General features: G+C 36.8%; 4 protein-coding genes across 5 annotated transcripts; 2 read left to right on the plus strand and 2 right to left on the minus strand.

The window, feature by feature from the left end:
• The first annotated feature begins 7,401 nt into the window (after positions 1–7,401).
• Positions 7,402–8,040, plus strand: LOC149018236 (uncharacterized). Its single transcript, XM_089153864.1, has one exon. The coding sequence runs from the start codon at positions 7,402–7,404 to the stop codon at positions 8,038–8,040; it is 639 nt and encodes a 212-aa protein (XP_089009990.1).
• Positions 8,041–9,490: 1,450 nt separating this feature from the next.
• Positions 9,491–13,557, plus strand: LOC149018237 (uncharacterized). 2 transcript variants are annotated; one of them, XM_089154314.1, is made up of 6 exons: positions 9,491–9,836; positions 10,328–11,244; positions 11,470–11,997; positions 12,092–12,202; positions 12,343–12,761; positions 12,874–13,557. In XM_089154314.1, exons 1-6 carry the CDS (start codon positions 9,748–9,750, stop codon positions 13,084–13,086), a joined length of 2,277 nt encoding a protein of 758 aa, XP_089010440.1. In that variant the 5' UTR covers positions 9,491–9,747; the 3' UTR covers positions 13,087–13,557. The 2 variants fall into 2 exon arrangements, with proteins under 2 accessions (XP_089010440.1, XP_089010439.1); XM_089154313.1 differs by having other exon boundaries at positions 9,750–9,836; positions 10,324–11,244.
• A 14,214-nt stretch (positions 13,558–27,771) lies between these two features.
• On the minus strand, positions 27,772–28,602 carry LOC149018238 (uncharacterized). The gene is made up of 2 exons (XM_089153865.1): positions 28,180–28,602; positions 27,772–28,064 (listed from the first exon to the last, which is right to left on the minus strand). The coding sequence occupies exons 1-2, from the start codon at positions 28,600–28,602 to the stop codon at positions 27,912–27,914; spliced, it is 576 nt and encodes a 191-aa protein (XP_089009991.1). The 3' UTR covers positions 27,772–27,911.
• A 9,857-nt stretch (positions 28,603–38,459) lies between these two features.
• On the minus strand, positions 38,460–44,048 carry LOC149018239 (uncharacterized). Its single transcript, XM_089154315.1, has 3 exons — positions 43,872–44,048; positions 39,011–39,205; positions 38,460–38,895 (listed from the first exon to the last, which is right to left on the minus strand). Exons 1-3 carry the CDS (start codon positions 43,941–43,943, stop codon positions 38,719–38,721), a joined length of 444 nt encoding a protein of 147 aa, XP_089010441.1. The 5' UTR covers positions 43,944–44,048; the 3' UTR covers positions 38,460–38,718.
• Between the last annotated feature and the right edge of the window lie 23,952 nt (positions 44,049–68,000).

The following is a 68,000-nucleotide window of genomic DNA, read 5'->3' on the forward strand; positions in this document are numbered from 1 at the left end:
CAAGAGCATTCTGAGTTGGTAAGGTCAGTAGACACCATAGATACAAATAGATAACCTTCTTTTAGTTTCCACATCCTCGGGTTGTCAAATAACCTTGATTGAAGGATAATCTGCCCTTTCTAAAAAAAAAAGAAAGAAAGAGGTGGTAGGATGGGTTACATGCATTTAGAATACTTTAAATTCTATATTCCGGTACACAAATCAACTGACTCAAAATCTCAGGCGGTTTGTGGTTGACAGTAGACTAGCTTTTACAGGTCTCCTTAAGAATCAATATATCAAGCATGTTCACATTTTTGCAAGGGGTTGTACCTTAAATTCATATTAGAATCCACACTTTTGCTCTACAGAGGAAGTTGCCCCTGAAAAGGTATGAATAAATATTGCCAAAATATTCTATTGAGAAAAAGGTTTTCATTTTAGCACTTAACTTTGTCAAAACAAACTTTTCAAATTAACACTAATTCAAATCATAAGAAAGTTTCCCAGCACATTCATGCTAGGAAGACACTTGGCACCCTCTACAATTACAGACATAAGGAAAGATACTTTGGCACATAAGGGAAATTCCAGGATCGTTAAAGTTCAAATTTGTTTGCCCTTCTCAACTTATTGCCCACTATTGTCTGGGCTTTTCCCATCCTTATTTATTCATTTATTTATTTTTAATTCTTTTGGTAGACAAGGGAAATTCCAGGATCACTAAAGTTCAAATTTGTTTGCCCTTCTCAACTTATTGCCCATAATTGTCCGGGCTTTTCCCATTCTTACTTTTTCTTTTTTTTCCTGAAGAGAAACATATTTTACCTTTTCAAACAATTCTCTTCTTTTTTATGGGGTTTGGGGTTGTGAAAATGAACAATTGTGAAGCATCTTTTCACTAAAGTGTATTTCCCAAGCCCCCAGCATCAACGACTACTAGCCCTGCGTAGTTATTGCATTTCTGCCCTTCGCTTACTTAGTCAGTGGGCAAAGATGTCTTAGATTATTAGATTCAAACTACACAGTTATAGGGTTTTCCTCTGCCAATTGCTTGGAACTGATTCCCAATCCAGAGGTAGCTATTGTTAATGGTGTGGATAGGAATCCAGATCTTCTAAATCAAACTTCTAGCTTCCACCATTATGAGGGTTCCATGACCAATTTAACCAGGGTTCTATATGATGTTGATCCACAAAAATCAGATCTTGGACTGGCATGCAAGTTGAGGCCTTCTTAAGATTTTTTAGGCTTCAAAGAATTCAGGTTTAAAATGATTTGGGATCCAGAAAGAAAACCCCCTTTAACCTCTTTCTAAAGTTAGAGAACAGGGGAAACCGTCAACTAGATATGGAACCCTCATAAAACCCAAACGCAGCATAACAGAGAACAGGGGAAACCATCAACTAGACATGGAACTCTCATAAAACCCAAAAGCAGGGGAAACCATCAACTAGACATGGAACCCTCATATAACCCAAAAGCAGAAATAGCAATCACGTAATACATAGTGGAATTCAGAGCCACATAAAAAAACAAAAACATCATAAAAGAAAGAGAAACCAGATCAATTGAAGCTGCAACAAAACTAGTAGAATTAACAAACCCCCCACCCAATAAAACCAGCATCATTAATCAAGCAATAAAAATGGGGATTCGAATTCATAAAACATAATTCAGAAAGTAACATAAAAAGAGTGTTAACCAGGCTGTTTTCGCCCAAGTAATGCCCCCAGTCTTCTTGGTTGTTGCAGCTGACCAGCGATTCGTCTCCCATCTTCCTTTTGATCTGAACCGTGAATGACCCAGGAAATTGTCTCAGTGCTTATCCGTATAGACCTTGCTTAATCGAAGTCAGATGAGCAAGAGTACGAACTAGAATACCCTTCGACATCAACGTGAGGTGCTGAGGACGGACGAGTTTCAATTCTCGCTTCGACAGTGTTAACGTTGAATTTAATTTGCGGGAGCCGCTGCCGCCAGCTGTTAAAGGTGGAATTTTTGTCACGTAATTGATTTTAGATTGAATGGTTTCAGTTTCAAAAATGATAGGTTTAGCAAATGCAGGGTTGGTTCAGTGGTAAAAATCCATACTTCTTAGTGGAGAGGTCTTGGGTTCGACCATTGCGGACGGACAATTTTTATTTTATTAAATTTATTTCTAAATTTTCAAATTTACAAATTATACCCTTCTAAGTTAGGGAACTGCGAACAAGTAATGAAGAAAGACATACAGCTTCAGTTATTTTCTTTTTTTTTTGGTAAAATAACCTTGATTCCATACGCTCCATTTGGAGTACATTGCTATGGGTTATCTGAAAAAATCAAAACGCAGCAAGGGGCAAAGCTCCATTACCTTTTGAAATTTTCTTTTTTATTTTCCAATTTTAGGAATTTTTCCTTGCAACCCTCTTCCCGGGTATGAAATATCAACGCTGCTCCTCCAATTTTTTTTGAAAATTCTCTTAAGGAGAGAGAGACATTGAGACATCAGAACGTCGCGAACGGGTAAAGGGATGAATCGGTAGAAGAAAGACATGATTTGGGCACCTGTAAATTAAATTAAACTATGAAGAAATTTCTGAAACATTAGGTGGGAAACCGAAAGGTGTTGGAGGAAAACGATTCTCCATCTGTTTATTTTATCCGTTCATTTCATCTGGAGTGAAGCTCTTTCATGGATAGCCACGGGAATGAAGAACTTATTTTGTAAATTTATAAAAAATTAAATCTTGAACGTAAAAATAAAAAGATTATTTACAAATACATCCCATACATCCCACTGCTGCAAAAAATTCTAATGAGATAGTGTGACTGTTGAAGTGGTCACGGGTCACCGTGGGGAGTGGGTGTGTGACTGTGTGGGACAGGATTGTATGTGGAAATGTGGGTGAAATTTGGAGAGTTGAGAGGAGAGGAAGGGGAGTTAGAATCAAAGAAAGAAATTTCGTTTGTTTCGTTCGGTTCGCTGCGAAATGACGAAATTTTGCCTACATTTTGCCGAACTTGGGCTTTGAGATTTCGCCCAAAAAGCTTTTTCGTTCTGAGTCTTCTGAAGTTTCAGGTTTTTGAGTTCATTTCTTTCTCATTTCTTCTTGTCGACGCCGCTGCTACTCTCATGGATGGTTCGCCGCTGCTACTCTAATGGTTAGCCACTGCTGCTATTCTGATGGTTTGCCGCTGCAAGCGAAGATCTGTCTCACTGTGTTTTTTTTTCTTTCTCTATTTTTTTCTTTCTTTTTCTTCATCTCTTTCAACGATTCAGCAAAAACAGCACCACCGGTGGTATTACTCTTCAGCAAGATTTGTCTCACTGTGATTTTCCGGCAACAATTTAAACATCTCGTTTCGCCCCCTGATTTCGTTTCGCCAGGGGCGAAACTGATATTTTGGCGAAATTTCTTTCCATGGTTAGAATTGTCTGTGATAGATTCGGCTGAGTTTGAAGTTGTTGAAGCTTGAAGGAGCGGCAAGTGAGCCGTATCCTGAAGCAGTGTGTGAAACGGTATCACGGGGTTGGAAAAACGTGTCCCGAAAGATGAAGACGGTGTGTCAGATTGAATTGATTGACATTAATGGAGAGAGTGGACTGGCGTGTTGTGACTGAGGTACATGATGTGATGTGGGGGCATTTCATAATTTTCATTTTCATGTGCTGCTGCTTCCTAGCTACTCTGATAGGGGGTAGGCGGTTGATATAGCTGCCACTCGTACTATTATGGCGTCGATCTTGTCGTTACCTGAGAAGTGAGAACTTTACTTGATACGTTGTTTCATTAGTGTAACAATTTCAAAAGGTTAATGCCCCACCAGAATAAATAAACGTACAAAGAAATGAAAGTGACCAATCAGAAATCTATCCATATAACTGAAAATTTCTCCACCACAAATCCTATGGACCTACCGATAAAAATAATAAAATTAAAAAATTTTAAAAAGAAATTCATCACCCAACTCCGAGTCTCCTGTATGTATTTATGGTGTTAAATGACGTGTAGCTGATGCGGACTCTGGAAATGTACGCTCCTCGTTAGTCCTTCCACCCAATTTCCACCCAACCTTCATAATTGACTAGAAAAACACAAAACCATCCTTCGACAATGTCCTTCCACCCAATTTCCACCCAACCTTCATAATTGACTAGAAAAAACACAAAACCATCCTTCGACAATGTATCTGTGGCCTTTGGGGGGATAGGCTTATCGCAACAAATAGTTAGTCAATTTAAAATCATTATAACATCTTGTCTGTGTACCGTGTACCGCGTGTAACGTGTAGGTGACTATAGTTACTATTACTAGTCAATTCTTTTTGTTTTCTAGTGGAAGTCTCCTGTTTTTTTTCACAGACAACACTTCTCAAAATTATAAGCATTAATCTTCATAATATATTATTATGATAGAATTAGTCCAATGATTACTATCAAGTTTTGAGCAAGATACAAAGTTTTTTGAGACACAAATTCACCTTCAAAGTGACGGTTCTTTTGAGATAAGGAGGGCGAGAGAGAGAGAGAGAGGGAGGGGGGATTTTTCAGTAAATGACGGTGGTCATCGGAAGGAGAGGGTTGGGGCAGTTTTTTGTGGTAATAGTCCGATGAGGTGTAGATAGTGTTAGGGATAATGAATGCACAACTACGAACAGAGAAGAACACAAGCAAAACACACAAGGGAAATTTAACTTGGTTCGGCAAAACTCTGCCTACGTCCACTAGAGAGAAAAAGAGTTTCAACTAGTTCTAGTAAAATCTCACACCACTCTCACACCTACAAAGTATTATCATTTGCTTCATTTATTCCACAGAGACTATTTATAGAAAAACCTAAAACTTGTAATTACAAGTTTACCCCAGTACTAGTAATTGACCCAAACTCTGTTTCAACTACAAATACAACCAAAACCATAATTACATGGACCCACATAATACAAGACACCCAAACCCAACAGATAGAAAATGGATTTTCTCTTCACCCACTTAAGGGTTGGGTATGAGAAAGTTTAAATGGGGTAAATTAGCAAATTATACCATAATGAGGATAATATAGACATTTCACCCCGTAAATTAACAAAATCTTAGATGAAAAGTGATGAGCGTGTAACTTGTAATTTTGAGAGTGTGCAATCTATAATTTAGGATACTAAAATGTGCAACTTAAAATTTTAATTTCATTAAAGCGTACAATCTGTAATTTACTCTAAATTATTTTGTCGCATGAAAGTCTTCTATTTTAATAATTATTTCCGAGAATGTCGTCTATACAATAGGTTTCGAGTAGTCATTGTAATAAAATAAATCCATTACTATCATCGACTTCTAAGCTACCATTTCATCTTTTTGGTGTTGTGCAATTTTGATGTTGGAACCTAGAGGAAAATTTTTGGCAGTCTGAGCGTAAATATGGTTCTTCTTTCTCCGCAATTCATCTTTTTGGTGTTGTGCAATTTTGATGTTGGAACCTAGAGGAAAATTTTTGGCAGTCTGAGCGTAAATATGGTTCTTCTTTCTCAGCAACAGCTATGGAGGCAAAGGCATGGCATGATGGGATCTATTTGACTAAAGTGTTATACTTGTAGAAAATAACCATTTACTTTGATTGTTTATTAGTTACAGCGTAGCTGAATGGCTTATTGACTGTGCTATCTCCTTGTTTAGCTTTTTCTTCTGTGTAGTTCCATCAAACCCATGACTGATAATTGTCTAGTCGTTTTCCTTGCTATGGGTTGTTCTTGCTGGATTTTTATTTGCGGCAGCAGCTGCTTGCTGCTCCCGATGGCCCTGATTTTGCCACGTCACCAAAATTTAATTAGATGGTTGAGGTTTAACTAATGAGGGTTATGTGTAAATACTAGTTTTTCTTTTCACACTTTAAGAGATTAAATTTTATCAATTTACAACTTTAAGTCCCTCGTTCACACGATACCCAAAACCCTCTTTCTCTCATTCAAACTTCGCACACTGTCGCTGCTATTTGGGAGCACAATTTTGAGAGAAACATCGATGACATAACTCCGGCCGTTGAAGGTCAACAGTCCTCGGCAATTCATCGTCTTCAAGAATTGTTTGATTTGGCGAGTTTCGAATCCATTGTTATTGCCTTATTGGTAGGTGTGGTGTGTTACAGTGTCTCGACGCTGCTCTAGCCAGCATCGCGTGAAAAGGCCAAACCGTTTCACTGTTGAAAGTTGAATTAATTCAATGATAAATAGAAAACCCAACTTTCTTCGCCCCAATGACGATTTCCTCCATTTATTCCGTTCCGTTCGGTTGATCACAAGTTCTTGATTGAAATTTGAAACAGTAAAATTATAATTTCTATATGCGAAGAGGACTACAGATGGAGAGTTTTGTGGAGAAAAGGAAAAGATGTCTACGACCTATGACTTCTCTACTGAGAAATATGGATCTCTACCACTCTACCAATCCTGACTCACATAGCTACGGAGGCTTTTCTTCAACCCAATTAACGTTCATAATAGGTAAAAATCATTCTAACGATGTGAGCATATGTTGCCTTTTGGGGGACTTCTTGTAATAAATGATTAATCAATCCTGATGCATTTTGGGTTAGATTTCTCAAAAGAATTTATTTTCCTCATTCTGAGTTCTTATCTACCACAGAAGGTTCCAATCCTTCATGGGCGTGGAGAAGCATCTTAGAAGGGAGGAAAATTCTTTTATCTGGTTTAGTCTGGGCTGTGGGGAATGGATCTTCCATCAAAGTTTGGGAGGATCAGTGGATTATATCAAATCCTGAGTTCAAGATTAGAAGCTGTAATAGAGATCAGAGGGGGATTATTTGGGTTTCTGATCTTATCAATGAGGATTCTAGAACCTGGAAAGAGGAGCTGATTAAAGCCACATTTGATCGTGCAGATGCAGAGGCGATTCTTAAAATTCGATTATGCCTAATTACTAGGGATGATCGCAGAATTTGGGGGCCTGCAAGAAATGGTTTGTTCTCAGTTAAATCAGCCTACCACCACCTCATTAATCTCAGGGAGAAGGAAAGACAGCTTCAACCTTCTTCCTCTACGGCTTCAAGTAGGGTGAAAGTAAATGAGATGGTATGGAAGCACATTTGGACATGCCATGCTGCACCAAAAATCAAAAATATGATGTGGAGAGCGTGCGCAAGGGCGTTACCTGCGGCTGAGGAGCTTTCCAGGAGACTTGATAATTTTGATCCCTATTGCAGTAGATGTGGTAACTTGGAGTCGATCGATCACATACTACTTGATTGTGATTTCGCCCGACGAGCTTGGTTTGCTTCTCCACTGGCTTTCTCTCCTCCCTCGAATCCGTCACTGTGTGAAGCAATTCAATGTTGGAAGCAGACTTTACCACCTGATAAACAGCGTTTCAAGGAGATCTCTTCCCTCATTGCGTATATGTGCTAGCGGATTTGGATTGCTCGGAATGATATGATCTTCAAAGGCTTGCAGTGGTCACCGGAGCAAGTTGCAGAGAAGGCTGTGAAAGACGCCGACGAGTATGCTAGGGTTTTCGTCGTTCAGGGTAGATCTGAGGAGACGACTCAAATGGGCTTCAATCCTAACTCTTCGAACTTTTGGATCTGTCCTCAGATGGGCTTCATTAAAATTAATGTGGATGTGGCCCTTAATGGTGAAGGCAGTGGTCTGGGCATCGTTTGTAGAGATTCTATGGGTAGGCCCATCAAAGGAGTTATGATCCCGGCCCAGTTTGAATCAGCTCTTGAAGGGGAAATTCTGGCGTTAAGAGAGGGCATCTTAATTGCTGTTGAGGAGGGGTTTTGCAATGTCCTGATGGAATCAGATTCGTTGGAAGCCATTAAGTTCGTGACTATGAAGGACTTGATTCCAGTGGACATCCAAAACCTAGTCTGGGATATTGTGTCTTTAGCTTCTCGACTTCAAAATGTGTCTTTTCATCATGTTAAAAGGGAGTGTAATGCAGTAGTGACTTCCTTCTCTGGTAAGGCTGTGTCCGTAGCGTGCCGGACTCTTTGGCCTATTGTTGATCCTTGGTTTCTCGATTTTTGTAATCTTGATGCCTTGCGTGGGTCACGCGTTAATATATAGACCCTTTTCTACCCAAAAAAAAAAAAAAAAAATTAACTTATATTTGTATGTGATGTTCTGAATCCAAAATCATTATGCCATTTTGTTTATATGTATGAGTATTGTTTTGTTTTTTTTTTGGGTCTATAGTAAAAGAAGTCTTATAAAGCTAAGCAACACAATTATAGCATACATGCATATTGCAGTCTGTATTTGTTAAAGTAGCTATAAAGGAAAATGTTTTTTGGATGGTTGGGGATTTTAACATGGTAATATAGGTCTTAATACAATCTTTTAAATCAATCAACAAGAGTGTATACGATTTAAAAGCCAATTAAAGTTCTTCATTCTAGGGTATAGGCTGACTAAGTTCTCCTCATTGCACCAAATTTCCTACATTGTGACTTTCTGTTGATCTGCGAACTTGAGTCCTTGTTGCATTCCATGAATTATAGCATGTGATTTTGTCCCTTTGTTGATGATACATTTATTTAGGTATTGTATTTTATCATTCCATATGACCCCAACACTCCAAGCTACTCTGGTTAACCTTGGAATGTAAACGCCTACACACAGTAACATGGGTTAGTAGATATTATTAATGTTATCACATATGCAAATAGTGATACTTTCATAAGGCATCTCCAAAGTTTGTTGAGTTTGGGTGGGCCCGGAGAGCTGTGGTGGTTTAAGTTAAAGGCCCCCACCCATCTAGAGATGGCTTGTAGTATCATTTCAAACTTTTGCACTTTATTCAAAAAAGTGACATTATTTGTTTTCTTCCAGACAAAATAGCAGATAATAATGAAAATAGACATTCTCATGAGATGTATGACTATTGTTACTGTTACTAGTCAAGTCTTCTTGTTTCCTAGCGGTAGTCTCTTAATTTAATAATTTATATTATGATATAGTTAACTGTGTCAACCCATTAATTAATATCATCAACTTTTAGATCTACAAATCTACTTCGGACTCCAAAATCTTCTAAGTGGCCGAGTGAAAATTCTAACCCATCGACTTTCATTTACCTCTTGAGCCTTATAACTGTTAGGTCCTATTTTGTGTTCAATTTTTATACAGTATGCAAGAACAATTTGAAAGCTAAGTAGGAATAGAAACAAAAGATTAGTAAATTGCATTTTCCTTCCCCGAATAACCTATAGAATTGTATCTAATTGAGCGTTAATCAAATTATTAGTAAATAAAGGAATTTGATACTATCCCTAAACATGTTAAAGAAATATACTTAACCGATCCTTTCGATACCGAGATATTTTTTGTTTAATTGGACATTCATCAAACCATTACTTAGATTTCTTGGTGGCACACCATAAATTAGCAATGAAAAAACATAAAAGTAAATATAATTTTTGAAACTTAGGAAAACATTTTCATAAATCTAACCAAAACTTAAAAGACTTCTAAACTCAGGTCTGTATATTTTGATCTTTGGTAGTTGGCACGCCTAGCTAACCCATTGATTGTCACTCAGTCCCATATATGTATCTAAGTTCTGATTTTGTCCTCCATTTTTACACAGCAAGAGTAATTGGAATGCTAAAAAGTAGAAACAGAGAAGCAGAGAAGATGCAGCAAAACCAGTGCAAAGAATGCTGAGTAAAGGCACTTCAAGAAACTTCAAGTAAAAGAACTTCAAGAAGCTAAAGAAGCTTCACGAAAAGTGATTCAAGAAGGTCGTCTGAAGAAAAAGGTGCTTCAAGATAAATGTATAACTCAACATTAGATATTGGTTTAGCTCCCTCTCTCTTGCGCGTGCGCTCTGGCTCTCGATCTTGCTATCCATTCTCTAACAGGTTAACAGACATGTAACTTGGTTCTCCATTTTATTTTCGGCAGGTTTTCTATATGAAATAGTTTTGTGTTAATGAAATCTTGTCCATCTTCTTTTGATCAATAGGGTTTCTCAACAATATGTCAGTCTTGATGAGTTCTTGGGCTAAATAATCATCTATTCTTTATGGCCAAAGTCATGTTAAGTAAAATCTTTTAGTGTTTGTAGCTTTATTTCAAGGAAAATTGCTTGGGAATTGTGTAATTAATGCACAGCAGCTGCAGCAAACAGTCAAGATCTCGACCAAGATTTCGATCTATTGAAGTGCCCTAAGATTTGCTTATTATTGTTACAGTGCTAATGAACTACCTTTGAGTCTAGTTATTTGTGTTCTGATGAAGCATAAGATGTCTTGGTGGTTGCTGGAATTTTACTTTAGTGAATATATAGCATGAGCTCTGTGATCTTGTTGTGTTGTTGTCTTGTTTGACAATTTCAATTTTTGCTAGGTAGGGTCCGTCCAAGAAAAATGAATTCTGAAGTAGCAGACACTGAAGCAACTTTAAACTCATCAGAAAATGGCTACCAGAGGTGGAAGACTGACTTGATGAATAAACCAGAGATAGAGCGCATGTTGGAGATAACACACTTTGTGATGCTCCTTCCAAAGCTGATAAAGCTAAACGTGAGCATTCTGGAAACTGACTCCATTAATCAAAACTGGCTCATGAAACAATATCTTCTTGAGCTGATCAAGTTGAATATTGAACTGGAACCATCTGTTTTCCTTCAGTTTGCACCCAATCTTGAAGCGTATTCTGAAAACCTTGATCTACTTTTGGCTACATTATGTCGTGGTGTTCACACTGATACCCCACATGGTCCACCTCATATTTTGAGCCGTACCTATGGCCTACTTGAGGAAGTTAAGGATAACGTTGAACAAGTAGAATTTGTTCCTAAGTTGATTGAGGTCCAAAGGTTCATCCAAGATCACCATGAGCAGTTCCAAGCTGAATTAGATGATGTTGGGTCTCATATGCATTCAAACAACCTAAAACAGGACCTGATCAAGCATATTGTCGATTTGGTTCAAGTCGGATTCCATCCGACTACCTCTAAATCTAATATGTACCTAGCCCAGCGGAACCTTGTGCTGCTGAACAATATCATCAGTTCAATCAATCAAGAATCTCAATTCCCAAATTCTGGGTCACCTAGATTTAAGGAACTGGTTGAATTGATCCCAGAAATTGATGTTATGTCCTTGGAGCAAGGGGATGATACTGATTGGGAGAAGATTAATTCAGACGCTGCAATGAGCATTCAAAACAGTTCTCCAGAACAAAAGCTTTATATTGACATAAAAGACTCATTCAGCAACATCTGGGATCTGGCAGGTGCCATATACAAGGAAACTCATCGTGAGGGTAAGACTAACTTGTGTTGTAATCAAATAAATTCTCAAATAATATTTGCTTGTTATCTCTATTATACATGGGGGCAACTGACTTTACAGGTTTAAAAGGTTTTTAATTCCTTTAATTCCTTATTTTCATTTATTATTTCTTATAAAGTTGGCTTTTTTATTAAAATAATAATAATAATAATAATAATAATAAAAGATAAATTCCATCTTGCATGCATGCATGCAGGGGAAAGGGTTGACAAAAAGTACACGTGGTGTGGATCCTTTTATGATGCTATTCTCAATGATGATTTGGAGAAAATTGAGAAATTCCTCAAAGATTATCCAATAGCTTTGACTGCCAAGATTACAAAGGATGGATACACAGCTCTTCATGTTGCATTAAAAGAAAGGAAGAAGAGAATTGCAATGAAGTTGTTAGCAAGACTGAGGCAAAATAACAAGGATAGGATCCTAGAAAAGCAGGACATACAGGGCAAAACGGCTTTATACATTGCTGCTTTAGGGGATTTCCAGGATATTGCTAAGAAACTGGTGGAAATGAACAATAAGACACTGCTAATAGCTTGTGAAGACGAAGCCTATCCATTTCCACTTTTTGTGGCTGTCAAGCATGGTAACAAGCAAATGTCTAAATATCTTTACGTAAAGATGAGAGAAAACATTGAGGAGGAAACAATGAAGTCTTCTTTTGAGGAAAGAAAAGGAAAGTGGGCTTCACTTCTTGGTGAATTGATTTATAATGATGATTATGGTAAGAAAGTCAAACACGATAGAAACTGAAAATGAACCTTGTTTCAAAACATTCTTCATTCAAATTTGTTATTTATCTGTATCAATTTTTGCAGATCTAGCTTCACGCATAATCCTTGATTACCCCAATTTAGCGCTCACAACAGACAAATCTGGTAAGGAGGAGACATGGACACCCCTATTTGAACTTGCTCAAAGGCCTCTAGGTATGTATCTCCATTATTAGGAAGAAAAAAATAAATGAAGTATAGCAATCTAGTTAGTGAAGAGATTCAAGGTTAACCCACAAATCATGTATTGATCTTGGATATATAGTTTATTCCATTCATATGTGTCAACATTGCAGTTATCAAAAGAAAGTTTCATCCTGATACTCCTTCAAAAGCTTCAGAGTTATTGAAAAATATCATTTCCGAAGTTAAGGATTTGGAATCACAGGAGCCCACATTGAAGGCTGCACTTTTCAAAGCCGTGGAGGTTGGAAATGTTGATTTTGTTACCAAGGTCATTGATCACCTTCCTCTAGCAGTGTCATGGCTCAATGATCAATATCGAAATATTTTTCACATTGCCATCAGCCACCGCCAAGAGAAGATTTTCAACCTCATATACAAGTTTGACCCACAAAGGAATGAGCTTTCAGGTTTATCAGATAAGTCAAATAATAACATGTTGCATTTAGTTGCAGAATTGGCTTCCCAAGATAAACGCAATAAAGTCCCTAGTGCTGCTCTTCAACTACAACGGGAGCTACAATGGTTTCAGGTTATTTTCTTTCCTTCCTTCCATTGCCCCCCTATCTCTCCATTAATTCATTATTCATTGTTAATCTTCAGCTTGCTTAATTACATTTTTCTTTTTTCTTTTTTCATTTTAGGCTGTGCAAAAAATAGTGCCAAACATTTATACGAAAAACCAAAACTTGGAAAACAAAACACCAGAGGAAATATTAGCTGATTCAAAGCATGAGGACTTAAGGCGAGAAGGGGAAATCTGGATAAAGAGTACAGCACAATCGTGTTCAGTTGTTGCAACACTTATCACTACAATTATGTTTGCAACAGCCTTCACTCTACCATTGTGGGAATGACCAAACTGGCCGCCCTCTCTTATTGCGAAGGACTCCTTTTATAATCTTCATAATACTTGATGCTGCGGCACTTTGTTTTTCGTGCACCTCAGCATTGATGTTCCTAGCCATCCTAACTTCTAGTTGTGCACAAGAAGATTTCCTCTCATCTTTGCCAAATTTGTTGATCGGTGGACTTCTCAACTTATTTTTCTCTATGGCAGGAATGATGCTTTCCTTTGGCGTTACAATTTATATCAATACCTATAACCAATATATTTGGTTGGCTATTGGAGCTATAGTTGCATGTGTGATACCAATTTTCACATTTGGTCATACAATGTTTCCCTTATTCAAGGAGTTATTAAGGACTAACTTTCTACCCCCTATTGGAAAAAGAAAAGAAAAATAAGGATCATGCATGTCTAGCATGATAGTATAATTTTGTGGAGCAATAGAAATGTATGAATTGGTGTAAATTATGGAATTTTAGCAAGGTTGGATTTTTTATTACTTCTGCTTCTAATTTATCTCCATTAAATCCAAATTAATGTTTTAATTTATATTACTTCACCTTTGTATTTGCAACCATATGTCTACATCTGCCATAAGGCCGAATTTTAAACAAAGAAGTAATATAATAATATTTTACATAAAATGCCAGGATGTGGTTACATATGAGCGCCGTTATTGGTATACATATAGTGATGCCTCCTCAAAACTACGCCGTTATAGCACCATCGTAAGTGCCCTAAAGACCCCTTCTCTTGTAGTGTAACCATCTTGACTTTTAGTTGTGTAAGAAAAGATTTGCTCTCATCTTTGCCGAATTTTTTGATCCATGGACTTCTCAACCTATTTGTCTCTATGGCGGCAATGATGATTTCCTTTGGCTTTACAAATTATAATATTGCCCAAAGTCAATAATCAATATATGTGGTTGTTTATTGCAATTATAGTTACATGTGTGATATCGATTTTCACATTTTGTTTATACAATGTCTCCCTTATATGCTTGTTAAAAAATACATTTATTTTCCAGCTTGGAAAATGAAGTAGGGAATTAGGGTCTCACATGTCTCACATAATGGTAAAAATTGTATAAAATAGAAATGTATGTAATGCTTTACATTAAAGAACCCTTGTAAGTTTGGATCTTTGATTAATTCTATTGTTGATTTGTGTCCATTAGACCCATATAAATGCTTTAACTGATATTACTTCACATTTGTATGTACCATAAAGCTGAACTTCAAATTGGTTGCAGACTAGGAGGTATTGTCAATGATCAGTTAACGTAGTTATTACAATCTAAATTTTTATGTTAATAGTGGTGTTTATACGAAAACGCCAGCATGGATGCACACATCGTTATTGGTATACATAGAGAAGCGTTTTCTCAAAACGCCGTTGTAGTACCATCATAAATGCCACTATAGTCCCCTTTTCTCGTGGCGATTTGTTTATACAATGTCTCCCTTACTTATCTACTTGTTAACAACTAAATTTCTTCTCTACCTTTGGAAAAGGAAATTGAGAACTAGGGTCATGCATGCCTTGCATAATAGATAGAAATGCATGTAATGCTTTGCATTAAAGAACTGTAGCAAGTTTGGATCTATGATTATTTCTATTGCTGATTTGTCTCCATTAAACCGATATTAATGTAAAAACAAATATGACTTCACATTTGTGTGTGTGTAACTATATGTGCCATAAGGCCATATTTCATACGGATTGTAGACTAGGAAGTAATATCAGTGATCAAGTTACATCATGATTCGTATTTTCATGTTACGTAGTTTCCATTATTTGATGGTCCGTGGACTTCTCTTTCTATTATCTCTATAGAAGCAATAATGATTTGCTTTACAACTATAATTATAGACTTGTTAAAAACTGCATTCCTAACCAACGGGGGTTGGTCCAAGTGGTAAGCAACTTGGTCCGCTTAAGCAAGGTTCCGGTATCGAAACCTTGTGGATGCAAAAAATGCCCGCTGGGAGACTCACCCACCACAGCCAGGTGTGCGACCCGGGTCGAACACCGGAATACCGGAAACCTTGTGGATGCAAAAAATGCCCGCTGGGAGACTCACCCACCACAGCCAGGTGTGCGACCCGGGTCAAACACCGGATTAGTCAGGGCAAAGCCTTGGAACCGGGGTTGGCAACCAAAAAAAAAAAAAAAAAAACTGCATTCCTTTCCATTTTTGGAAAAAGGGAAAAAGATTAGGATCACACATGTCTTGCACAATAGCAAAAGTTGTGTGAAATACCTTATGAAAATGTATATAAGGTATTCTATTAATTAATTCTATTGTTAATTTGTGTCCAATAAACCCATATAAATGTTTTAATTGATATTAATTCACAAGGTTTAAAAAATGATATTAATTGACATCTGTTTGTTTGTAGTTGTAAGTGCCAAGGTCTAAGTTCAAACTATTGCAAACTAGGAATACTAATATAAGTGATCAATTTACACTTGAAGATTCCTCTCCGCCGTCAAGTAGGCTTGCTTGATTGGAAAGACTAGCATCTTTAGTGAAGAGGTCACGGGTTTGGCTCTTGCTGATGGCATATCTAATATCCCCATCCCCTATAAATAAAAAGTGCCTTTATACCACGCCCCCCCCCCCCCCAAAAAAAAAAAAAAAAAAAAAAAAAAAAAAAGAAGAAAGATTCTTCCCCGCCAATATGACAAAAGAATGTTTTGACATGCATGTGTCTTTTGAATCAAGGTTTAAAGTATCTACACATCATTTTATCTTGACTGATACGTATCAGTATCGTTGGTGTTGTGTAGAGCATATAGCCCGAGCGGCCCCTCGGGAGAGACACATACCCCCACTCGAGTAGGTGTGTCCCCCTCCCTCAGGAGATTCAGAGAACCCCCTCGAGAGAGACACACACCCCCACTCGGGTAGGTGTGTCCCCCTCCCTCAGGAGATTTCAGAGAACCCCCTCGGGAGAGACACACACACCCACTCAGGTAGGGGTGTCCCCCTCCCTTAGGAGATTCAGAGAACCCCCTCGGGAGATACACACACCCCCACTCGAGTAAGTGCGCTCTCTTCCCTTAAGAGCCAAGCTTGAAGTAAGTTCGAGAAGACCTTCAAGACTAAGTCAAAAGAGTTAGTTACAGATAACTACTCAACATATCTGTTCCGAGAATTGGAGAGATGAATAAGCGAATAACGGCTCTATCAGGCCTGTTGATTCCTAAAATATCTCACCCACTCTTCAACTGAATATGCGAAATCCGAGGAAACGCCGCCTCCAGGTATCTTCTATATAAACCCTCCACAAGGAGCAAGGTACGAGATTCATCTTACCAGTTACTCACTACGCCTTGAGAACTCTCTCAAGGTCTTCTATTGTTGCCTAGACTAACTTGGGCGTCGGAGGCGGTTCCCCGGCCAAGACTTGGCCGGCCCGTTCTTGTTTTCTTTGTGAGTGCAGGCATCTCAACCATTCTCATTCGGCTGTAGAAGTCTTAAGGTGGTCATCCAAGTATCCGGCTCTTGAAGAAGTTCTAGACGCAACAGTTGGCATGTCATATGATACAAGCCGATACATAAATGGATTTAAATTTTTTTTAATATATTTTCCCATGTCTATCAAGTCTCAATAAAACACCAGATTTTTCATCTTCACCATCCATATCCATTGGTTTTGGTTCCAAATCCAATATTCTCTACTTGGATGACCCACAACTGTTTTCTACTAGCATTTCGGGTTCTCGGACTTCAAAAATGGGTTTTGTTTGGATTATGGGGGGATTTCACATCCTCCCTCCCTCTCTAAAAAGAAATTTTATCCTTGAAATTGAAGCATACATGGGTTTCCAAAGAGGTAAGGATATTTTGCTTTCATTTCATTATCCTTCTCCCAAGATGCTTCCTCGGGGGTGTGATTCTTCAATCAATTCTTAACCAATGATATGGTCTGATTACGCAACTGTTGATCCTTCAATCCAATATTTATGTTGGTTCTTCTTCATAGGTGAGATCCGCATCTAGACTTTTGGGTTCTTACTATAAAAGGTGTTTTATATTCTCCACACATTCCCACAACATTATATATGGAACACATCATACACACCAGCCAATGATCATGGTAAAGCTAAACAATATGCAAGTGGTCCAACCTTTTCAATAGTCTCATATGACCCACAATTCGACCGAACTAGGGGTCACGACAAAGGTATAATGATATTAGTCCTCTCATCAATCAATGCTGGAGATTAGGGACACTCTCTCACCACGACCATTGGCATGAGAACTGGTGCATGTTAGGGAAATACCAAGCCCAATGCAAAGTCATCTACTTAATCACATCGTTCTAGGTACAGATACCTCCCCTATGGCACCGACCAACTCGGTTCATTATCCTTCCCTATCTAGGGTTAAGACATCCTATGATGCTGACTAACTCGGACTACGCCTCCCTTTAACCCCATTCATCATTCACATATAATGGGGGGAAAGCTTGCATGTCCTCTCATGAGTTAGTTACCAATACTGAGCACCCATGAGCCCAACCCTATTAATGGATGAACCCCATAGTGCGGTTATGTCCCCTCATAGTTGGTTACTGGTCTGCCCAGCACCGCTACTAGAGGTCACTGGCCGTCAATACCCCGCCGATAGGATAACAAGATGATGGGGTGTTACTTAATGATGTGCAACTAGACATCCTAGACATGCACCCTAAACTACATGTCCATTCTCAGATCTGAGGGCAATGGTCAAGCCACAACCCTAGGTCAAGCATGCATCACTTTGTTAATCCAAACTCAAACCTTAGCACATCATGATTCAACAAAACATAGATAAAGCATGATCCTAGGTAATTTTAGATTCACTTAAGAATAAAAAAAAACATATAGAAATAGTATATTGCACATAATGGACATTCAAATAGTAAATCATACTTTAAACATATGCATACATAGTTGAATTCCCCAACCTGATAAGTAGAATATAATGTGTCCAAAGATTACCAAAAGATGCCCTAACACATCTCAATATACCGTAAATAATTCATGGTTTAAGTTAGAATTACATTAGAAAATCAAGCCTCAAAACCCATGTTTAAACCTAAACAACAGGGGGTGGTTGCCCTGGGAGACCCTTCCAATCGACCCTAGGGGGTCACTTGGGGAGACCCCCTCAAGTAACATGCGTCAGGTGCATGGATAGCAACTCAACGAGGTTGTTGTTGGCTTTGTTTTCTGGTATCCAACAACTTCCATATTATCCATAGGTTCTCAAAACCTTCTCCAAACATGGTTAAACACAAAGAAAAATCCTAGATCTCAAATCTAAACAAGAAATCAGTAATATCATGATCCAAGTTTTACCCAAAATATTCCCCTTAAGAAAAATGCAGCCCTTAGAGTGATTGGAGAATCACTCACATTGCTAGATCCAGTCAAGGTTTAAGTTCCCTTGATTAAATCGATCTTCCCTCATAATTTCTTCATCAATAATATCAAAGTGATCAATCAATTAGTTAGAAGAGTAACTTACCTTCAGTTTCATGGAATAAAACTCGAATCACATTTCGGATTAGTTACGCAACTTCCTTTTTCTCCGAAATGGCTTCTCTGATACATACAGGAGTTCCCTAATGGTTGGGGAATAAAATAACATGTTTTAGGGCAAAAACGACTGTAAATAGGGCTCCACAAACTCAAATTTGAAATTGCCTTTTCCACCCATGTACATGAGGGTGGTCACTCCGGGCAACCCCACCAATCGGCCCACCCCTATATTTACTCTGAGAGGCCTGGGTTTTGTCAGGTGGTTGTTCTGTGGAACTATCTCACCACTTAGCACACACTACTGGAGGGTCTTACCTGAACTTGGATACCTTCTAAACTCATCATCTATGAGCTCTTAATCCACCTTCCTAGTCTATCTATGTTTGTGTCAAATCTTCTTCCAAATATTAGTAAAACACCATATTCTTCATTTTCACCATCCATATCCATAGTTATGGTTCCAATCCAATGGCATCCACTTGGATGGTCCACAACTGTCTTATACTAGCATTCTAGGTGCTCGGACCTATAAAATGGATTTTAGGTTAGGATCCTGGGGGATTTCACAAGTAGCCTTCTCTTGAGTTGCTATTCCAGTGACTTCTCCGACATTAGTAAGTAGTAGCCTCCTCCTCCTCCTCTTCTTCTTCAATCCCACTCCCTTCTACTCTTTTTTATTTCTCCTCTTGCTACCCAAGTGCCCACTTTTTCTGCTAGGCTGGCACAACTATCTCCAACATTCAAGGACAGAAGCCCATTTCAGGGTTCTCTCCTAGAGATCTTCAAGTGAAACTTGAAATCATAGTCTCAAATTTCTTGTTCTCTAGTTTGGTGGTTTGTAGTCACAAACGTGATTAGGAATTAGAATGCAATGTCTTTCATGGTAAGGAATGCGGTTTGTCTGTAAGCATTTGTTCAACTATAATATTATTTATAGAAATCTTCTTGATCAACCCCAATCCATGCTTTTAATATTTATCTATTTTTGAGTTTTATTGTGATATTTTTTTTCCTGATTCAATCCATCAATTGGTGCAGTTAATTTGGTGGTTTTTGAAAACCAATAGCAAAGGGATATGTAATTGTAGTATATCACTAAATAAATCAACTAAGGGTTAAAACCAATCCGACCAATAGCTGATTGGTTTATATATCCATGTAGAACTGGTGGAGAATATCAAGGAGTATATTGGCATGGCACTAGTTACTGTTGTTGATTACCTGGGAGGTGTTTCCATGAATCTTCAATTTAGGCTAATAAAGACTAATGTGGTTCTAAGGCAGAACTTCAGATTGATTGCTTAAAACAAGTTTGTGTCATCTGTCTCCTAAAAAAACTATGATTTAGTCACTGCATGTTACAAAAGGGGAAAAAACCCTAAAAGATGGCTAATTACTTCAAAAGTTCCAATGCTGTTATGAATTCAAAAAACACAGTTGAAGTGTTCATTATGACCATCTTGGTTGCTTTTATCTGTCAAGCTGTCACTAAACTTGAGTGCATGTGTTTGTTTAGAATAAATCTTTCATAAGTATAATGAATAAAAATTGATCTAAAGAGGTGTCATGTCTTCTTGGTGGTTATGAATTACAAATGTTTTAGTAAATGTTAGAGTTTTTTAGTAATAATAAGTGCATGATAGGATGGTTATTTATTAGTTATATCTATTGTTTTATTTTTAAATTAAACAATTTCCTTACGTATCTTGATCATTTCCATTCCATTCCACACCCAACAATGCACATCTACAATATGATTCAAAGCAAAACATCTCTCAAATTCACCAAATCGATATATTACCAATACACAATACTTTAAACCTTGCACATAAGTACGTACAATCAAATGCTCACTTTACTTGAAATAAAAATTAAAGTTTCTTGACGATTTGATTTTGATTTCTAATTTCTTTTGCAAATTAAAATCTGAATCGAACCCTAGGCCATGCTATAGGATAGAATTATATACTCAAATAGGAATAGGACCAATTTTGTGTGACCAAAAACTTTGTATGCGTTTGGTAACGTTTTCGTTCTGAGAAACCAGTTCTTATGCAAAACCGTTTTTTAATGTTTCTGTGCTAAAAGACCGTTCTTTAGTAGAAAATGGGCGTTTGATAAATCCGTTCTGAAAATATTTTTAAAATACTAAATAGAATATATTAGTAATTTTTATTTTATTTTTTGGATTGAAAAATAAATTGGTGTTTGATAAACTTGTTCTAAGGCTTCAATTTGAACCAATTTTATCACTTCCGTTTCTGTTCTTTGGTAAAAACATCTTTTTTATGTTCTGCAAAAAGCGTTCTTTAGAACACTTTTCTGACTGGTCTGTTCTTAAAGAACAGAAGAACGAATCGTTTTATCAAACGCCTCTAACCCGTTCTTCCGTTCCCAAAGAACAGAAGAACGCCAGAAACACTTTTTAAGAACGTTATCAAACGCGCCCTTTGTGTCTAGAAGGCTTTTAATATCTTGATTAACCCATTATTCCCACTCATTTGTCTTGAATGACACACCATCATGCAATTGTATACACTAACAAATAATCCAAAAGGACCAAAAATTGTCTCTCTCCCATTGCGACTTTGTTTTCCTCTATCTAATAAATAGCTAGCATTGTTTTTGGTGGAATAAAAAAATTATATACTAAAGAAAACTAAACCGTACAAGATAGACTCAGAGAGTCAGAGATTTTCTTTCTTTGTGAAATTACTCCTCGTGACACGCCAGGCCCTCAAAATTGTTAAAAACGTTACTAAGGAAGTTAACTGGGATACTACCAAACAACACACCTAGCATATTCTGAACAACAAATGGGAGTCCCATTAGGTATTAGATTCAAGACAAAATGTTTAAGCAAATGGGTATTTCTAATTGGTCAGGATAAACCTTCTCCGAATAAGAAAAAAAAAGAAACAACCAATATGCAGGATCTTATTAGGTGAAATTTGCTCACCTGAAAATAGGAATACATTATTCCTAGCCTTCCATATGTAGTAGAAAGAAATGCTTAGAACTAACAATATCCAAGATAAAAGAAGCTTTACTCCGATGTAAATGAAACTGTTTACACAGATTAGTAAGCAAATGAAGCATAGATTCAACTCTTAAGTGAGAAAGGCTGCGCTTAACGAACCCTCACGAGATAAATGAAGTTAATTTGGTGAAATTGTCAGGGGAGTGGTCGACCCTTGACAAAACAATATCTGAATAATATTTGCAAATCTTCTTGACTTTGCCTAGTGTTCCTTTTGGAAAATAAGCAACTTGAATTAGTCATGAATAGGATTTCAAAATCAATTGGCTTTTCTAATAGTTTTGTTTTGGATCCTATTGGGAAATCTGGTGGAACTACACTCTTTTGGAGCGATGTGGTTTCTATAACTCTTCTTTCAGCTTCATTTAATTTTGTTGATATGCTTGCAATGGTATTTTTAAAGTTAAATTTACATATTATTGATCAGAAATTCCATAGATTGGCTTTCGAATTCTCCTTCCTCTTCCACAAACATTAATTAGGGTAGGAGATGGAACATTAATACCTTACCCAAAATTAATAATTTCTTTTGGAGAGTTGCTTATGAAGGTATTGCAACTCAAAAAGCTCTATTTCATGGATAGAATTCTCAATCTCCTTTAGTATACTATGTTCATCTCAAGGTAATGCACTGAATGAATCTGTTAACAATGTTTTGTTTTATTGTTGGTAGGAATAAACTCTCATATGCGCAATGGATCAAATATAAAATCAAAGACAAGAGGCAACAATTTACTTGGTTCGGTCAAATGACCTACATCCAAGGATGAGTCCAGAGGACTCAAGATAATATGCACAACTAAATCAATATAAAATTGGGTACAAAAGAACTCTCAAATAACAATTACAGCATCTCAAAGAATTAACCATTGAGAGATCAACCAAGAACTCACAACATCAGAACACTAAACACCATAAAAATATCTCACCTAGGAATGCACAACACCGACACATCCATGAGCAGCATGAGGCTAAACCGAGAACATCAAACTGGAGAGGAAACCAACCCATGAGCAGCATGAGGCTAAACCGAGAACATCAAACTGTAGAGGAAACCAACCACCAAGCCTCAAACCAAAGAGCAAGAGAAACAAAGGAGAATCACACCTCATAGAGAGAGAGAGAGAGAGAGAGAGAGAGCACCTAATGCAAATTACATTCGTATGAAACCTTACACCCCAAAAGGAGGTTTAAATATACAACATAGAAAGGACTGAAATGCCCTTCTAAATCACAAGAAACTACTAGTAAACCACATAAAAGGAGAAAGGATAAATATACCCCTGTTAAGTGAGATATTCCGACAATTCTGATTTTGCAAAGCAAATTTGGAGAGCTTCTATGGTGGGGATTGATCATTTTGATTTTAATAGCAATTCATTACATGAGTGGTTAGACTTCATTGAAGCAATATTTTCGTCGTTGAATCAAAAGGATCATGTTCTTATTCTATGCAGCATTATTTGTTAGGTGGTTTGGCTTAATAGAAATAATATTTTGTTGAATGGAAAATCCTTTTCTTTTTTGACTCTTTGAACTTTTGTAACAGATTGCTTTGTGATGTGAAGTTGGCTCAAGAAGATGATGTTTTGCAAGTTCATTCATCTAATCCTAGTGTTGTTCAAGTGGATGCTTCGGCCCCTCGAACTAGCTTTAGCATGTTCATTGATGTTGCTTGGGATCCCTCTTCAAAGCACGCCGGGAGAAGTTGCATTTTGTGGAGTCCTACAGGCAAATTCATAGTTACAAGAACTCTGTTCTGCTCAACTGCTTTCTTCTTTATTAAATTCATCTATATCAACAGGTCCTTCAGGCGAATTTTCTTGCTAAAGGTTTTAGGGTCTATCATCTTAGTAGGTCTTGACAGGGGGCCGAATATACGTGGGTCAATGCGGGACCCTCCCATCTTAGAATATTTTATTATATTCTGAGGTGGGATCCACAGTAAAAATTTAGGTAAATTAATAGGAAGACTAAAATATAGATAACACAATTATAAATAAATTATAAAAAATATTAAAATAAAGTAAAGGCTAAAATTGTGGGAGAAAAATTTTAAAATATCATGAAAGAAAGAGGTGAAAGAGAAATTATAGGAAAAAATATAGATTTGAAGTCTATTAACTAAATATGGGATAAACACTCATTTTATCATGAATTAATTTTAAAAAATCAATGATTATGATTAAATATAATATTATTAATGGAAGAAATTTAAACATCCAACTAATAAAATTTAAAATTTAAATTGCTATTAGTAGGAATAGAAACTTTATGAGAAAGTAGGGATTCAAAAATAAAATTAAATGATTACGATTAACTATGATAAAATTGATGGCTGAAATCCTAAACGAGATTTAAATTTTCATTAATAGGAAATGAAATTTTAGGAGAAAAAATTGAGTGTATGAGAGAGAGGGGAATAATTTGAGAAAGAGAGACTGAATACCTGATAACTGTGGAGAAATTTTAGGAAAAATTCCAATATCAGTTAACTACTCCAATATTTTATAAGACGTGTGAGAAAAAAAGAGAGAGAAAAAATAGGAATAGAAGAGGAGATTTATGAGAGAATAAATAAGAATGAAAATTACGAGAGAATATACAGGGAGAAATTCATGGATCGTGAATTAATTTTTTAATTAGAATTTAATCTTTTATTCCTTAAAAATAGGGATTTAATAATAACTATTAGATAATGATTAAGAATGACATTTGTACTCATTATCTTTATCTTAAAATTTTATTTTTAATTTTTGGAGGAAGGCCAAATAGTGGTATTTCACATGTAAAGTGAGAGAAATAACAAAAAATATAGGTATAGTTTAAAATTGGGATAATTACTACTGCCCCCCTTTACTTTGATTTTATTACTACTGTATCCCCTGTACTTTTCAAAATTACTAATCTAACTTTTAACTTTGTCTACAATTACTATTGCCCCCTTACTGTTAAGTTCCGTTAGTTTACTGATGATATGGCATCTTTATATTTTCTCAAAAATCCCAAAATATCCTTATACTTATTTCTTTATTTATTTACCCTTTTCTCAAGTTACAGTAGTACCCTTAATTAATTGTGGAGAAAAAAATAACTATAATCCATTTTATTCTTAAAAAAAAACCACTAATTAAAGAAATAATGATTAAATAAAACTCAAATAGAAACCAAAGAGGAAGGAAAATCGAATTCAACTCAAATTGGAAACTGAATATCACCTAAAATATTTTCAAAATAAATGAAGTTTAGTGAATGTGGGAAACCAAATTGGATTTGGATTTTGCTCATTTTTTTAATTCAAAATAAATGAAGTTTAGTGAAGGCGGGAAGCCAAATCGGATTTGGATTTTGCCAATTTATTTAATTCAAAATAAATGAAATTTAGTGAAGGTGGGAAATCAAATCGGATTTGGATTTTACCCATTTCATTAATTCAAAATAAATGAAGTTTAGGGTAAAATTGACATTTAATTTGGTTTTTATAAATGGGGTAGCATCGTCTTTTGATTTCTTAATTTTAATGAAGGGCAAATTAGACATTACATATTCAAACTTAACGGCTACTTAACACCGTTATAAGGAAGGGGGGCAACAGTAATTTCATAAAGAACAGGGTTTTATTAGTAATAAAATCAAAGTACATGGGGGCAATAATAATTATCCCTTTAAAATTTCAAAAAATTCGGGGGCCATGCCCCCGGCAGTTGGTTCCGCCACTGGGTCTTGGTGCTTGTTCCCACCAGCTTGCACAGTAAACCCCTTTTTGCTTGCCTTGGGTCTTCAACTTGAGAGCTTAACCAATAATTGTAAATCAATTTCCAAACAAGCATTTAAAACCACCCCTACCCCCTTATAAATATCTTTCCCTAGTAAAGTCCGATTTTTGTTGGCGGCTGCGCGGATATCGTCCGCGCAGCCCCATATTTTTGACATCTGTTGAGGTATTCATCTAATGGCTTCAATTAACTACATTTTTGTTGAGGTTCGAAACTTTTACAAATTTACACTCACGAACCCTTCATGCAAAGAAAATTCACAAAAAAAACCAAGCAAGTTTTGGGATGGTAAAAAACAATTCAGATTCAACCAAACCCTAACCCAACTATCCTCCTCTCTACCGTCTCCGGTAATCTAATCCATATTCTCCGTCAGGTGAAGCTCTAACCTACTCTGGTGACTCGTTCTAACCCGAAGAACCTCTCTGCTTGAGCCTTTTTTGGGCAGATTTAGCAGAAGCTAATTGATATAGATTCTTGAGTTCTTCTAGAGTTTGACGCAGTTCGGGTTTCACAAGCCAACAACGCGAGTTCCCGACTTCTTTTTTTGCATTTCGATTAACAATGAGTCAATAATGACGACGAAAATTAGAGACAGTGCTTGAGAGATAAGGAAATAAAAAAATAGACAAAGAAAAAGAAGTTGCAGATGTAAATTTCGGCTCATTCATGGTCACCGAAAACAACTTAAAATTTGGATACTTCAGTTCTTGCTCCATTTTGTTCATTAATAACCTTCTATTTCCACTTTGATTAAAAAATCTACACAGAACCCATATCACATCAACATCAAATTGAAGCAGAAATGTACAGGTGTTTAGTGATATGCTGAAAGAGAAAATATATTGTTGAGATTCACGATCAGGTTTAGGGTTTGATATTGATTTTCTTCTTCATTCCATGTTCTTTGTTCTGTTGGAAATTTTGTTTTGATTTGAAGCTTTGGTAGAGCTCGCCATTTGCGGAGCTTGATAACATCGGGTTTTCATGGAAATGGCCAATATTGGCACCGTTTATGCAAGTTGAGGGTTTTGTTTGTTTGAGAAAAAAAAAGGATTGATATTGTAAATTTGAAAACTTTTAGGGGTAGGTAATTGTAATATTTAAGACTTTTTAAATGTTAAATTCAATCAAGTAAATCGGAGTCGTTGGTTGTCTCCACAACTACGTGTCCATATCTAATGCCAGCGCGGGTGGATGCCCGTGCAGTTGCGAACAAAAATCCAGTAAAGCCCATATCTCTTAGTAAAGAAGTGGTAAGACCTTATAGCCCCGCATACGTAATATCCCTAGCCTTGGTATATACGTAATATCCCTAGCCTTGGTATCCCAGTTTGTCATGGGCCCTATTCTGGAAAGCCCACTACTGGGTGAATACGTGGAGATGCCATTTGAGTGGCACTCTCCTGTAGGGAGGTCAGCTGGAGGTACCTTGCTGAAGAGAGTTGAGCTGAAAGGTATCCTCACAGCCTTACCCTTTCACCCATAGCCATTGGGGCTCTATATAAACTCATTTTCGTGTTCATTCTTGACACACAGAATTCCTCCTCCTCTTTCTCTCTCTCTCTCTCTGTTATTCTGTTAAGCAGTGAACATAACCTGATTATACCTTGAGTAAACCTTTCTAAGGTGCAACCTTAAAGGTTTGAGCTGACTGATCTTGGGGTGAAGACACTTTTAGAACCCGTATTGCACAATTCGGGGTGTCTAAATACCTTAAAGAAAGTACTTCATGTACGTTTCAGCTCTAAAGGAGTATTGTGGTTACAACAATAGTTCTGGTGTGCGGTGCAGATCCCTCAATCATCAACAACAATAAGGCACTTGGTTTGCATTTTGGGCTTTGTCTCTCTTCTAATCTGGTATTTGATTTGCATTATACAAAGGATGAACAAATTGAGAATGTCATGATATTTACAAGGTCAATTTTCGATTAGCAGGCTTTGAAGGAGTAATCTGCTTTGGTAAACATATGCTTCCACAGGTTTGTTTTGTATTGGTATACTCTGAAGGTGCTACCTCTTCTCGGCATCTGAGCTTCACACCCTGGTTATATACACAGCTTGTGTTTGTTTGAAGTCATGGCTTAATGGTCATTGTATGCAACGTTCCTTCTAACTGCAATCTCCCTCCCCTCCTCTGGATTCCGAGCTTCCAAATCCTTGAACTCGGGAATAGCAGTAAGCAACGGTTAGAAAATGCAAAGGCCAGGGAACAGAAGGGGATGGGATACTGTTGTTTGGTTATGCCACTCATACACAGAGTGTGAAAACCAATAAGAGTGTGTGTGGAGTATCTAATTTTCATTCCGTGCTGTTGTTTCTTTTCTTTGGTACAAAAAAAAAAAAAAAAAAAAAAAAAACCACCACCCTACACGAGAAGAAAAATTTACAGTCACAATAGATCATTCAGTCACCGGTTGCATTTCCAAACTACTCTGCAGCGAAAACAACAGAAACCACCAACCTCAACAGAAGGCTTTATTCCGCAGCTGCCTGCTCAACAAACTTCTTGATTTGACCCTCCAATTTCTGAGCATTAAGATCCTTATAATCACGGAACATTCTTTTGTTCTTTTTCACAAACATTACAGACGGAACTTCAGTCACTATAAAATCTTCATCGCGCCTAGGCTGCAAAAAATACATTCCAACGACCATGTTACCAAAAGATCCAACAAATGACTACGTTAACACATTAAATTGAACAAAGAACTGTAAGATGTATGGGACTGGGATCTTTATTCACCTTGAAGTTGTTCACATCCACTTGGAGGAATTTCACAGTAGCATATTCTGGAGTCTTTGCAGTAGAGTCTCTTGCTGCCTTACTACTACTGCCGCCTCCCAATGAATTGCTGGTAGCATCCTTTGGCTTGCCAATAGCTGCCTTACTACTACCACCGCCTCCCAACGAATTGCCGGTAGCATCCTTTGGCTTGCCAATAGCATATCTTGGCGCCAGGGCTTTTATTGTCTGGATCAGTTCCCTGGATGGAGAATTGGAAGTGATAAAACAAGCAACCACCTGCACAGAATTTATGTTTTGTTGAGAAACCCAAGTTAAGCTGGTGCTTGTTGCAGCAGGTGCTAAAGGATGGTCTGTAAAGGATGGTCTGTTGTTTCCACCGAGACCAAAAGCTCCTAGCTCTGAGGCTATTTCATGCCACATGAGAGATCAAGTAGGATCTGATGACCAATGTGTTGATGCATTTACCTCTAGTTTAACTACACCGTGGGTTAATACCTTTTCCACTGGATATTCAATGGATTTTTTTGGCCAAAGATATTAAGTGGATTGAGTTCTTCAAAACCATGCCCCTCTCTCAAACTAGAAAAAGCCTTGTTTGCTGACCAAGGAAATTTGACAAGGAAGCCATTCCTGAGACTACCACCTTCAGTTGTCTACATCACAAAATTTTGTGGCCAATTTCATCCATATAGAAACTATCTACAGACTTTTCTCCTGTGTATTTTCAGTCATCAGAGTACTTTGGTTCAAAGGCAAAATCAATTAAATGATCTACCATGTATTAAGCAATTCCATTTTTTGACTGGTAAAATTCACTAGTAAAAAAAGATCTTATGTATGAATTAAAGGCAGTCATTGGTGCAATGGTCGGTCGACCAAGGTTGTGGACTTATGTCAAGGCATCTAAACAGCGTCTCAACAAAAATTGTCGGGGTAACGTTGCATAGGAATATTGCCCCCGGCCCGCCAAACCCAGGGGACTCTTGCTTGTTTGAAGCCTTTGGCACCAGGTTGCCCTTATCTATGTAGGAATTAGATAATCAGGTCAAATATCATCAGCTTTTAAAAACCATTGAGAGGAATTGGATACCAAAATTTACTTTATAACCATATTAAGAAAAGTATATTTTGCATATTGTTTGGAAAACATGGGTTTTGATTATATAATTAGCTGGTCGTATGCCTAGGTTAGATACATGAACAAAAAGTTATATAAATTTTGAATTCATTTGATGCAACAAGGGAAATATTGGTTTGATGATTAGATTAATGGTCCACCTCAACAGTTTCCAAGCACCTCCCCAAAACTCACAAACAAGAACAACAATAAGCCATTCCCCAACTAAATAGGGTCGGCTACGTGGATTCTAGCCTTCCAATTAGCCCTGTTTGTGCCATAATAGATACAAGGCCTAAGTATGCATATCTTTTCTCGCCACTTATCTTAAGGTCTTAAGATTATCTTATGTCTGCCTCTAGCTCATCTAATTCCTTCAACCTGTATTAAATCACTTCTTCAAGTAGGGGCATTTACAAGCTTCCGTTGAACATGGTCGTGCTCTAATATGATCATTCCTTATCTTGTCATTCCTAGATTTGCCACTCATCCATCTTAGCATCCTCAAATCTACTACACTGTGTTTACCTATGATGATTTTTAACAGCCCAACACTCTACACCATACATCATAGCTGGCCATAAGCGCTTGCGAATTTTACTTTGAGCTTTGAAAGCATACATTGATCACACAAGATCCCGGACGTACCTCTCCAGTTCATCCACCCTATTTTAATTCTTTGAGAAACATCATCCCCTATAACACCTTTTTTTATGATTGAGACCCCCATCTCTTCCAACTCAATGTATATGTTTTTCCTTGTTACCTCAACTGTCCATCTACGGTGAAAATACCAAATTACGAAAGAGAGAAGGAAGACGAACTAAACATACTGGTAGAATCAGAGTGAATTCTATTGTTGGGGGTCGATTTTATATAGAAGCCAAAGAAGGAAGATTCATCACTCTAGGGAACAATGAAGTAAAAAAAATAGGACTAAACACTCAAAAACACTAATCCTACTAAGACTAAACTAGACGTTCCCCCAACCATTAACCTCGACAGTTATACTCACCCCCCAAGTTGGATGATAAAAGTTGCACATCTGCAGCTTAGAACAACACTTCCAATACGCACATCTAGGAAGAGCCTTAGTAAAGGATTGGAGTCTTCAAGGAGGACAAGATTACAGCTCTGATACCATATCACAGCAGGTGAAGCAAGAGAACCCGAAAAGACAATGAAGAGAAAGACGAATAAAGAGAAGATGGAGACCAGAATGAGGAGGGGTGAGTTTTGTGTAAATAATCAACTCTCCTCTAAAGCGGCGCTTTAACGTAAAAGTAAAAACCCCTAAGAAGAAGAAGAGGGAAAATAATTAAACTAATGACACCGATGAATATGATCACTTGTGTTTGTGTTTATTAATAAGCCAAAGAAAGAAACATAATTAGGGTAAGAAACAATAAGGAACAGAATACAACAAACAGGACTCTAAACCACTAATCCTACTTAAACTGCTATTGTGAAAAACACTCATGGTTGGACATTCTGCCAACAGTGAGACCTCAACACCTTCAACAGTCCAAATGTTTCAAAAATAATTTTACTTTTTCATAGAAGTCTGAAATCATTATTCTCACTCTAAAAATGCACAATTGCACTGGAAACTAAAATTCAACTAGACGATGCCATAGACAACATGCTCAAACAAACTTGAGAGTCAAACAAGCTGCCTGTGACAGCCAAAAGCCAGCCCCTGTTCTTGCTAAACACATAAATTAAGCAGCAGTTTTCTTCCAATTGCACTAGAGATTGTCCATCCGGACCGGACCCAGAGCATTCCGGAGTTGGTAAGGTCGATGAGACACCATAGATACAAATAGATAACCTTCTTTTAGTCTCCACATCCTCGGGTTGTCAAATAACCTTGATTGAAGGATAATCTGCCCTTTCTAAAAAGAAAAAGAAAGAAAGAGGTGGTAGGATGGGTTACATGCATTTAGAATACTTTAAATTCTATATTCCAGTACACAAATCAACTGACTCAAAATCTCAGGCGGTTTGTGGTTGACAGGAGACTAGCTTTTACAGGTCTCCTTAAGAATCAATATATCAAGCACGTTGGCATTTTTGCAAGGGGTTGTACCTTAAATTCATATTGGTATCCTCTACAGAGGAATTAGTTGCTCCTGAAAAGGTTGTGAATAGATATTGCCAAAATATTCTATTGAGAAAAAGGTTTTCATTTTAGCACTTGAACTTTGTCAAAACAAACTTTTCAAATTAACACTAATTCAAATCATAAGAAAGTTTACCAGCACATTCATGCTAGGAAGACACTTGGCACCGTCTGCAATTACAGACATAAGGAAAGATACTTTTGGCACATAAGGGAAATTCCAGGATCGTTAAAGTTCGAATTTGTTTGCCCACAATCGTCTGGGCTTTTCCCATCCTTATTTATTTTTAATTCTTTTGGTACACAAGGGAAATTCCAGGATCATTAAAGTTCAAATTTGTTTGCCCTTCTCAACTTATTGCCCATAATTGTCTGGGCTTTTCCCATTCTTACTTTTTTTTTCCTGAAGAGAAACATATTTACCATTTCAAACAATTCTGTTCTTTTTTATTTTTGGGTTTGGGGTTTGGGGTTGTGAAATTGTGAAGCATCTTTTCACTGTAGTGTATTTCCCAAGCCCCCAGCATCAACCACTACTAGCCCTGCGTAGTTATTGCATTCCGCCCTTGACTTACTTAGTCAGTGGGCAAAGATGTCTTAGATTATTAGATTCAAACTACACAGTCATAGGGTTTTCCTCTGCCAATTGTTTGGAACTGATTCCCAATCCAGAGGTAGCTATTGTTAATGGTGTGGATAGGAATCCAGATCTTTTAAATCAAACTTCTAGCTTCCACCAATATGAGGGTTCCATGACCAATTTAACCAGATGATGTTGATCCACAAAAATCAGATCTTGGACTGGCATGCAAGTTGAGGCCTTCTTAAGATTTTTAAGGCTTCAAAGAATTCAGGTTTAAAATGATTTGGGATCCAGAAAGAAAATCCCCTTTAACCTCTTTCTAAAGTTAGAGAACAGGGGAAACCATCAACTAGATATGGAACCCTCATAAAACCCAAACGCAGCATAACAGAGAACAGAGGAAACCATCAACTAGACATGGAAGCCTGCAAGTAGGAACGAAGTCTTGCTAGATTTTGCCGGTTCACTAACTGGCGAACCAGGCGAACCGGCAAAATCTCGGCAATATTTCGCCGATGTTTACTCGGGCTGAAACTTTCTCCATATGCATTTGTTTGATCTATTCAGTATTCACAGTACAGTGTTCCTTGAGAGAGGGCATCGTCTTTTTCTTTGAGAGACTGGACAAGACATGGTGAGAGAGAGAAGGAACTTTAAATGAGACAAGACAAGAGAAAGAGAAGATGAGAGACCAGAGAGCGGAGAGCAGAGAGAGAGGACACTTCACGCCCATGGCATGAAGCCTGAAAGCCCATAAGGTCCGTCACATCTCTGCAAATCTGCTATACTGCTTCTCTTATGTAGTTCAGTTCGGTTTCTATCTCTTTCTTTCTTCTTCTTCTCTTATGTAGTTCGGCAATTTTCGCTAATCGTCGATTTTCCGGCGACATTAAAAACTTTCAGTTCGCCGGGGGCGAACTCACCGAATTTCGGCGATAGCGAAACAAACTAGTAGAAATAACACAAACCCCACAATAAAATTATAAAACCAGCATCATTAATAATCAAGCAATAAAAAAGGATTCGAATTCATAAAACATAATTCAGAAAGTAACATAAAAGAGTGCTAACAGGGGGTTTTGGGGATTTTTGTTTGCGGCAGCGGCTGCTGCCAGCTGCCAATGGCCAAGATCTTGCCACGTGTAAAGTTTTAAATCTAATGGTTGAAAATCAAAATATTGGATATAAATGTAAATATAAAAAGTTTAAATTACAATCAACGTCTTTTAGTTTTCTGAATTTTTACTTCTTAAACTCAAATTTGCTGCCATGTGGTCCCCACTTCTACTCAAAAGTGGGGATTCCAAGATCAGATTTTTTACGGATGTGGAACTCTTCCTTTCTTCTTCACTTTTTCGTTTTCTCCGTCAACTCATTTCTTCACCGGCTAACATCGCCTGTAATCCAGAAAAAAGAATAACGATCGAACAAGAAGAACCCAAATAGTGTTGCAAGAGTAGCGAGAAAAAAATGGTGATGCTGATGGGGTTTATGGGAGGGGACTTGGGAAGATTGGGGTCGATGATGGTTGGAATCGTTTATTTCTACAATTTTTCAGCAGATGGGGTTAATGGGAGGGGACTTGGCAGGATTGGGGTTGATGGTGGCTAGACTCATGTTTATTTCCGCAATTTTTCAGCAGATGGGGTTTATGGGAGAGGATTTGACAGGATTGGGTCGATGGTGCCTGGAATCATGTTTCTCTTCGCAATTTTTCAACAGTACTTACCTCAACATCTCTAGGATCTATTAGAGGGGATAAATCATGTTTATTTCTGCAATTATTCAGCACTACTTCCCTCAACATCTCCAGAATCTAATAGAGGAATATGCGCTTTGGTTGATGAAAATGATGAACCTAAACATCGCAGAGGAAGAGAAAGAAAACAGGGGCTTTATTTTGTAAATTTATAAAATAGTAACCATTGAATGTAAAAAAGAAAATTTCTATTTGCATTCCTACCCTCACATTTTCCCTTCCAACCGTTGGATTATTTCTCATATACGTGGCAAAAGTTTCACCGTTGGCTGCAGGCTGCTCCCCCTGCAGCAAATAAAAATCCGGGTTTTGGGGGGTTTTGGCGTAAGTAATGGTCCCACTCTTCTTGGTTGTCGCAGCCGACCAGCAATTTCTCTCCCATCTTCCTTTTGATGTGAACCGTGAATGACACAGGAAATTGTCTTTTTGCTTATACATAACTTCTTTTTGCTTCGTTCGTCTCGCGGGTTTGCTGTGCAGCGAACCGGGCAAAATATCTCCGAAATTATATCGTCGGCGATATTTTGCCCCCTGCATTTGGAAAATTTCGCCCCTAGTTTTAGGTATTTTTGGTCAATAATTTTGATAAATTTGATATCTAATCTAATTTAATGCAAATATGTAATAAATTTAAATTATTTTCAATAAATTCTTCCATTTAAATTCTCTTATCTAGTCATATTTAACACATTACCTTCTGAGGCCTACATCATTCAGACATAATTGGAATAATTATCCATTAACTCTGAAAATTCTATTACCAAAATTCATTCATAATTTAAATTGTTTCCATAAATTATTTCATGTATATATTTTTCCGTAACCACGTTTGGCATGTTGACTTTTGAGGACTAAATGACTAGAATATAGTTGGTAAGATTACTTATTAATCTTAAAGATTTTGTTATAAAATGTTTCTTATCTATAAATTATTCTATGTAGATTCTCCTCCTAATTACATTTAATACATTAAATTTTGAGTCTTAAACATTGGGATAGAATTGATAAGATTGTGATAGAATCAAGAGAGAAATCACTTAAAAAGTGCAAGAAATAACATAAAAATCGCAAAAAAAAAAAATATATATATATATTTTAAATAAAAGTTTCTCAATTTTTTTTTTGATACTTGAAACGAAATGCGGTTCGCAAGGGTCGAACCCGTAACTTATTCATTGAGAAGTATGGATTTTACCACTCAACCAACCCTGCATTGCATTTTCTCGATTTTCTTTCAATATTAATGCGTATGACGATTCAGCAAGCCGTTCGATCGTGCCAAAAAGATCATGACGGTTGATGGTTGTAGGAGTGGTTAAGTGAACAAACTGCTTAGTTTTGGAATTGACAAACCAAACCAAGCCGGACCACTGGACCAGACAAACCAAAAACAACACAAATAGAAAAAAAAAAGGAGATGAGAGTTTCTTCTTCAGAGCTTCTAAAATCAATGTAGAAATGTCTTTCAAAATGAGGAAACCCCATCGCCTGTGCTTGTTCACTAATGACAACTAATTTAGAAGTAGAATGTAGTAGACTGCAAACTAATATTTGTAAGTGTTATTAAATAATATAATGCTTTATTCTATAATAAAAAATTGAAGAAAATCATTTGCTCTCTTCAATTGAAGCAGAGAGGGATGTTTTAAATAATGGTTTGGCCTCAAGCCAACCTTCTAATACAACCCAGCCCATTTCTAGTGATTCTTGTTTAAATAATAGTGGGTTAGGTTTTTCACTTTAAATCTAAATGGGTCTTCTGTTTCTCTAACCCAGCCCAGATTATCTCATGAATCAAGTGGTCTTGTTTCAAGTGACCCATCCAATATTAATTCTACTTCACCTGCTGCGTTTGTTTGCTGGAATAAAAGTGGGGTGGAAAAATTCTTGAAAAGAGTGTAAATTTCTTACTTTTCCCTTAAATTCCAAAATGGTAGATTGTTTGGTTGCTTGGGGTGGAAAAGTGAGAGATTGTCTGTTGATATGGCAACTCAACTTTCCCACCCAAACCATTTTAAAACCCCACATTTTTTGTGAGACTTTGTGGGAAAGTTGAGAAAAGTAAAAGTAGGACCCACCACCATTACTTTTCCACAAATTCCTTTCCTTTCTTTTCCTTTCACCACACTATACATGGGACCCACATGTTTTTTTTTCCCACACCTTTTTTCCCACCCCACCTTTGCAAACAAACGCAGCCTTGTGGAACCAAATCCTGAGTATGCTTTAGCAGTTTCCTCTATTCCTTGTGAGCCACAAAGTGTGACAGAGGCATTGGCTCATCGAGGGTGGTTTGCTGCTTTGCAGGAAGAGATGGCTGCTCTAGAGCAAAATAAGACTTGTACTTTTGTTCCACGAACTCCTGATATGAATAGAGTGAGCTATCAATGGATTTTCAAATCAAAGTTGAAAGCTGATGGGTTGTTGGAAAGGCTCACAGCTTGCTTGGAAACGTGGGGTTTTCCACAACAAGAGGCATTGACTTCTTTGAAACATTCAGTACAGTCATAAAACTTGGTTTGATTAGTCTTGTAATGAGTATTGCAATTTGCAACTATGATGAAATGGATTTACCAAAAAAAAAACTATGATGAAATGGACGATTTGCTAACTTGATGTTAAAAATGCATTTTTACATGATTTCTTGACTACACCAGTTTATATGTCTCAACCACTAGGGTTTGTTGATAATACTAAGCCCAAAGCTGTTTGTCAACTTCACGAGTCATTGTATGGGCTATTTCAAGCTCCTCGAACCTAGTTTGATAAATTTAGTACATTTCTACTGGATTTTGGTTTTGTTTGCTGTGCTTTTGATAAGTGACTATTCATCTACCGTGCAAATGAGAAAATTCTGCTACTCTATGTGGATGACTTAGTGTTAACAAAGAATAATTCAGATTTTCTTATGGACTTTGTCACCCGCCTTGGATATCCTTTTGCAATTAGAAACCTGGGCAGTTTACATTATTTTCTTGAGTATCCAAAACCTCTGATGGGCTTTTTCTCTCACAAGAAAAATATGCACGTATGTGTTACACCAAGCCCACTTAGAGGATGTAAAACCCATGACAACCCCTATGGTGGCTCTTTTTTTTATTTTCTGGTGACACAAGTGCTTATCCAAATGTTACTTTATTTCGTAGCCTCGTAGGAGGCCTTCAATATCTTACCGTGACAAGACCAGACTTATCATATGCCGTTAATTCGGTATGCCAAGTCATGCATAGTCCTTCATAGACAGATTTTGTGTTGCTCAAGCGTATACTTCGCTATGTTAAGGGTACTCTTAACTATCATATGGTTTTTCCGATGCCCACCGAGCTTGATGTCCCACTACTGGACCATCAACAATAGGGTATTGTGAAGCAACCGTCTATGGATCCAGCACTGAGGCCGAATATAGGGCGATGGCTACTACTACAGCTGAATTTACATGGCTTAGTTTCTTGTTTCGGGACATTCGTACTCTTCAGGTGTCACTTGCTATTCTTTATTGTGATAATATGAAAGCTCTTTCAAATGACTATTAATCCTGTTTTTCACGCTCGAACCAAACATCTTGAGTTGGATTATCATTTTGTTCGGGAGAAGGTGACACTCGGTCATTTGGTGACTTGTTTTGTCTCCTCCAAGCATCAATTGGCAAATATTTGATCAAACCCCTCCCCCAATGCGAATTTCAAACTATGTTATAAACTAGGTCTCCTTCCTCAACCTAGTTTGGGGGATGTTGAGGTATAGTTATACGTGTTGTGATTATAAATATTTGTCACTCCTATGAATATTGTAATAGCTGTAGTTTTTTTTTTTTTTTGGATTAAAATAGCTGCAGTTGAAAAGTAATGAAAAGCATTTTCACGCGTCAATCTCAGTTTTGACGGTATTTTCTTCTTCTTGATTGGCAACCCCACCTGTGCCATAATTTTTCTTAGAGCGCGTTTGATAATGTTTTCGAGCACGTTTCGGACACTTGTCTGTTATCCAAAAAAGAACGGGTAACAAGCATTAGGTAAAACGGTCATTCTTTTTCTCTTTAAGAACAATCCAATCCCGAGAACGCTTTTGTAAAAACGTGTTAGAGAGGGAACAGAAACAAAAAGGAGCGAGTGATCCAAATATTTCAGAACCGCAGCTTCTCTAATGTCACTTATTTTAGGTTTGTGTTTTTGCTGTCGTAGGCTTGTTCATCTCTCCCCTCCCTGGAACTTGAAATCTGGGTCACTTTCTCTTCAAAACTCTACGAATGGTTGTGTCTTTGAGAAGTTCATCGGTTCTCTTCTAATCAGGCACTTGGTTTGCATCTTGGGCTTTGTCTCTCTTCTAATCTGGTAGTTGATTTGCATTATACAAAGGATGAACAAATTGAGAATGTCATGATATTTACAAGGTCAATTTCCGATTAGCAGGCTTTGAAGGAGTAATCTGCTTTGGTAAACATATGCTTCCAGAGGTCTGTTTTGGATTAGTATACTCTGAAGGTGCTTAAGTGAGCACACACCTCTTCTCGGCATCTGGGCTTCACACACTGGTTATACACATGGCTTGTGTTTGTTAGAAATCGTGGCTTAATGGTCATTGTATGCAACGTTCCTTCTAACTGCGATCTCCCTCTTCCCCTCTGGATTTCAAGCTTCCAAATCCTTGAACTCAGGAATAGCAGTAAGCAATGGTTAGAAAAAGCGAAGGCCAGGGAACAGAAGGGGATGGGATACTGTTGTTTGGTTATGTCTTTCATACAGAGTGCGAAAACCAATAAGAGCGTGTGTGGGGTATCTAATTCTGGTGAGATTTCATTCCGTACTGTTGTTTCTTTTTTTTTATACCAAAAAAAAACCCACCCTACACGGGAAGAAAAATTTACAGTCACAATAGATCATTCAGTCACCTGTCACATTTCCAAACTACTCAGCAGAATAAACAACAGACACCACCAACCTCAACAGAACGCTTTATTAGACATCACCAACCACAACAGAAGGCTTTATTTCGGCCGCCCCCTCAGCTAACTTCTCGATTTGATCCTTCAATTTCTGAGCATTAAGATCATTATATTCAGGAAATGCTCTTTCCTTATTATTCACAAACATAACAAACGGAACTTCGGTCACTTTAAAATCTTTGTGCCTAGGCTGCAAGAAATACATTCCAACGACCAAGTTACCAAAATATCCAATGACTGACTACGTTTAACTCATTAATTGAATGAAAAACTATAAGATGTATAGGAATGGGATCTTTATTCACCTTAAAGTTGTTCACATCCACCTGGAGGAATGTAACAGTAGCATATTCTGGAGTCTTTGCAGTAGAGTCTCCCGCTGCCTTACTACTACTGCCACCTCCCAATGAATTGCCGGTAGCATATCCCGGTGCCAGGGCTTTCATTGTCTGGATAAGTTCCCTGGATGGAGAGTTGGAAGTGATAAAACAAACAACCACCTGCACAGAATTAATGTTCTGTTGAGAAACCCAAGTTAAGCTGGTGCTTGTTGCTGCAGGTGCTAAAGGATGGTCTGTTGTATCCACCGAGACAAGTGAAATCATTAGAAAGATCAAGTGGGATCGGATGACCAATGTGTTGATGCAGTTACCTCTAGTTTAACTACACCATGGGTCCACTGGATGTTAAATGGATTCTTTTTGGCCAACGATATTAAATGGATTGAGTTCTTCAAAACCAAGCTCCTCTCTCAAACTAGAACAAGCCTTGTTTGCTGACCAAGGAAATTTGACATGGAAGCCATTCCAGAGACTACTACTACCTTCAGTAGTCTACATCACAAAATTTTGTGGCCAATTTCATCCATATAGAAACTATCTACTGAGTTTTCTCCTGTGCATTTTCATTATCAGACTACTATATATATATATATATATATATATATATATATATATATATTGGGTAGGGGGGGGGGTCGGGGTTGGAAGAGAAACCCATATTGACAGGTAATTCACTAGTAAAAAAAATCTTATCTATATGAATTAAGAGCAGTCATTGGCACAATAGTCAGTGGACCAGGGTTGTGGGCTGATCTCAAGGCATCTAAACAGCCTCACAACAAAAATTGCTGGGGTAATGTTGCATAGGAAATTGTCCCCCCCCCCCCCCCCCCAAGGGGACTGCTTGTTAGGATGCCTCTTTGGGATCGGGTTTGCCCTGATCTATGTAAGAATTAGATAATCATGTCTCATCAGGTTTTAAAAACCATTGAGAGGAATTGGATACCAGAATTTACTTTATAACCATATTAAGGAAAGTATATTTTGCATATTGTTTGGAAAAAATGGCTTCTGATAATATAATTAACTGGTCGTATGCCCAGTTTAGATACATGAACTAAAAATTATATAAATTTTGAATTCATTTGATGCAACAGGGGAAATACTGGTTTGATAATTAGATTAATGGTCCATCTCAACTGTTTCCAAGCACCTCCCCAAAACTCACAAACAACAACAACAATAAGCCTTGTCGCAACTAAATGGGGTCGGCTACGTGGATTCTTGCCTTCCAATCAGCTTTGTTTGTGGTCATACTAAATACAAGGCTAAGCTATGCATATCTTTTCTCGCCACTTCTCTTAAGGTCTTAAGGTTATCTTAGGTCTACCTTTACCTCTCTTCTAATTCCTTCAACCTGGATTAAGTCATTTCTTCAAATAGGGGCATTTATAGGCCTCCGTTGAACATGGTTGCCTCTAGCTCTTCTAATTCCTTCCTAGATTTGCCACTCATTCATCTTAGCATCCTCAAATCTACTACCCTGGGATTATCTATGATGTTTTTTAACAGCTGAACACTCTACACCATACATCAAAGCTGGCTGTACAACAGTCTTACAAAATTTTCTTTTAAGCTTTGAAGGCATACGTTGATCACACAAGACCCCGAACGCACCTCTCCAGTTCATCCACCATATTTTAATTCTTTGGGAAACATCATCTTTGATAACACCTTTTTTTATTTATGATTGAGACCCCCATCTCTTGCAACTCAATGTATATGGTTTTTCCTTGTTTCATCAATTGTCCATCTCACAGTGAAAAAACCTAATTACGAAAGAGAAAAGGAAGACAAACTAAACATACTGGGTAGAATCGGGGGAATTCTATTGCTGGGGGTTGTTTTTATATATAAGCCAAAGAAGGAAGATTGATCACTCTAGGTAATAATAAAGTAAAACAAATAAGACTAAAGACTCAAAAACACTAATCCTACTAAGACTAAACTACAAGTTCAGAAACACATGCAGGCAGGATGTTCCTCCAACCATTAACCTCGACAGTTAAACTCACCCTCCAAGCTGAATGATAAAAGTTGCAGATGCGCAGCTTAGAACAACACTTCTAATAAGCACATCTAGGAAGAGCCTTAGTAAAAGATTGGAGTCTTCAAGGAGGACAAGATTACAGCTCTGATACCATATCACAGAAGGCGAAGTAAGAGAACCCGAAAAGACAGTGAAAAGAAAGAAGAGAAAAGAGAAGATGGAGACCAGAATGAGGAGGGATGAGAGTCGTGTAAATATGAACTCTCCCGCTAAAGCAGGCGCTTTAACGTAAAAAGTAAAAACCCCTAAATCTGGTTACATGCAAAAATTAGAAACTAAGTCTTTGCAATCTAGCCAATGGTTGGACTGCTTGACACACAAGTTACAAGGGGTACGAGGGAAATAATACAAGGAAAATAAGACCATTTGTACATGACCGATGTCTACCTCATGGTACACAAGGGAGATGTACCTTTTACATAGTAATATCATTAACACTAGGGACTAACCTTAAAACATTGCAGCATAGGTTGCTACAAAACCTTAAAGGCTGACAGCAAGTATGGACCCCAACCAGAGATCGACTAGGGTAACTCAATTACTTTATACCATGTAACAATGTAGAACTTACATTCATCTAAAAAACAGTGTAGAAACCTAACTAAGAAAAAAAAAAAAGAAGAGAGGGAGAGAGGGGGGAAAAATTAAACTAATGACAGCTTCAGTATGAATATGATCGCTTGTGGTTGTGTTTATTAATAAGCCAAAGAAAGAAACATAATTAGGGTAGGAAACAATAAGGAACAGAATACAACAACAGGACTCTAAACCACTAATCCTACTAACAGTAAACTGCTAATTCAGAAAAACACTCATGGTTGGACATTCCACCAACTGTGAGATCTCAACACTTTTAACAGTCCAAATGTTTCAAAAATAATTTTACTTTTTCATAGAAGTCTGAAATCATTATTCTCACTCTAAAAATGCACAATTGCACTGGAAACTAAAATTCAACCAGATGATGCCATGGACAACATGCTCAAACAAACTTGAGAGTCAAACAAGCTGCTTGTGACAGAGCCAAAAGCCAGCCCCTGTTCTTGCTAAACACATAAATTAAGCAGCAGGTTTCTTCCAATTGCAACATAGATTGTCCATCCAGACCAGACCCAGGGCATTATGAGTTGGTAAGGTCAGTAGACACAATGGATACAAATAGATAACCTTCTTTTAGTTTCCACATCCTCAGGTTGTCAAATAACCTTGATTGAAGGATAGTCTGCCTTTCTAAAAAGAAAAGAAAGAAAGAAAGAAAGAGGTGGTAGGATGGGTTACATTCATTTAGAATACTTCAAATTCTACATTCTAGTACAAAATCAAATGACTCAAAATCTCAGGCGGTTTGTGGCTGACAGTAGACTGGCTTTTACAGGTCTTCTTAAGAATCAATACTCAAGCACGTTGGCATTTTTGCAAGGGGTTGTACCTTAAATTCATATTGGTATCCACACTTCTGCTCTACAGAGGAATTAGTTGCTATGAAAAGGTTATGAATAGATATAGCCAAAATATTCTATTGAGAAAAAGGTTTTCATTTTAGCACTTGAATTTTGTCAAAACAAACTTTTCAAATTAACACTAATTCAAATCATAAGAAAGTTTACCAGCACATTCATGCTAGGAAGACACTTGGCACCCTCTGCAATTACAGACATAAGGAAAGATACTTTTGGCACATAAGGGAAATTCCAGGATCGTCAAAGTTCAAACTTGTTTGCCCTTCTCAACTTATTGCCCTCAATTGTCTGGGCTTTTCCCATCGTTATTTATTTATTTTTAATACTTTGGTACACAAGGGAAAATTCTAGGATCATTAAAGTTCAAATTTGTTTGCCCTTCTCAACTTATTGCCCATAATTGTCTGGGCTTTTTCCCATTCTTACTCTTTTTTTTTCCTGAAGAGAAACATATTTACCTTTTCAAACAATTCTGTTCTTTTTTATTTTTGGGTTTGGGGTTTGGGGGTTGTGAAAATGAACAATTCTCAAGCATCTTTTCACTATAGCATATTTCCCAAGCCCCCAGCATCAACCACTACAAGCGCTGCGTAGTTATTGCATTTCCGCCCTTGACTTACTTAGTCAGTGGGCAAAGATGTCTTAGATTATTAGATTCAAACTACACAGTTATAGGGTTTTCCGCTGCCAATTATTTGGAACTGATTCCCAATCCAGAGGCAGCTATTGTTAATGGTGTGGATAGGAATCCAGATCTTTCAAATCAAACTTGTAGCTTCCACCAATATGAGGGTTCCATGACCAATTTAACCAGGCTTCTATATGATGTTGATCCACAAAAATCAGATCTTGGACTGGCATGCAAGTTGAGGCCTTCTTAAGATTTTTAAGGCTTCAAAGAATTCAGGTTTAAAATGATTTGGGATCCAGAAAGAAAATCCCCTTTAACCTCTTTCTAAAGTTAGAGAACAGGGGAAACCATCAACTAGATATGGAACCCTCATAAAACCCAAAGGCAGCATAACAGAGAACAGGGGAAACCATCAACTAGACATGGAACTCTCATAAAACCCAAAAGCAGGGGAAACCATCAACTAGACATGGAACCCTTATAAAACCAAAAGCAGAAATAGCAATCACGGAATACATAGTGCAATTCAGAGCCACATAAAAAAAACCACCATAAAAGAAAGAGAAACCAGATCAATTGAAGCTGCAACAAAACAAGTAGAAATAACACAAACCCCACAATAAAACCAGCATCATTAATCAAGCAATAACATAATTCAGAAAGTAACATAAAAAGAGTGTTAACCAGGCGGTTTTCGTCTAAGTAGCGATCCCACTCTTCTTGGTTGTTGCAGCTGAGCAGCGATTCGTCTCCCATCTTCCTTTGGATCTGAACCGCGAATGAACCAGGAAATTGCTTCTGTGCTTATCCATATAGACTTGCTTAATCGGAAGTCAGATGAGCAAGAATACGAACGATTACGAGAATACCCTTCAACATCAACGTGGGGTGGTGACTGCAGATTAATATTTTAAGCGGAGTTTTCACAACGCTGACGAACCGTTGCTCCAGAGAAGACGAGTTTCTGGTTTTCTCGTCTTTTTGCTTCTTATATTTTGTATTTTAATGGGAGAAGGACGGAATTGTTTTAGGACCCCACGTGGAATTTCGGATTTTAACATTGAATGATTGAATATCAATACTTGACATCGAAACCTTCACCGAAATTTTGATCTGTCGACCCGAATTATTTTACAAAGATAGTCTTACACACGACTGAAGCAAAGCGAGGGAGAAGATTGGTGAGCCTTTTTGTCAACTTTCTTTCATTTCTTTATTCGTTAGGGTTTTTCATCCAAATTAAACTCTCCAAGCCAGCACATACCTAGCGACGATAAAACTGTTGTCCACAATAAACAAGGTGGAATATACTTTCAAGATCTAGTAAGAGAAAAAGTGTTCGCTCCACAAGCAAAGTAATCAGCATTGACATTGTAAGATCTATCTAAAAGGGTCTTGGTTGTCTATTCAAATGAATGCGGCTGATGATTTAGAACTGCAACAACCGGTTGACAGTCAGAAAAGATAATCAGCTTCATAGCACTCATTGTTTGGGCAAACTAAAATCTCATCTCCAATAGCTTCAATCCCCAAAATGTTAGTGAAAATTCCTCGCATGCCTTAGCTTGGGTTGCTATGAAATTACCCGTATAGTCCCAAAGAATGCCACCTCTACGGCTCTATCACCTATGTTATCCACCATGTTCACTTCCACGCACTTTCCGAACACTAGTAGAAGGTGTCCTCATCCTCCTAGTTATAACTTGATGGTTTAAAAAGAATAAATTTGGGGGTCAAAGGCTCAAAAGAGTATGAAACAAGTTTTTGGGGGTGTAAAAGGATATGGATCCCTAATTAATGGAGAGGTAATCATTTGATCAACATATTAGATCAATGAACTAAACTTAATGACCATGATTCAGCTGGACTAGGGTGATCTGGGGTAAGATTCTTAACTTGCACACACACACACACACACACACACTTGAGAGCATCCTGATGAGTAAAGTATGACATCTAAGTGTTATTGGCCAGACGTGTTGGATCTAAACAAAAAATTATAAAAAGATTGAGAGGCAACTTCTATTTAACAGCCATCCTATTGCATGATTAAGCTAGGTTATTTGCTTTTCTTTTCTTTTGATTTTTTTTATGCTTTCATCAGTAGTTAGTTGGTATTTTCACTTGTCTTTATTGCTCGAGGTCAAACAATGTCTTAAGTTTGAGGGTGTGATAACTCTGGTATTTTTAAACGTTGTAGAATAAAAAAAAAGTTTTTCTTTTTTGAAGTAAAAAAACGAAGTGAATTGGAATTGTAATCGGATATGAAATAAAGTTAAGATTGATAACTTTATGCTTGAGATGACTTGATTTAAAAGTAGTTTGTCTTTGTTTTAGTGATAGTATTCATTAGATGTCTTATTTAGTCTTAACATGTTGCATCTTGTTTAGTTCATTATTGTCACCCTTACATGAATTTCTCTTCAGGTTTATGGATAAATTTGACTGTTTCTCTTTCTTTTGAAAAATTTAGGTAAAGAGTCATCATAGGAGAAGAAGCTTTCCTCTAACCTTGCTGTGAAGTTGTTGCGGCAAAACAGAGCAGAATATTTTTAGATCCAATACAGGTGGAAATGACCAGAAGGGGCTAACTTAAGAGGACATGATTCTTGTAAATATATGATTGTTCTCAGCCCTTGATCTTAGGAGGAATGTTCTAATCTTATGGCCAGAATCTTACCTAATGATTGAAGGCAATTATGGAAGAAAGAGAAGAGAGGAAAAGGAGAAAGGAATGAGACACACTCGGCTAAGGGAGAATAGAGTACTCGGCTAAGGCAATGAGAGGTGGAGAACGAATGCTGGAGCTCTTGTGGAAGCAAGGAGCTACTGGAGTTGCTGATTTGCTAGAGAAGAAGGCTGGAGCTCATGTGGAAGCATTGAAGCTTTAGTTTCTTCTTGTTTTTATAACTCTATCTTCTTATTTTCTAGTCTCATGACAACTATACTTGGTTTTATATATTTGAATTCTGTTATGGGCTAAATCTTTGCTGTGTTGGGATGATAGTAGTACCTAAACCTGAATTTTGAGATGTAACTAATCATGTGTTCTTTAGTTTTATTGCAATCCACTTTACTGTTCATGAATTCAGCATGTTATATTGACTAATTTCAGTTCTTGAATGATCTTTCTTGAATGAATGTTATGATTTCATTAATTGGAAAATTAATGGAGTCTAGGTGTTTGTTGAATTGTGTGAGTTAGCATAATCTTTAATTAGGTTGTGTTAATTAGTAGGTTGGGTAGGAATACCCAATTACCTCACATTACCATTGATTGGATTAGGTTTAAATTGCATTCATACATCAATTCTTCATAAGAATATGCAGATGTTGATTTAAGATGCTAGCTTATGTGTAATAGAAAATACCATATTGCCATTCATTCCATGTTCTTGATATATTTTGGGGTTGTAGTATTACTTTAGTATTTGCATTATAAAATTCAGGGGAAAGGAAACTTGACTCCCAACACTCTTTTCACTCACTAAGTTCCCTTTATTGCTTAATCTCCATTTTAGTTCCTTAGTTTTATTACCTGTCATTTGGTTATTTAGTTAGTCAATCACAAATCAACCTTGTTAATTTCGTTTAAATCGATTTTACTTTTACATTGAAAGTTAAGGATAAAATTCTCCGTGGGATCGATACTCTACTTATCATTTATTACTTGATTGCGACACGTGCACTTGCGTAACATCTTGGTACACAAGCAACAGTTAGCCTTGACAAAACTCCATACCTTCCATAACCCCAACATCAAAGATGACTGCTGCTTAGAAATTTTCAAATGACCCCTTTAATCTACCAATTTCCTCCTCAAAAAGTAAGCCAAAGCAGAGTGTTTGTGTTTGATTATCCACGCCAATTTGCATAAGGATGCAAAATTGACATTTCATAATCTGTGAATCCCCAAACCACCCTCACTTTTAGGAGTACACACAGTTGCCCAAAGCACTGTAACCCTTTTCACTGCCTCTATACTACCTGTCCAAATGAAGTTATACATCCAAGCCTCTGCTTGCTTGATTACAAAACCAGCCCACCAGTACACCAAAAAATTATGAATTGGCCTAGCAAAAATAATTGAGCGAACCAGCTCCACCCTACTTGCCATAGAGAGCAACTTCCCACATCATCGTTGAAGGAGATTTTTTATTTTGTCTAACATTAGCAATAGATAAGCACGAGTAACCCTCCCTTTAAAAATATCCACCCCTAGATCCTAAGTAGGAAAATAGGCAAGAGGAATATTTACGATGTCCACAATTGTCTGTTTCCTATGAAAAGTCATACACCCAAGGAAAAGCTTACTCCTCTCCAAACTAATTTGTTGTCTCGAAAATTCTTGATACTTTGACAAGAGTAGCTTCAATGCTTTCACATAACATAATGAGGCATTTGGAAAAATAAAAACATTATTAGCATATAGGAGAACAGAAGGAACAACCACCCCCTAGGACCAGACAGAGCTCTCATCCTTCCATCAATTATCATAGTTTGAAGGCCCCTACATAATTCCACTTATGCCAGTAGAAAGAGAAGAGGGGATAAAGGGTTTCCTTGATGTAACCCTTTCTCTAGACCAAAGAAACCAACTGGTCCCCCCCATTCAATAGAACAGAGATTCTAGTAAACTGTAACATTTCATGAATCCAACCAACCCATCGATTTGAAAATCCAAACACTTTAGAACCGAGAATAAAAAAAATCCCAATATAAGGTATCATATGCTTTCATAATATCAATTTAAGACCCATCCCTCCCCCTCTAACAGAATCATGCAAAATATTTGTAAGTTCTGAAGCAACAACAATATTTTCATAAATCAACTTACGTCTCAGGAATGTGCCCTACTCCTCAGAAATAAACTTATGCAATAGTGGGCTCAAGCGAGAAGCCATTACCTAGGAAATCGTTTTGCAAAAGAAGTTACCCATACAAAGAGGCCTAAATTTATCCATAGAAACTACATTCTCCACCTTGGGAAAAAATCAATGTGATGAAGCAATAATTTACCTCTTTTGGTAGTTTTCCTTTTCAAAAAGAGGATCTCACTGCAGCCCCAAAATCATAAGAGACAATTTTCCAACATTTGCGAAAAAAAACCTTCTCGAGGAACCATCCTAACCTGGAGAACTATCGGGATCGAGATTCCATACAACACCTTTAATTTCCTCATCTGTCAACACTTTTGGAATTACAGCCAACAACTCTTGATGGACCGAATATGTACCAACTTTATGAAAGTTTTTGAAAAAGCTCACAACATGATGTTGTAGGTCAACCAACATCCCCTGCCGTCCAAGAGCCATCCTCTTTTCTCAAAGCCTTGAGTGTGTTTTTAATCCTTCAAAGTTTGGTAGAGAGACGGAAGAATTTAGAATTTCTATCTCCCTCCCGCAACCATTGAACTTTTGCTTTTTGCCGAAGAAGAGAATCTTGCCGGTCCACTTCCTTTAGAAGTTTAGTTTGCAAAATCGCCTCTTGTTCAAAACACTCATTGTTCATACCATGATGATCTATATGCTGCTATAAGGACTCCAGCTCCTTCTCCACTTGCTGCACTTTAAGAAAGAATCTAGGGAAAGTTATTTTCGCCCAAGCTTTAAGACATTGCTTAGCATTCTTCAGTCTCTATACTAACACAAATATGGGTTCACCAACAACAGGCTCCTCCCAAGCCAACCAAACCACCTCCAGAAAAGATTTGCCATTCATCCAAAAATTATTAAACTTGAAAGGGGAGTTCTTCGGTTTCTCACCGTGATCGACGGAGATTAAAATATGATATGTCTCTTAATTGCATTAATATTATATCAAATCCTTTTTATTTTAATAAGACTAATCAGTTGTTTATTTGAGTTTTTTATTATATGGACAAATTAGAGCATTTGGATATCAAGTCTAGAAAAAGAGTGGTTTAAAACTACAGTGCTACATTTTTAAATCAAATCAAAGAACCAGACACAAATTAAGATGGAGGATTTGATTATGTCCAAAGTTAGAGATTTGATTTTGTCTAAATCTGAAGGATTTTCATAAAATGTCTCAATTCAACAAACAAAAATTTTGTTCCCTCTTGAGATCGGACATCTAAGGAAGAAACTGAATTGGGAAATTACGAAATTAGAAATCATTGCATTTGGCAATAAGAAGATTGGAAACAATCAAATAGGAAAGGAGAAATAATGGAAACCACTGAATGGGTAAGGAGGAAGAAAGGAAACAACTGAATTAGGAAGAATTGTATTGCTAAAGAGAATAATGGAAATGACAAATTTGTAAAGGATGCAGAATTGGTAGGAAGCCTCTATAAGAGGGAACGCATTTCCAGAGATTAGACATCACACACCACAACAAGAGGAGGCCATAGTTCTAAGGAAGAGGGCACAATGTTTCTTTTTTCATTTTTGTATTCTTCTTTCCCATGTCTAGCTATTCTATCTTTCGATCAAAATTAAGAAGTTTGATTCTCGACAATTATGAGACTCGGAGTAATTAGTTTTTTTTTTAATTGTCGGATATTTATACATTTTCCATGTTCCTTATGTTATTGGATTAAGACTTAGACAAGAGGCCTATTCTTTGATGATTAATTCAATAGTTAGTCAATTCGAATAGTTATTTATTAATTATTCTAATATAAGTGACAAATAGTATCCTTGAATGGGTAATCAATGCCCTAGAGAGTTTTCTATGAGGATGTATATCCTAGTTTAAATAAACAAAGTTTTTCTGGGTTAATTGGCTAGGCATTGGGTCTTTAATATTTGATGCGATTAATATGCATAACTCGAAGGACAGATCCAAAGGTTATTAAGGAAGTAGGGAAAGATTGGTTGTTAGAGGACTAATCCTCAATGACCATAACCAATCTCCACAAAATTAAAGTTTTTGTTTTTGAGTCAATGATCAACAACAACAACAAAAATAACAATAAGCCTTGTCCCAACTAAATGGAGTCGGCTACATGGATTCTTGCCCTCCAATCAGTTCTGTTCGAGGCCATGCTAGATACAAGGCCTAAACCATACATATACTTTCTCACCACTTCTCTTAAGGTTATCTTAGGTCTACCCCTAGCTCTTCTAGTTCCTTCAATATGGATTATATCACTTCTCCGTACAGGGGCATTTATAGGTCTCCGTTGAACGTGGTCGTGCCACCTCAAACGACTTTCTCGAAGCTTATCACTTATGGGTGCGACTCCCAGACCAACTCTAATATGATCATTTCTTATCTTATCCATCCTAGTTTTGCCATTCATCCATCTTAGCATCCTCATTTCTGCTACACTAAGTTTATCTATATGATTCTTTTTAACAGCCCAACACTCTGCACTGTACATCATAGCTGGTCGAACAACGGTCCTATAAAATTTTCCTTTAAGCTTTCATGGAATACGCCGATCACATAAGACCTCAAACGCACCTCTCCACTTCATCCACCCTATTTTAATTCTTTGGGAAACCTCATCCTCTAAATCACCTCTTTTACTTATGATTGAACTTAAGTACCTAAAACAATCAATCTGAGGAATCTCTTTATCGTCAAGTATCACCACCTCATCATCTACCCGATCATGACTAAAGTTACAAACTAGATATTCTGTTTTCGATCTACTAAGTTTAAAGCCTTTTGATTCTAAAACTACTCTCCATGATTCTAATTTGGTATTAATCCATCCCCACTTGGGTCTCATCAATCAACACAATATCATCTACAAAAAGCATACACCAAGGGACCTCATCTTGAATGTCTTTGGTTAATTCATCCATTACCAATGCAAAAGATATGGGCTTAAAGCTGACCCTTGATGTAGCCCAACTGTTATCGGGAATTCATTACTTTGTCCCCCCACTGTTCTAACACTAGTCACCGAACCATCATGCATATCCTTAACTATATCTATATATTTACTTGCAAAACTTCTTTTCTCTAGTACTTGCCAAATTAACGCTCTAGCGACTCTATCATAAGTTTTTTCTAGGTCAATAAATACCATATGAAGGTCTTTCCTACATTCTCTATACCTTTCCATAAGTCTCCTAATTAAGTAAATAGCCTCCGTTGTAGATCTTCCCGGCTTAAACCCAAATTGGTTCTCTGTAACTGTAGTTAAGTGTCTCAAACGAGTTTCAATTATTCTCTCCCATAACTTCATCGTATGGCTCATCAATTTAATGCCCCATAGTTATTATAACTTTGAATATCTCCTTTATTTTTGTAAATTGGAACCACAACACTTCTCCTCCATTCATCTGGCATTTTCCCTGTGCTCATAATCTTATTAAACAACTTAGTCAACCAAACTAGTCCATGGGTTCCTAAGCTCTTCCATACTTCAATTAGGATTTCATCAAGTCATCAGGACCTTGTGTCTTGCGGAGTTTCATCCTCCTTAAAGCTTCTTTTACTTCGGACATCGAAATTCTACGTATATAAGTTTGGACATTGGTGCCTTGGTGAAAGGTGTAATCGTCCGAAACATAAATGCTTGAAGAATGCAGATTTAGTAAACTAGAGAAATAGGTTTCCCATCTTTTCTTAATATCCTCCTCACAAACTAGTACTTTACCATCTCCATTTTTAATACATCTAACATGGTCAAGATCTCTACTCTTCCTATCCCTCATCTTAGCTATCTTATAAATAGATTTTCCCCCTTCCTTCGTGTCCAACTTATTGTATAATTCTTCATACTTCTTTTCCCTTGCTTTTCCTGCAATTTTCTTAGCTTCATTTCTATCCAACCTATACCTTTGAAGATCCTCAACATCCTTTGTTCTTTGCCATGTCTTAAAACTAACTTTTTTATTCCTAATGGCAGCTTGAACCTCACTATCCCACCACCATCTCTCTCTATAAGAATGGAGCTTTCCTTTTGACTCACCTAGAACATCTTTAGCCACCTCCTTAATAAACATAGCCATCTCATTCCACATTGCATTGGAATCCCCTTTAAAATCCCCTTTTCCTTGTTTGACTACTTCATTAATGAAGGAATTAGAGTATTCTTTTTTCAAATCCCACCATCTTATTCTGGGATAGTTTACCTTGGACCTTTCATGTGTTCTTGAGACTAAGCACATATCCAAGACCACAAGTAAATGTTGTGCAGTTAAGCTTTCCCCCGGTATCACCTTGCAATCCTTGCACAACAATCTATCAGTCCTTCTAGTTAAGAAGAAATCTATTTGGCTTCTATGTTGTCCATTTTTTAAGGTAATTAAATGTTCATCTCTCTTTTTGAACTAAGTATTTATAATAGATAGATCAAAAGCAGTAGCAAAATCCAAAATTGAAATCCCCTCCTCATTCCTTTCTCCAAAACCATATCCTCCATGTACACTCTCATATCCTCTTTAATCTTTATCAATATGTCCATTAAATCACCTCCTATGATAATCTTTTCTCCTTGACGAATTCCTTGCATGAATCCATCCATATTTTCCCTAAATTCTAGCTTTAGACTTTCATCTAATCCTATTTGAGGTGCATATGCACAAATTATATTTACGAAAGTTTTTGTTATTCTGATTTTCTTGTTAATTACAACATCTATTTTTTGTTTTATTTATTCTTTAGTTTCTCCATTCAACCCATCCACCCCCCCCCCAATTTTTATTAAGGAATAAATCTTCACCAAACTCTATGGATTCGATCCTATTCACTGGTATTACAGATTCAGTTGAGAGAAGGATTAACCTTGGTAGATTCAACACCCATCAAAATAGGAGAATGATCAGATGCCTAAACTGTAAGTGTGAGCTGCTTAGAGTCGCCAAGTTGCTCTAACCAATCAACATTACAAAGACTTCTATCGAGAACCGAACGAGCATTCCCATGTCTACGCTGATTCGACCATGTAAACTTTCTCCCCGATGATGGAATCTCCAGCAGCTTACTCACATCAATTGTTGCTTAAAAGTTAGCTGCTGAACCCAGCTGAAAGCTACTTGATCCCCTCCTTTCTGAGACCTGTAACACCGCATTAAAGTCTCACATGACCAAAAAAGATAAATTAGAAAGAGGGAGGGCAACATGTTCCCCCCATAAAACGTTTGCGATCTTATCTATCACAACAGGCATGAACCACAGATAACCCAAATTACAAACCTCGCCACATGATTTGGAGCGAGATTTGTTGGTCAAAACAAGAAATAACAGTAGGTAGATGTAACTCTCATTTCCAAAAGACCCAAAGATTTGGAACTTTGTTATTCCGAAAATTATATAAAAAATTCGAAGAATACCCCAATCGATTAATTAAAAGAATTGGGCACTTACTGACCCCTACTTTTGGTTCAACGACACAAAATATGTCTGAAGGGTGAGTCATTAACTAATATTTCAGAGCCCTCCTACCAGTCATATTGTCGATGCTACGAATATTCCAAAAGAAAAGCTTCATTGATAAAAATTATAGAGTAGCACGAACCTCTCCCACAAAGAGGCTCCTATCCTATCCTAATTACCATCATCAACCCCTGTTGATTGTTTTTCTCCCTTGTGGCAGATGAAATAACAACGCAACTCTGACCCAAATGACCCTCACAATTACAACGAAAACACCATTGGAGACCATCCTCATAGATCACCTTTTGAAGAAAACTATAGACACGCTTTGAACTAGGTTTTAGACGTTCTATTTGAATTTCAGAGAGACGCTCAACATCCAATTCTAATTCCACCATAATTCGTGCATAATGTCCTACCAAACCTCGGAGAGTACGTCGATCTAAAGAGACTGGACGACCCACAGTCTTGGCAATAGAAAGTAATACCTTGGCATGCCATATCTCAAGAGGGAGGTCAGGGAAATGAATCCAAGCCAATTTGGCTGTAGGTTGGGGAGCATGAATGTTAAAGTCTAGACGCCAATGTTGGAAACGAATCAACTAATTGCAGATATTCCATACTCCTCTTCGTCAACCTCCAACATATCCTCCTCACATTTAAACTGGAAAATCATAAAACTCTTTCCCAGAGAATGTAAAATAACTCCTTTACTCATTTCCTGATTTCGAAGCCAGTTCACGCAAAGCATCCATTGTTGTTTGAAGAAAAATCACTCTCCCAATTAAGGAGAAGCGAAATAGAGTGTTTTGCAACTCGTACTCTTGTTGGGGAATAACAATGCAACGATATGAGCTTGCCTACATTGGAGAGGGGAGACAGTCAATTTCTAGCATGATTGCACTCCCCACCACCCCTGCATAAGTTTTTCCACCCTCCACCTGATCTAGACTTCCATTACCAATCCCTTCTGGAGGTTGCAAATGCTGAAACATTGATTCTCAGTGACACCATCTTTCTCTAGAGCAGCCATCTTTCCATCTCAACCATTTAGTTAATCCTCAACTTATCCTTTATCGTTTATTACTCTTTTGTTTTCCCCAAAAAAAGGTAATTTCCATTTGGACCCCCTGAGGTTTGACTTGTCACATCCCACCCGCCAGTTTCAGTCCTGCCTAACAACCCGTGGATGTGATCCACAATCATAAGATCCACGATTTACCCATCTATGATAATGAATATACATAATAATAATCAAGAGCAAGAATAATTCAAATAATTAAATAAAAGGGAGTTACATAACTCCAACTTCCAAAAAGGAATAATCAATAAAAGAATAAAGTAATTGGGTCCAAAAGTGGAATCTCAGCGAAAGCAAAATAATCATAGTTTAGTTGTTTATCTGTTCTCTTTCAAAGCCGGCGATCTTTTCTTCTAGTTTCATGATGAACGGGGTCATCCAACCTTCCTTCATCAACTTCTTGAAATGGCGAGCCACCTGAATCCTCCTGCCATCAATGGGAGCTGTACGCACACTCCAAGCACCCGCAGGTGGCTTCATGATATACATTGCTACCTCCTATTGGCGCCTCCAAAGTTTCTTCACAGGAGTTCTCCCCGTCATGCAGAAGTTCTGCCGGTCCAAAATTGCCATGTTTAGTTTAACAATAATCCACGAAAAGAAATGAGTTTTGGCAAACTTAGTAAGGAAACACATCTCATATACATGTCAACATCATATCATAGTAAGTAGCACATGTGAAAGATTGTATGCATAAGTATGGATGCATCTAGTAACTAACTAAGCAAGTCTCTAATATGGCAGACATGCTTTAAGGTATAACACCAGCCGTCCTCTGGGTGGGTCTAGTCACTTTGATCCCTCACTAACTGGTTACCTCTTTTGGTATCTCAGGCAAGGGGTACAATCCTCGTCAACAAAGCTGGGGTGTAGGTCCACACTCTCTTACCATAACCATTGGTGTGAGTTCTAGCGCATGTCAGGGATTCTAATCCAATGCAAGGTCATATAGTGACATACTATATATGGTCCAGATACTTCTCCTATGGCACCAACCAACTTAGTTTAGTATCCTTCTCTAGCTAGGAATGTGAATTCTCACAGACTGGCCTACCTCTTTAGACTCCATTCCCTAACCCTATGGTTATCCACATATTGCTAGACGGATGCTCTCATGTCCCCTCACGACTCCCATCCACCCCTTGGACGCCCATGAGCCCAAACCTAACATATGCAACCCTACTAATGTATGATCCATGGCGGACCATTGAGTTTTCGCATGGACTGGCTATCATTGTAAGATGAAATAGAGTCACATCAACGTTATCACAGATCATTCGGCTTGAATACCCCCGCCGAAAAGGTAGTAGCATGTAAGAGTTTCTAACTATGCAAACTAGACCTCCTAGGTATGTGATCCAACAACCATGATAGCGCTAGGGGCATCAGGGAACAATGTCCCATACCACAATCTCTGATATCCCAAGCTATGGATACCCAATAAAGTACCCTCAATAATAGTTACATCCACTCATCATTCAACATCACATAACAAGTCACTCTACATCATGTAGTAAATTAATTATCAATCACAACATAATACAATCAATGAATTATTTAAACTAACATAATAACAAGTTATGGAATCATTCATGCATTTGAAGTTATATATGCAGTTCATCACTAAACATGTCCATGCATATATTTAGAAATATAACATTACCTGTTGAAGCATAAAAGGTATTGAAAGTGCTATCAAACCTCACAACTAACAAATCCAGAGAACCTCAGAGATCACCTATAATAGGGTTACAAAGATACATTTAGAACAGGAGTCAAAATTGAGCATTAACCAAGATGACAAGGCTATTATGACTCAACCGGTTGGTTGGGCCAATTAACAGCCCCTCATACAGGCAGAATCTCAAGTCCAAAATGTCGACTTTTGATCACCTATCGTGGATCCTATTTTGAGATGATCCAAATCCGAATTTCATTCCTACAGAGTGAATCTCAAATCAAAACCCCTGAAGATTAATGGATTAGTAAGCACATCATCTCCTTCAATTAAATCAACTCTTGATTCGGATATAAGAATCCGTTTTGGGTATGATCTAATCGAGATCATTGATGGAACGATATTAATCATCACAATTCACCATCTACAGAATTATGGAAGAAAGAATTCACACTACTAATGAAGAGAAGTAGTTAGGAAGAGTGTGAGATCATCTTACCTCAAATCAATTCACAAAACGGATCAAGAATCGAAGCTTCTTCGCGAATCAAGCATTTTCACCTTCAGACAAGTGTTCTTTGCCTCATAATCATCCACGGTAACCTCCAAGAATATAATAATACGAACATAAGTCATGGTTGTTATTTATAGAGGGCGGGAGCAAAATAGGGTTTAATTCCCGTAAGCAGACCTGGCCAGTCGGTTGGGGCGGTTGGTTGGGTCATCAACTGCCTTAAGCAACCACGCCCTAGTATTTTTCAGTACTTGGGTGTTTTGCTCAACCAGTTGATCCCCGAAAAAAAATCTAACCCTAACCAACATGTGGGGTTTGCTCTTACCTTGATCCTGAACATCTTCAAACTCAAATTGACTTCGGCTAGAGATCCACTTTCTCAATACATTAGGGTTTCTACGAGTTCTCCTTCGGGTTCCTAGTATGACAAGTTCTTCATCAACGGAATCCAGATTCATGGGCTTAGGGTATAGATCATGGGTTTCAATCCGGATACTCCACAGCTTAATCCAGCTAGAACTTCGAGTACTCGGACCTGCAATACGGATCCTGGGTTAGAATTACAGGGGTAGTTACATGACTAATGTCATTTTTAACCTTAAAAAAATAAAATTTTGCATTTGTCTCTCCTGTGATATCCAAAAAAACCAATTAAGGACAATGGATTTTTTGGTGATCAAAATGCCTTTATAGATTTTTAGTTTATATTTTTATTCGATAACACGACTAACCATTTAGATTAATTAGCACTACATTATAGATATCAATAAAAAAAATTTAGAGGTTTCTTTGTAATTATAGTTTATTTTGTCACATTTAGAGGTTTCTTAGGTTTTAAATTTACAAAATCAAACCCTTTGGCTAAAACTAGAAGCCAAATGGTTATTGTTTGACTTGAAGAGAAAAACCCTAATTTTTTTTGATCTTCTCTACCTAACGAATCTCCTTTCTAAGTATTTTATTTTTGATTTTTCCCTTCTACAGTCGAGAATCACATGAAAACAATTTGGAAAGAAGGGAATTCCACATGCTCGATACGTTGTTCATTACTAACATTGTTAAAGAAATACACTTAAGCGATCCTTTTGTACCGAGATCTTTTTTGTTTAATTGGACATTCATCAAACCATTACTTAGATTCCATGGTGGCACACCATAAATAGCAATGAAAAAACATAAAAGTCAATATAATTTTTGAAACTTAGGAAAACATTTACATAAATCTAACAAAAACTTAAAAGTGAAATTTCTTTTTTGAGGGGGTAAAAACTTACTGCAGGAACCATGATTAATACATGTACAATCTCATAACACTTTAATCTTTAGACGTAAGTTTTACTTTCTTTCTTTCCTTTTTTCTTTTTCTTTTTTTGGGGGGGGCAGTTTTGATGCCAATCATAGTGATTGGGGGCCCACAAGCCCAAGAGGGATGAAATAGGGGAAGAGAAAGGTGCGGAGGAAATGGAGGATTGAACCACCAACTTCCTTGGACTTTATGCCTCTAAATAGAGACCTGGGTTTTACTCAATTGGTGTACAAAGTATAACTCACCATAGTAATGTTTAGGATAATTTTCATTTGGACATCTAGAGGTTTGATTCAAGTTATTTCAGCGACATTTTGCAATACCAAATATCACCGCGAGTTTCTGTTCGCTGTTCACCGAAACGACTGAAATTCAATGAATTTTGGCGAAAATTTGTTCCATGGGAATAACAATGCGACGATACTAGCATGCCTGCATTGGAGAGGGGAGGGAATTGATTTCTGGCATGATTGCATTCCCAACCACCAGTTTTTCCACCCTCCAACTGATCTGGACTTTTATTACCAACCCCTTGTGTATGTTGCAAACGCTAAAACACTGATTCTCTAGTTGCACCATCTTTCTCCAGGGCCGCCATCTTTCCATCCCAACCCTTTAGTCGTTTATTACTCTTATGTTTTCCCACAAAAAGTGTAATTTTCATTTGGACCCCTGAGGTTTGACTAATGTCATTTTTAATCCTTAAAAAATGAAAATTTTATATTTGTCTCCCCTATGGTATTCATAAAAACTAATTAAGTACACAACGGCTTTTTTGATAACCATAATGCCTTTATACATTTTATATTTATATTTTTATTTGATAACTCGATCGACCATCAGATTAGCATTGTATTATGTATTTCAATCAGACAGTCTCAATAAAAGAAATTAGAGGTTTCTTTGTAATTATAATATATTTTGTCCCACTTAGAGGATTCCTTGATTTTAAATTTACAAAATCAAACTTCTACCGAAAGTAGAAGCGTAATGGTTAATTTTATTTTTTTGGGTAAAAAATAGAGCTTTATTTATTTAAAAAGAAACCACAAGGGATTTTACATCTTAAAGAGTCGAAGAGCAGGATCCTTAATGGTTATTGTCTGACTTGAAGGGGAAAACCCTAATTTTCTTGATCTTCTCTACACAACGAATCTCCTCTCTAGGTAATTTATTTTCAATTTTTCCCGTGTTCAGTGGAGAAGCACCTGAAGAGAATTTGGAAAGAAGGTGATTCCACATGCTTGATACGTTGTTCGTTACCAACAAAGAAGGTTGTTGTCAACTAAAGGGAAAAACTAATTTTCCTGATCTTCTCTACCTAACGAATCTCCTCTCTAGGTATTTTATTTAATATTTTTCCCGTGTTTAGTTGAGAAGCACATGAAGAGAATTTGGAAAGAATATGATTCCACACATTTGATACGTTGTTCATTACTAACAAAGAAGGTTGTTGTCAACTAAGGCGAAAAACCCTAATTTTCTTGATTTTCTCCACCCGACGAATCTCCTCTCTGGCTCTCTGGGTATTTTGTTATCAATTTTTCCTGTGTTCGATTGAGAAGCACATGAAGAGAATTTGGAAAGAACGTGATTTAACACGTTTGATACATTGTTTGTTACTTAAAAAAAAAAATGGGCTGTTGTCAACTAGAATAAACATATAAGGAAATGAAAGTGACCAATCAGAAATCTAACCATATGAAAAAATATTTTCCTTCGGTGGAAGATCTACTCTTCTTTCCCCCCAACCTTCATAATTGATTTTTTAAAAAAAAAAAAAACCATCCTCTGACAATGTGAGCATCTGTCGCCTTTCGGGAGGCTTATCGTAACAAATAATTAGTCAATTATATCATTCCAAAAAAATTAATAATAATTAGTCAATTAACTTATATTTGCATGTGAGTGTTTGAATTTAAAATCATTATGACAGCTTGTCTCTGTGTACGTGACTATAATTACTATTGCTAGTCAATTCTTTTTGTTTTAATAATCAAATATCTTTCACAGACAACATTTGTCAAAGTAATAAGCATTAATCATCATAATATATTATTATTATAGAATTAGCCCATTGATTACCATCATCTAGTTCTAAGCAATTCTCACCTTCAAACTGACAATTCTTTTGAGATAAAAGAAAGAGGGACAGAGAGAAGGATTTTCCGACAAAGACAGTGACGGCGGTGGTCACTAGAATGAGAGGGTTGAGATAGTTTTTTGTGTTGGTAGTCCAGTGAGGTGCAGACAGAAGATGAGTGAAGGGAGAATTCCTTTAGTCACCTAAGGATTGGGTGTGAGAGAGTTTAAATAGGATAGATTAGTCATTATACCATAATGAGGATAATATGGATATTTCACCCTTAATTTAATAGAATTTTGGATGAAAAGTGATGATTGTGTAATTTGTAATTTTGAGAGTGTGCAATATGTAATTTAAGGCACTAAAGCGTACAACTTAAAATTTAAGCTTTACTAAAGTGTACAATTCGTAATTTACTCTAAATTAATTTATCGCGTGAAAGTCTTCTATTTTAATAATTAGTTTCGCGAATACCGTTTATACACTAGGTTTTGAGTAATCATTGGAATAAAATAAACCCATTACTATCATTGACTTCTATGCTACCATTTCATCTTCTTGGTGTTGTGCAGTTTTGATTTGAGAACTTGGAAGAAATTTTGTGGCAGTCTGAGTGTAAATATGATTCTTCTTTTTTAGCAATAGTTATGGAGGCAAATATGATTTTTCTTTTTTCAGCAATAGTTATTATGGAGGCAGAGGCATGTCATGATGGGATCTTTTTGGCTAAAGAAGATAACCATTTACTTGGATTGTTTATTAGTTTTTTTTTTTTTTTTTTGCCAAAACGAAAAAGCCGCAATTATATTAAATGAAAGAGTTTAGGTTAGAAGACCTATACAAACGAGAGGAATCCACAATAAACAAATGTGGTATACCCCCACCAAGATTATCTAAAGATAACCTGCAAGCACCCTTAGCAAAGAAATCAACAAAGCCATTTCCAATTCTAGGAATATAACTAAACGAAACCCTAAGAAATAAATAGCAACGCTTCAAAATAAATACTACTAAACTGAGACACATCCAATCTAAAGATGAGTGGAGACCCTGGAGAGCACTAACAACAGGTAAACAGTTTGAATGAATATGCAAATCTACCGCTCCTAAAGAGGAACCCAGAATAATGCCATCTCTAATTGCTTATTAGTTACAGTCTAGCTGAATGGCTTAGAGGCTACAACAGAATGGGCTACGTCCTGATTATTGACTATGTGCTCTCTCCTTGTTTGTGAGATTTTTCTTCTATACAGCTCACTGATAATTGTATGGTCATTTTCCTTGCCGTGGGTTGTTCCTGCTTTAAACTTTTACATGTTTGGTGGATGTCTTCACCTATGTTTGTATCTAATCCTGATATTTATACTACTAGGCAGTTTCAACCTTATTTTTTTGAATAATGAAATGCATCATAGTTTTTGGAAAGGAAAAAAAAAAACCACCCGAGGGATAAAAGTAAAATTACACAATACCTTAGAGAGCCTACATAAATATACATAAAAAATAATCTATTGAAATTTAATGATAATACTCTGATCTACTTTTTGGTTGAATATCGCTACGAAGATTCTGACTCCCATAGATACAGAAGCTTTTCTTCAACCCAACTAGAGTTCATAATAACCACTAGAAAGCTCTAGCCATTAGAAAAGTTCTCCATTGCAGTGCTAATTTGTCCTTCTTACATGTGCTTATAGAAAGTGACAACCAAGTGCTAGTGAATATGCTCACAACATCCATGACCATTCTAATGGAAGGTGTATCACATCCTTAATAATGTCTGTGGCAAAATGGCTGCTTTTGCGGGGATTTGTTTCTCCCCTATTCATCGGGAAGTGAATTTTGCAAAAGATACATAGTCAAACAGACGGCTTTAACGCAAGACTACTATTTATCCTTCTCTGTCCCAACTTGGTCAGTATGACCTCTCCTCTTAGGCTCGTTAAGTTGTTTTATCCAGGCTCGTTAAGTTGTATTATCCCTAGGGGCCTGTGCCCTTTCTAATAAATCAAGTATACTTCACCCAAAAAAAAACACTAACGTTCATAATAGGTAGAAATCATCCTAACGATGTGGGCATATGTTCCCTTTTGGGGGACTTCTTGTAATAAATAATTAATTAATGAACTTATATTTGTATGTGATGTTTTGAATTAAAAATCATTATGCCATTTTCTTCATATGTACGACCATATTTACTATTACTGGTCAAGTCTTCTTGTTTCCTAGCGATAGTCTCTTAATTAATTATTTATATATCTTCCTTTTTTGATCAGATAATTTATATCTTTTTCACACACAAAGTTTGTCAAAATAATAAGCATTAAAATCAACCACTATATATTTTACCAAGAAAAATCACTATAACTTATATTCGCATGTGATGTTTGAATTTAAAATCATTATGCCATTTTGTTTATATGTATGACCATTGTTAATATTACTAGCCAAGTCTTCTCGTTTCCTAATGAGAGTATATTAATTTAATAATTTATATGTATTTCACACACAAAATTTATCAAAATAATAAATATTAAACAACCACTATATATTATGATATAGTTAGCTGTTAGCCCGTTAGTTACCATCATCAACTTTTGAATATACAAATCTTTTTCTGACGCCAAAACTTTCAAAGTGGCCGAGAGAAAATTCTAACCCATCCACTTTCATTTATCTCTTGAGCTTTATGACTATTAGGTCCTATTTTGTGTTCAATTTTTACACAGCATGCATGAACAATTTGAAAGCTAAGTAGGAATAGAGACATAAGATTAGCAAATTTTATTTTTTTCCCAAAGAAACTATAGAATTGTATCTAATTGAGCATTAATAAAATCATTCGGAAATAAAGAAAATAAAGGAATTTGTTATTTTACTATCCCTAAACATTGTTAAAGAAATATATATACTTAAGCGATCCTTTTGATACCGAGATATTTTTTGTTTAATTGGACATCATCAAACCATTACTTAAATTCCATGGTGTCACATCATAAATTAGAAATGAAAAAACATAACAGTAAATAAAATTTTTGAAACTTAGGAAAACATTTTCATTACCCTAATAAAAACGTAAAAGTGAAATTTCTTTTTTGAGGAGTAAAAACGTAGGTTTTACTTTTTTTTTTTTTTTTTTTTTTTTTGCTAGTTTTGACGTGAATCATAGTAACTGGGGCCCACAGATTCCAAGGGGATGAAATAGGGGAAGGGAAGGGAATGGTGTGGAGGGAATAGAGGATTGATCCACCGATTTTTTTGGACTTTATGCCTCTAAATAGAACCTAAGTTGTCCTCAATTAGTGTACAAAATATTAATTATCATAGTAATGGTTAGGGTAATTTTCATTTGGACGTCTAGAAATTTGATTGAAGTTATTTTTAATTAAAAAAATATATATATTTTACATTTTCCCCCAGAGTGATATCCAAAAGAACCAACTAATGACCCATTATAAATTTTCTTACCATAATACCTTTATAGTGCAACGATCAAGATTCTACCATATATGTCTATTTTATTTTATATTAAAAAGGCAAAATATAGTTGTAATTGTTATAAATAATATTTATTATGGATGTCCATTACTCCAAAGAGATTGTACTTTCAATTGAAGATCTCAATTACCTCAGGATGCAATATTGGTGAAGATCACAACCATCTCATTACACAATATTGGCAGTCAATATTTCCATTCTATGCACCTTCTATCTTGAGCGGCAATCTATTTTTCCATATCAAGAATCATATATTGTATTTCCATATCAGAGTAGATGCTCCTTCTACTATAAATATGTAATACACTCAACTAAATGAATTACTTCTGATTGATCTTGTTCTAGTTTTCTTATTTGTCTCTAATATATTCTTTTTATTTTATAACAGTAATTACAATGTTTTTATTTATACTCAATAGTCTTGAAATTTCAAAATTAGGTCTTTAATTGAAATTCAATGAAAACCCCATTCCCCTCCCACAAGAAAGGCTTGAAATTCACCATCACAGAACCAGACCCATCTAGCCCACTTTTTAAACTTCAACTGTCCAAAGCAGATTAGAATTAGAGGGCTTATGTTTGAATGAATTGGAAACAGATTGATTGAGTAAAAAATTAACAGATGAAAGACAATCTCGCCAAACTAGCTAGGGTTTTCTTGCGAGATGGGAATAGGGGAATAGGGCTTTCGTTGAGCTCCAACAAAGGGCATAATTTTGTAAATTTGAGATTTTAAGACATTTGGTTATAAAATAAAAGAGGTTGTAATTACAATTATAGTTCATATTTGTAATATAAGCCGTTGGATTGAAATGAACATAGATGATATAATCCTAACTGCTGCACAATAAGGGTATTTTGGTCAAAAAAATTATGATGTATATTTAATTAGTTGTTTTCAAAATCATATAAAAGGGTAATGCAAAATATCATTTTTTTAAAAACTAAAAATAACTTAGATCAAAACTTCGGGTTGAAATGAAAATTACGCTTATGTTTATAGTGTCATATGAGTTTAATTACCTAGCATTAGGCTATTTCATTAATGACTTAGGATTAGGCTATTTCATTAATGACTTAGGACGATTAGGATTATCTGATTGAAGTAAACTAACATCTGCAACGATGTGTTCTCATTGTATGACAACAGGATCCTAATATATGGAACGATCTTGAAATAAATGGATCATCACTAGGGTAGGAAGTGAAAATCAGCGAATGGTATGGATTTGTTGGTTAGTGAAGTTTGAATAAACGGATCATATTTGTCAATGCAGGATTGGTTGAGTGGTAAAGATTCACCAGTACCAAAAAAAATTAAACGAATTCCAAATGTTGGATAATCGGCTTGCGTGTGTAGTTATGATTGATACACGACTCATGAATAAGTGTTTAAGTCAGTCATTTTTAACCGAAAAAAAAAAAGAAAAAGAAGAAGAGTGATCAAGTTATTCAAGGAATTTGGCCTTCAAAACAAAATAATATATAAGATAAATCATGCTAAAATTCTCACTCACATGGGTTGGTGAGATTATTTTTGCCTCCACCGTTTACGGCTTATGATATAAAAAAATATAATCATGGTTTTGCACGTCGTAACAAGATAATAAATTAATTTGTATTTGTTTTTTCCTATCAGTCTTCCTGTGTTCTGGGGAAAGTCTTGTATTTTTTTATTCTCAGTTTTGGGCATTATCAACGTTGTCAGTATAATAGGTATGATATAGGTAACCATTGTAATAAAATAAACCCATCACTCATCAACTTACAAACTCGCTTCTATTTTTTTCTGGTGGAACAAACTAACGTTCTATAAATTTAGAAGAAAAAACAAAGACTTCTAAACTCAGATCTGTATATTTTGATCTTTGGGAGCTGGCATGCCTAGCTAATTCATTGATTTTCTCTCAGTCCCATATATGTGTCAAGTTCGGATTTTGTCCTCCATTTTTATACAGCAAGCGTAATTGGAATGCTAAGAAGTAAGAACAGAGAAGGACAGAATTGAAGTTGCGGCTCTCTTCAGTCTTCACTCCACATTAGATTCTTAAACCAGCTATTTCTCTCGCTATCCATTTTCTAACAGGTAAATAGACATGTAACCTGATTCTCCATTTTATTTTCGGCAGCTTTTTCTATATAAAATAGTTTTGTGTTAATGAAATATTGTCCAACTTCTTTTGATCAATAGGGTTTCTCAATAATATGTCAGATTTAAGGTTCTTGGGCTAAATAATCATCTATTCTTTATGGCCGAAGTCATGTTAAGTAGCTCTTCTCGAGAGAAATTGCTTGGGTGCAGCGTAATTAATGCACAATACCTGCAGCGAACGTTTGAGATCTCAACCGAGATTTCGATCTCTACCGTCCATTTTCGAAAAGTGTGTTTTCACACTTTTGAGAAATGGACAGTTGAGATCTTGACCTCCACCATTCGAATACAATACTGTGCATTAGTTGTGCAGCACTCAAGTCGAACCCTTTCTCGAGTTTCTCTATGTGGCAATGCTCTTGTATATGAAGGAATTGAGATGTAGATGGATAAAATAGGTTTCTAGGTCAACTAGTTGGATTACCTTATTTAGTGCATGTGTGAGAGTTTGGTTAATTTTACTCCTTAGCTATCAAATTTCCGTGCCCGAACCTTGTGTTTCGATGCGGATATCATTGTATTATTGTTTTCCTTCTAAAACAAAATTTTGCTTTACCACAAGGTTTTCATTTTCTATTGAAATTATTATGGAAGAAAAATCAGTATAGCTTTACCTTCTCCCATAAAGGAAGTCAATGAAATGTCTCTCTAGATAAAGCATGAGCATTAGTTTGGCTTCATTAACAAATAAACAAACAAAAAGAGTGTGGATTTAAAAAGAAAAAGTAGTAAAGCCTTAGAACTTTAGTCACAAAGTTTTGATTATCCACAAAGTTCAACTTGGGACGAACTGTATTGATTGGCTTCTGATTCTTTATTCAAAGAATGATGCATGTTGAAATGCCCTAAGATTTCCTAATTATTGTTACAATGCTCATGAACTGCCTGAGATTAGTTCTTTGTATTCTAATGAGGCATAAGATGTCTTGGTGGTCTCCCTATGCAGGAATTTTACTTAAGTGAATATATTGCATGAGCTCTGTGGTATTGTTGACAATTTCATTTTTTGCTGGGTAGGGTCTGTCCAAGAAAAATGAATTCTAACGCAGACACTGAAGCAATTTCAAACTCATCATCAGAAAATGCCTACCAGAGTTGGAAGACTGACTTGATGAATAAACCAGAGATAGAGCGCATGTTGGAGATAACACACTTTGTCATGCTCCTTCCAGACCTGATAAAGCTAAACGTGAGCATTCTGGAAACTGACTTCAATCAAAACTGGCTCATGAAAAAATATCTTCTTGAGCTGATCAAGTTGAATATTGAATTGCTGATGAGATATGAACCATCTGATCTCCTTCGGTTTGCACCCAATCTAATTAAGATGGATTCTAAAATACTTGATCTACTTTTAGCTACAATACCTTCTGGTGATCAAGCTAATACCTCACATGATCAACTTCAAAATTTGAATCATATCTATGGCCTCCTTGAGGAAGCTAGGGCTCACGTTGAACAAGTAGATTTTGCTCCTACGTTGACTAAGGTCCAAAGGTTCATCCAAGATCACCATGAGCAGTTTCAAGCTGAATTAGATCAATTAGTTGGGTCTCATACGACGCATTCAAACGACCTAAAACGTGACCTGATCAAGCATATTGTTGACTTGGTTCAAGTCGGATTCCATCCGACTACCTCTAAATCCAATATGTACCTAGCCCGGCAGAACCTTGTGCTGCTGAGAGAGATCATCAGTTCAATCAATCCAGAATCTCAATTCGCAAATTCTGGGTCACCTACACCTAACCAACTGGTCGAATTGATCCCAGAAATTAATGTTATGCCCTTGGAGCAAGGGGATGATACTAATTGGGAGAAGATTAATTCAGATGCCGCAATGAGGATCCAAAAAAACAGTTCTCCTCAACAAAAGCTTTATATCGACACAAAAGACTCATTCAGCAACATCTGGGATCTGGCACGTGCCATATGCAAGGAAACTCATGGAGGGGGTAAGACTGACTTGTTGTAATCAAATAAATCCTTAAATAATATTTGCTTGTTATCTCTATTATACATGCGGGCAATTGACTTGCAGGTTCAAGTGTTTTTAATTCCTTTTTATTCTTTAATTATTTTCTTTTATTATCTTTTATAAAGTTGGCTTTTTTATTAAAAAAACAAAAGAATAAATTCCACCTTGCATGCATGCAGGGGAAAGGGTAGACAAAAAGTACACGTGGTGTAGATCCT

Source organism: Hakea prostrata, chromosome 4 (genome assembly GCF_041222555.1).
Source record: "Hakea prostrata isolate BN-2017 chromosome 4, UWA_Hpros_2, whole genome shotgun sequence".
Classification (NCBI taxonomy): domain Eukaryota; kingdom Viridiplantae; phylum Streptophyta; class Magnoliopsida; order Proteales; family Proteaceae; genus Hakea; species Hakea prostrata.

Excerpts from the sequence above, each read along its gene's own strand:
- LOC149018236 (XM_089153864.1), top strand. The coding sequence starts at position 7,402 with ATGATCTTCAAAGGCTTGCAGTGGTCACCGGAGCAAGTTGCAGAGAAG.
- LOC149018237 (XM_089154314.1), top strand. The coding sequence starts at position 9,748 with ATGTATAACTCAACATTAGATATTGGTTTAGCTCCCTCTCTCTTGCGC. Across the intron at positions 9,837-10,327 it reads TGCTATCCATTCTCTAACAG|GGTCCGTCCAAGAAAAATGA; the intron begins GTTAACAGACAT and ends TTTGCTAGGTAG. Across the intron at positions 11,998-12,091 it reads GATTTATAATGATGATTATG|ATCTAGCTTCACGCATAATC; the intron begins GTAAGAAAGTCA and ends CAATTTTTGCAG.
- LOC149018238 (XM_089153865.1), bottom strand. The coding sequence starts at position 28,602 with ATGTGGCATGAAATAGCCTCAGAGCTAGGAGCTTTTGGTCTCGGTGGA. Across the intron at positions 28,065-28,179 it reads TGGATGTGAACAACTTCAAG|CCTAGGCGCGATGAAGATTT; the intron begins GTGAATAAAGAT and ends TATTTTTTGCAG.
- LOC149018239 (XM_089154315.1), bottom strand. The coding sequence starts at position 43,943 with ATGGGAGACGAATCGCTGCTCAGCTGCAACAACCAAGAAGAGTGGGAT. Across the intron at positions 39,206-43,871 it reads ACTTAGACGAAAACCGCCTG|GTGGTTGTTTGTTTTATCAC; the intron begins GTTAACACTCTT and ends AATTCTGTGCAG. Across the intron at positions 38,896-39,010 it reads TGGATGTGAACAACTTTAAG|CCTAGGCACAAAGATTTTAA; the intron begins GTGAATAAAGAT and ends TATTTCTTGCAG.